This window comes from Mus musculus, chromosome 1 (assembly GCF_000001635.26).
Source record: "Mus musculus strain C57BL/6J chromosome 1, GRCm38.p6 C57BL/6J".
In the NCBI taxonomy this organism is placed as follows: Eukaryota; Metazoa; Chordata; class Mammalia; order Rodentia; family Muridae; genus Mus; species Mus musculus.
This window is the reverse complement of record NC_000067.6, coordinates 131,685,020-131,741,261: the sequence shown is the minus strand read 5'-3', so window position 1 is coordinate 131,741,261 and position 56,242 is coordinate 131,685,020. Positions and strand designations below refer to the sequence as shown.

The 56,242-nt window shown below is 47.8% G+C and overlaps 1 protein-coding gene and 1 long non-coding RNA gene across 8 annotated transcripts; one reads left to right on the top strand and one right to left on the bottom strand.

Moving 5' to 3' along the window:
• Window positions 1-7,593: 7,593 nt before the first annotated feature.
• On the top strand, window positions 7,594-11,023 carry Gm30104. Its single transcript, XR_387378.3, has 2 exons — window positions 7,594-8,661; window positions 8,935-11,023. It is a non-coding gene; the product is annotated as a predicted gene, 30104 (long non-coding RNA).
• Window positions 11,024-25,818: 14,795 nt separating this feature from the next.
• Window positions 25,819-52,581, bottom strand: Rab7b (RAB7B, member RAS oncogene family). Of its 7 annotated transcripts, XM_006529428.4 has the most exons (7): window positions 52,427-52,579; window positions 46,450-46,626; window positions 44,196-44,263; window positions 43,307-43,433; window positions 42,631-42,846; window positions 35,541-35,666; window positions 25,819-29,642 (listed from the first exon to the last, which is right to left on the bottom strand). In XM_006529428.4, the coding sequence occupies exons 2-7, from the start codon at window positions 46,606-46,608 to the stop codon at window positions 29,565-29,567; spliced, it is 774 nt and encodes a 257-aa protein (XP_006529491.1). In that variant the 5' UTR covers window positions 46,609-46,626; window positions 52,427-52,579; the 3' UTR covers window positions 25,819-29,564. The 7 variants fall into 7 exon arrangements, with proteins under 7 accessions (XP_006529491.1, XP_006529494.1, XP_006529492.1 ...); XM_006529431.3 differs by lacking the exon at window positions 42,631-42,846 and having other exon boundaries at window positions 52,427-52,581; XM_006529429.3 differs by lacking the exon at window positions 35,541-35,666 and having other exon boundaries at window positions 52,427-52,580.
• Between the last annotated feature and the right edge of the window lie 3,661 nt (window positions 52,582-56,242).

Sequence of the window (56,242 nt, the reverse complement as noted above, 5' to 3'; positions counted from 1 at the left end):
TTGAATATCAAGATAATTAAGACAGAATTCCTGTCATAAAAATATCTGGTCTGTTAGACATCTTGGGCAAGCCAGAGAGGAGAGCTGAGCTATAATCCCCAGTGGGTCACTTCTGGGAAGTTGAATGGGTGATTCTCCTGGAAGTGCTATTTCTAGAGAGCTTTTCAGATGGTTTCCTGTCCTCTGTGATTTCTGAATCAATCTGAGGGTCTATGTTTTAGGTCTGTCCTTGGGTTCCTTACTGACCCCAAGCTTCCTCAATGTCCCCAATTCTTTTCTTAAACATATCACATTACATTGCACATTGTGCATGTACACACACACACACACACACACACACACACACACACACACACAGCTCTTGCATACATGCCATATTCACATCAAACAAGTTTGGGGATTTTCTGAGTTATGCAGATAAAGCCACAGTGTTCATTAAGTACCCTCTTGACACGCCTCATCTTTGAACTGTTCCTGCTAAGGAACAATGATTTTTCAGATGAGTAATCTGAAGCTAGCCCCGTAAGACAGTCACTAGGTCTCCTCACATTGGTTGTCCATCCTTGGGCCTCTGGCATTATGGCTTCTTGCATGAGTGCCTGTGTGGAGCTTGTGCCAAGGGTGTGGGAAGGATCATGTTTTGGGCAGAGTGGTCCAGTGACTTAAACAAACACCTCAAGGCCAAAGACAGAAAAGTCTTCATTCTTGTTGTGAGATCCAGGATCTGATCTGGGCTTAAGGCTGCCAGCTCCAGGAACACATAGGAACTGGCAGGGTGTAGCACTTCCTGCAGGAAGTCAACTCCTCACCTCTCTCCCTAGGGGCTTAGCACCCTACCTGGGGCATCAAGGTCTGGTCAGGATGTAGGGAAAGGGAGTATGCGGTTCAGTCTTCCCACACAGGGAGCCTGAGCTGATACCTGATGCTTGGCACCTTGATACACATGTGGGATCTGAGACCAGCAAGAACCAGTCCTAAGAGGTCAAGACCCTGTGAGGAGCAGACAGAAGAGTCTTGGAGAGCATACATGACAGTGCTGGGGACTAGTAAGCCAGCAGGGAGCTTAAAGCAGCCTTTGAGGTGGGATGGTCTGGTCAGGACCTGACTAGAGAGTAAGGGCTGAATAGGCCACAATGGCTAGAGTCTGCCACCCAAAGGGGAGCATAAAACTGTCATAGAGCCATGCAGAGGGAGATGAGGGGAGGCCTTATGGTTTGCCTGATTCAGATCCTTCATTTTACAGATGAGAAACGCAAGTCCACAGGAAGGCCAGCTGCCTTCCCGAGTCATCAGGATGGAGAGAAGGCCAACTTGGTTGGTGGCCCAGAGTCTCATCTGTCTTGGGGCACACAGGTCAAGCTCTTCTCCCACAAATACTCCCTCCTGCCTCTCCTGTTCCTCACCACTCAGTCTATTTTGCTCTCCCAGGGTGGTACCCTGGGTCTCCCCTCTGACTTTTGGGAGGGGAGCATATCTGTTGGGCTTGGGAACTTGGGGGCTGAGGCTCTAACTGGGATGGTTGGGCAGCTTCTAGAAGGAAGAGGCCTGGTGAGAGAGTGTAGCAGCTGCTAAAGAAGCTTGCTGCCAAGTCTAATGACCTGAGTTTGATCCCTGGGATCCACATGGTGGAATGAAAGAACAGCCTTCCAGTGACTGTGTGTGTGTGTGCACGTGCGTGCGTGCGTGCGTGCGTGCGTGTGTGTGTGTGTGTGTACATACATGCTAAGTAAGTAAGTAAGTAAATAAATAAATAAAATGAAGAGAAGGAGGGAGTAACCCTGCTAAGAACCAGAAATTGGTGGTATAGGTGAGAGTGGTTGAGGCAGCTTAAGCCAGCCTGGAAATGCTGAAACCAGGCCTGAAGACAGGTCTAGTGGGAACAAGTTCTAGGCTGTTGATGAAAATGGACAAACCTCCTGGCTGCAACTCTGACTCTGGGACCCTATACCTTAGTAACTAGGTATGGGAGATGCTTTAATGGACAGAGTATAGGGAACCCAAACCTCCAGTTCAGGGAAAACTGAAATAGTTGAAGAAACATAAACTTGGTTGTTGTGGGTTCCAGGGCTGTGTCCTGTCTCCACATCTGGCTTGGGCAGTGCGGGTGTTGTTTGTGGTTTGGGGTCAGTTGGGAGAAGGCTGTGCATGTCTGTCTTTCCTTTCCCAGTCTTTTCACCCTCTAGGAAAGAATGTAAACCTGGTAGGTTCTCACTATCCAGCATCCTCCCAGGGTCCCAGTGATGCTAGCCACAGACCACTGTCAAAGGGAAATGACGGCCAAGTTGTGTGGTTTCCTCCCATAGCTTCTTGGGGACAGGCCCCAGGAGGCAGCAGGCTGACTTCAGGATGCTGTCCTGACTCTGGGGCTTACTAGTCATGTGACCTCAGGAACAGGATTAGTTCACTTGAAGTTCTGTTTGTCCATCTGTGAAAGGGGATTCATGGCAGAAGAAGGTCCTGTGGTAAAGCAAATTTCTTTTGAGTACAAATTCCTGTTCTGAGGTGACCACAATATTGTCTGGCTCCCGGTATATCTCCTTCACCTCTTGCTATCCTCAGCATTCTGCCTCGGAGCCTCACCCCAGTCAGATAACACTTTTATTCTGTACACTGGATGGTCCCATGAAGCCAGGAGCGTGAAGCTCCCACTTGCTTTATAACCTTCTAGATTTTCAGCCACACATCAAGCGCTTCCCGGGGCTTCCCCTGAGCTGCTGCAGCTGGACAAAGCCGCACAAGCACCATAAGAACCCTCACTCTGGTACCCCTGGCCTCGGTCCTTGTCTCTTCTCTTATTTTGGGAGGTGCCAAGTAGACAGGGTGTGCTTGCCCGTGTATGAGTGTGTGGTGCACGGGAACTGGATGAGAACACCTTTACAAAGGATGGGGACACGTTTCTTCTTTGCTTCCTACTTCCCTTCACGTGTTTCTTAGTGACCTGTGGTCTTTCCAGCTCTTGGTGAGACTGGCCACCATCTTGGTTGGAATAAGTTCCTAGATGAACAGTGCCTCTCTAGAGTCTGGAGGAAACCAGACTCTTTCTTGGGTGCTTCTTGCCCACTGTGAGGGCACTGGCAGTTTGTGAGAAAACTGGCAGCTGTGCCCACACCACAACCAATTCACTCAACTACTCCGAGTTTTCCCCAGGGACTATGCGTAGGGAACACACGTTTGTCAGCTCTGCCACATCCCCGTCAAGGTGAACATCACACTGCTGTTCTGGTTTGTTTACCTCTGAGGTTAGAGCACTGAAGACTCAGAGCCTCGCTCCCTTTTTGTTCAGAATTTCCCCTAAAACTACAAAGGCTAGGGTGGTGGCAGCAATGTCTTCAGCCCTTGATGGGGACAAATCCATTCTGAGGAGGCTGGGACAAACTCGGGGTTCCTCAGACTGTCTGGCTCTCCCTGATCAGCCTCAGCTCCACTTGTTTTCTGGTAGCCAGGGGTCATGTGTGGAGTTCCTTAGTGAGGTGGTTTCAGGAAAGGCACCCCTCTGGGTCCTCTTTGGCCCTGGGTAGGTGAGACAAAGGTTGGTTGTGTCTTATTGGGGTCCAAAGCTTCAGATACATTTCCACCTCCAGAGTAGAGGGACAGACCAGAGGGCTCAGCTGTAGGAGTCTTCTTGGAGGGGTCCTCTCCTGTGAGCCAGAGCCAGTTCACACCATTCCTTCAGGGCCAGGCTCCAGCCAGCGCTGTGCACAGCATTGAGCTTGTCTCATCCTGCTGATACACTGGTTGGCTGTGATTCCAATCATAGACATCTTCAGGGTGCAGGCAGGGTGCCAGGTTTGTGGGCGGGATCTGGACTGCTCCACTGAGCAAGGAGCTGAGATGCAGCCAGAGCTTATGTCAGACTGGGATGTGACACGTTTGGGGCTTTTGCCAAGGGCAAGAGCGCATCTCCTAGGGATACGTGAGGCCACCTCTGTCCTTGGCAGGGAGCTGAGCTTGTCAGACCTTGACACCAGAGCACTAAGAAAGGTTGGCTCCACATTTCCCCAAGAATGAGCACACGGGATTTTTGTTGCTAGTGCTTTGGAGACCGAGCCTCTCAATGTAGCCCAATCTAGCCTGAAACTCACGGCTCTCCTGCCGCAGTCTCTTGAGTGCTGGATTAGATTCCAGGTATGTACCACCTCACTCAGCTTAATTAAGTTACTGAGAATTTCTGAGCTGTTTCCTCATCTGCACAATGTGGTTAGCAAGAACACCTACCTTAGAGGAATGTAGGGAAGATTAAACACGGTCATTCCCGAAAAGCACACGGCTGTAATCACTTCCTCCACCCAAGATGGCCCCACTCACGGACACTGCCCTTTGCGTGAAGTTCTCTCTCCAGTCGTCAGGGAATGTTTTTCCTTCCTGATTTCTAAGATGGCTCAGCCATATCTCCACAATGCCTGTGTGCTTGCTCTGGCTGGCCTTCCCTCTCTCCCTAGGTGGTGACTTCAGCTGATACTTGCCCAGGTGCTATCAGGGACTTGGTCAGACCTCCTTGGGTTTGTCTCTTCACCCCTCGCACGTAGGAGTTGCCCACGTGCTTCCTTTGTTTCCTCCCTGGACCAAATGTACTAAGCATGTTGGTGTGGTGCTTTGTCATGTTAGTCAGCCTTCTGTGGCCCTGATAAGATACCAGGGGAAGCAGCTGAAAAGAGGCGAAGTTTATTTTTAGCTCAACGTTCCAAAGGTTTCGGTGCATGGCAGCCGACTCCGTTGTCTTTGGGGCTGTGTAAAGCAGAGCCTCCTGGAAGGCACTGCATGGAGCGACAAAGTCACCAGGAAGCAAAGGGGGGGACGACAAAAAGGTGGGGATCCCCAATGACTATCTTCTTCCAAGAAAGCTGCACCCCAGCAGTTACTACCATTTTCTAATACAGTGGTTATCAACCTCCCTAACGCTGTGACACTTTAATACAGTTCCTCATGTTGTGGTGACCCCCAGCCTTAACATTATTTTTGTTGCTACTTCATAACTGTAGTTCTGCTATTATTATGAATCACAATGTAAATATAAGACATACAATCCCACAGGGGTTGAGACCCACAGGTTTCGAATCACTGTTGTAATAGCATCTACTGTCAGCAGTAGAGCGGGTCTTTGTCATATGAGCTCTGGGGACATTCTGGATGCAAGCTTTAACGCCTACTAATTTCATTGACTGTGGCCAATGTGGGTCTTACCCCAGAGAAATTAGAAGTACAACTAATTTAGCTACCTGATGTGGAGGGCCAAGGGTCCCAAAGAGGAACAGGGGCTTGGCACACTCCCCTGCCTGGGAGGGACCTCATCTTCTTGCCAGTCTGTATCTTCCTTGCACTTAGGGCTGGAGTTCTGGGCTTTGGTTTAAGGTTCTCCATAGTCTTTCTCCTTCAAGCTTGTTTTGTTTTGACTCTGGGGTTGAACCCAAGATGTGTCTACCACTAAGCCCATTACACTCCCCAACCCAAAATGTGTTCTTGCAGTTGTTCTGTTTATGAGCCACAGAGCAAGGCCATTTGGAAAATTCTGCCTTTCTGCCGTGCTACGGAGCTCCAGCCCTTGAGGGAGAGATGTCTCAGGGAAGCGGTAGCCAAGAGCCACATTGTGCACAGCAGAGGCTTGGGTGGTGGGTTCTGTGGTGTAGACCACCAGCTGCTATCATCAGAAGTAACATGTCAGGCCCAACCTCCTGTCCCTATACGACAGTGTCCCCACCAGTTGAGGTGACAGCCATTTCTGTGTCTGGGCTTAAGTTGTGGGTATTGCTTCTCCCATGGTCTCTCCCTGACTACTGTCTCCATCATGTCTGTCATCAATGGTCTGGTAAATGGGGTGTAATCTGGACTTAAAATGACCTCATGAAGCCAAGGTCACTGCCCAGCCTTGATTTATTCTCTTGGAGTATGTCGGGGAGTTCGTTCCTGTGTTATAATCCACTGCAGTGAAGTTTCCTTTACAGCAGGAATTGGACCTCTAACACTCATATCTCACTTAGACCCAAGAAGTAGGAGCTTAATAGCTTTCTCCACTGGCTGGATTGAACTCAAGAGGGTAGCTGGAGAGAGAGAGAGAGAGAGAGAGAGAGAGAGAGAGAGAGAGAGAATAGAGACAACTGGGTTCCCCTCCAGACCTCTGATTTGGACATACTAGACTCTGATCTTAGGCAAGATGATCTTGGATTCCCACCTCTATGTATCACTTCCTCAGGACTACTTCTGCTGTGCTTCTGAGATGTAGGGTGAGTAAGGTTGGCAGAAGGCTCTCCGGTTGGCCTGGTTTCTGTCTCCAGGGCAAGCAGTGAGGGTCCTTGGGATTAGGAAAGAACCTTGAAGGCCTCAAGGTCACTCTTATTCTCTTCCTGGAAATAGTGAGCAGGTGACGGCAGAGGTGGTGACACTCACAGAGGCTGAAAACAAACAGCGCTTTGGCCAAGTGTTGTGACACATGCCTGTAATCTCAGTGCGCTGGAGGCTGCGGTTGGAGAATCAGAAGCTTATGGTTATATGAGTTTGAGGCTAGCCTGGGTTACATGAGATAGTATCTGAAACTAAGAAACAAACAGCCAGCTGCGTGTGGTGGCACACATCTTTGATCTCAGCACTTGGGAGGTAGAGGCAGAGGCAGAGGCAGAGGCAGAGGCAGAGGCAGAGGCAGAGGCAGAGGCAGAGGCAGAGGCAGAGGCAGAGGCAGAGGCAGAGGCAGAGGCAGAGGCAGAGGCAGAGGCAGAGGCAGAGGCAGAGGCAGAGGCAGAGGCAGAGGCAGAGGCAGGTGCATCTTAGTGATTCAAGGCCAGCCTGGGCTACATAGTGAGGTCCTGGACAGACAAGGCTACATAGTGAGGACGTTGTCTTTAAAAACCAAAAAACAAACAAACAGCAAAGATCCCACTGCTTCAGGCATGCCCCGGGGTTTGGGAGTAAGCAGCTCTCAGTTGTGAAGCCCTAGGAGATTGCAGAGAGCTTCTGTGAGTGCGTCTTATCCAGCTGTGCCATGGCCTTGTGATGTGGCATGGCCTGTCACTTCCATTTCCCCTGTGTCAGCCACAGCAGAGAATGCTCAGGCTTGGATTTCTGTGCACTGTCAGGCTGGACTTACGTTCAAAAAATGTGAGCCATGAGACTGGCCCCAAGAAAAGGTCTCAGTTTCGTCTGTGCCTAGAACCGCTGGGAGTGGTAGGCATACATCCTGTGAGAGAAGTCCTCAGCCCAAGCCGACTGGATGACTGAATACGTGCTCTTTTACCTACGATGGCCCAGCCACGCCAGGTAACCGGGTGGAGTGCAGGGCAAAGGGCTGTCAAGGAAGAAAGCTTGGTCGACCCCAGGGCTCCTAGTTTTTCTGCCTCACTGATTGCTTAGACACAGCCCAGTGCACGGACACAAACACATGTACGTCTAATAACCACAGTCCCCAGGCCGCACTGACATCTGTAGAAAAGCAGTGTATAGGATTTAGGTGAGATAGAAGTGCTTCTTAGGCTGAGAGTATCAGACCATATTAGACAGTGCAGATCTTGTGATAGTTTCTAAAAATGTAAGAGAGCTGCGTTTCTTTCTGGGAGTGGGGGTAAGAATGAAATCAGGGGACTTTCCAAATGGATGAATGAGGGATGAAGTCACTGGTCTCCAAGCCTTGAAGCCTAGGCAGGAGAACAAAGGATAACAATGCAGACAACCTGACCTGGAGGGGAGCAGGGCTTGTCTGGCTGGGAGCGGCTGGAGAAGTGATGAGACAGGGACAGACACACTGGTGCCCTCAGAGCCAGAGGATGGTAGCTCACCCCTGCCCACTCTGCAGGGACCCTCAGAATCCTGGGGGCTGGGACGATCTTAGGAGGTAAGTGGTTTTTTCCTTTCCATATTTTATTAGGAGAAAAAAAAAAACAGAGAAAACTTGCCAGACTTCTATAGCCAGGTCCATGGGCCCATCATCTAGAACCTTGCCTCAGTTTTACATCTCTTAGACATGCCTCCCCACTGCCCACGCCCTGGCTGCCCACCAGCCCTCATGTCTGGATGGATTTCAAAGCAATGAACAGTCATTCATCTCTGTCCAGGCCTACTCTTTAGCACCGGATCACTGACCCACGGTGGTCAGCAATTTTCACAGCTATTTTGAGGTGAGTTTTATTCATAATGAAATACACCATTCTGCCGTGCAGGACCATATATACCCAATTCTGTTGCACACCTACCCTGGGCTAACTCAAGCACCCACACAGACTATAAATGGGGAGTTTCCTGGGAACCCCTTCTGATAAACCCCTATCCCAGCCTTATATCACAACAGTTCTGAGATTTTTCCTCTCTCTGCTCTAGTTACAGCTGCTCTGTAACTTCATTGACACAAGTAAAATCTTACAATGTGTGTTTTTGCAAGGGTTTTCCCTTAACATGTGGGGTCTGTCTCTAAGAAAAAATTTGCTGTGTGCAAGTCTTTTTTTTTTTTTTCTTAACTTTTTAATGATCTAAAAGGCTTTTTTGTTTTGTTTTGATTTTGTAGTTATTAAGGATGGAACCCACGGCCTTATACAAGTGCTTCACCAGTGGGCTATCTCTCTAACCCAGACACTATTCGTAACCACCTAGCACTATATCCCCCAATATACTCTCTATTAACTAAGGAAAGGATGTGGCCAGTGCCTGTGTGCCCACAGGCTTGTCGTCCTGGACCCACTCAAGGTCAGCTGGGTCGGGTGTAGAGATATCTGGGAGGTGGACCACATTTCCAGAGCCCAGCTTTCACTTTCTGTTGGTAAAAGTCCTTTTGGGGCACCCCCATCCCAGGATTCTTCTAATTCCAAATCCTTAGGGCTGAGCTTTCTCGCCTCCTGACAGGAGCATGGGGATCTATCTGATAAGCAGTCATTTACACTCGATAACTGATAGTCAGGTTGCCCTGTAATTGGAGGTGCTCCTCTGCAGGTACTGACTCTTTCTGTCTTTATCTCCCAGCTGGCTGATAGGCCCTGTGAGTTCCCCCGACACCTCCTCAGGAGAGGAAGTATGGACAGTCCCCACAGGTCCCAAGGCATAGTTCACCACTCTCGGGGGACACAAAGTTCTTTAAGAGATGTCACAGATTTTAATCACCCCCCCCAGACTCAAACCCTGGGAGTACCAAAGGCTTCACGCTCTGATGCTGTGGAGGTGACCTAGGAGGTGACAATCACAGCGTGCCCACTTTGGAATAGTAAGTGACTAAGTAAAAATGCAGAAGTAAATGTATCGGAAAACCCAAAGGAATCAACTAGAAAACCTCCCTACTCTAAATAACAAGGGCTGGGGAAGGGCAGAGGGGAGGGCGGGCCAATTCAAGGAGCTACGCCATCATCATCATTGAATATTACTCAAGAAGGCCTACGCAAGAAGTATCCTCTCCACACACACCCAGGTTTCTCTGTGCTAAGCCACCTCTCCTGGCCTCCCCCTCCTCCCTCTTTCCCTTCTGTCCATTCTTCTCCCCTCTCCCATTCCCAATGCCTTCCCTGTCTCTACTACCCGCTTCTGCCCCCTCTGCCCTCCCACCCTCCTCTCCCCTTTCCAGTCTCTAGGGGACACTTTTGGGGGAGGGGCTTGGGTTCTTTGGACTACACACATCCTGCCTAGGGTGCGGGCCATAGCTTCTCCTAGACCTTTTAGCTGCTGGCAGAAAGTGAGAAATGGCTTGAGAGGCCCCAAATGTGGCTCTTAGCACATCCCTCATGGAAAGGGCAGGTTACTCCCGTCAGAACTTGGACCGTGGGCGGGTGGGAGAGAGTCTGGCCATCAGGCTGGGTGCTGTTGAGAGCCACCCTACAATAACCTAAGATTTCAGGCTGGGCTCTGCCCTGCAAGACTTCATTTTATAAAACAGTTGTTTGTTCCATTCTGAGTGCCTGTGTCAAGGCAGAATGACTCTATATTTTGTTTATGCTAAGTAAACAGCCGCTATCAGTCCTCCATAGGTCACAAGGCCCAGACTGATAATAATGTATTTACTTAAATAAATATTCCCACCTGACACCTTATCAAGTTAACTCAGGAGCACATGAGTACATGGATACATCACAGCCATGCCAGGGAGCTAGGCTGAAGCCATCAGGTACACAGGACACACCAACCAACACGGTGCAACTCCTCCTTTGGATCATGGGAAAGGAGTGGTATCTCACTATGGTGCAACCATACCCGCCTGCGGGTCATCGGACCCTCTGGTGCACGTGTCATGGGATCCATATGATTCCAGTGATTGACAGATAGCAGAGTCCACTTCCATCTCTGGAGCTGCAGCCCTACACGATAGATAGTATTGCTTGATAAGTTCCATTTAAGTCACCTGGCAACTGCAGTTAGTCTGGACTTGGTTGCCCCAAGCAACCTAGTCCTTTGTGGTCTGTCCTTGCATAGCTCTGTGGCTGGGCTGTGTTCCACCACTGCAGTGACCCCTCTGCTCCTGCTCAGCTCTCCGTCCTGCCTTCAGTAAGACTGCTTTAGACCGGTTGTACTTTAACCATTTCTGAACCACCCTCTAACCCACATATGAACCCAGCGTGAACTGTAACATATAATCTGAGAGCTGAGATTAGTCATTAAGATCGAAATAAAAGAACCTGTGGTTTCAGGAGCTGTAAATACCACGCAAGGTTAGGAGTACTGGTAAATTAAAGTCAAGGAAATGGACATAATGTGAATTTATTGCCTTTCAGCAGATTCTGACACTCTGGAAGGGCACAAATGTCTCTGCTTCTGACAGTTCTCTCATGACAGGGTACCCTGCTCCCGGAGAGACCACTGAGCTGTGGAAAGCTTGCTTTGAAAACTGCTCAGAGTGAAGGAATCTGGGCTTTACCTGGTTACCCGTCAGCCTCAGGGGCCGCCACAAATGGGCTCAGAGCTGCCCGCCCTGAGCCCGTCCCTTTCCAAACCTGGGATCCCATATCCTGCCTGTCGCCCTCATCCCGTTTCTTTATCCAGATTAATCCTCGTCGGAACAATTCGTTTTCTTCACCATCGTTCCACTTGAGAACCATCTAGAAGATTTAAAAATAAATAAGCGTGCAGATTCCTGGGTTGTGTTCCACAGGAGTCCAGATCCATTACACAAGAGTCTTGTCATTCTTTCCTGACAGCTTGTCAGATGACTCAGGGACAGCAAAACCCTGTTTCACCTTAGTCATGTTGTCTCTGCGCCCCCTCCCCAGCCCCCACTATGCATCTGTATTTCCCAGTACAAATGGCCAGCTGTTGATTGGCACTTGGTGACTTCTCACACTAAGGGTTTTAGAATCTAACCTTGGAAACCTCCTGTTGTCTCCTAGCTGTCCCGCCTGGTTACTGAGACCAGCATCTTGACCAGTGGTGTCATTATGTAAACCACGTCTCTGAGTCCTGTGCTGCCCCTAGTTGACAGAGGCTTTGAACAGGTGGCTTCTCCCTTTCCCTCTCCACCACCCAGTTTTTTACTCTCTTTAGTTCCCAAGCAGAGGAGAAGGTATTGTTACTATATACTGTCTCTAACTAACCCGCTCGTGGGCTGTTCCCTTACTAAGCCTGTGTAAAGCAGTGTAAATAATAATGCCATTTTGGCCTGATCCTCCCTCCATAGAGAAAACTAGGCACTCCATCAACAAACCTCATTAAAATGCTGAGCTATAACCCTACTTAGTCTGACCAGGACATCTCTGTGGTTGTGTGTGTGTGTGTGTGTGTGTGTGTGTGTGTGTGTGTGTGTGTGTGAAAGAGAGCTGGGGTTGGGGGGCAAGGAGGCAGAGGTTGAACAAGACCTAACCTCTAACCCCAGAGTAAATTTCAACCCCAATAAAAGGTGAAGGAGAGGTTGGTCTGGATTGGGGACACTGTTGCAGATTTTTCAAGTTACATTTATGTCATAAAGATCACTCTGAACAAAGAAAAAAAACTGTACATGTGTTCATGTTTGAGTGACACACCTGAGTTATAGCTTACTAGCCATTTCCTTCTCCAACAGAGGACAAAAATGATTTTCTACAGAAAAGCGACTTGAGTCTGTATGAAACTAACTTGAAAAGTCAAGGAGACTTTCAACCTCCGTGCTTACTTTTCTTTTGCCAGTGACCTCATTCTAAGAGCTCAGGCCTGTCATTCTCCTTCAGTCTAGCTCAGATTCAGGCAGGGCGTAAGACTGTGAAAAAGTTGGAGGCCAAGGGAAAAAAAAATCCCCTCTCCAAGGAGTCTGGAGCTTGCCAGGCAGCTGGCAAGACCTACCTCTTAGTCTTACGTTGGCCTGATTTTCTGAAGCTTAGTCCATGGAGCTGTGAGAGAGTATCATGGTGGAGCATCATGGTTGAGCATCATGGCGGCTGAGCATCATTGAGGATGAGCATCATGGAGGATGAGCATCATGGAGGATGAGCATTATGGCGGCTGAGCATCATGGTGGCTGAGCATCATGGCGGCTGAGCATCATGGCGGCTGAGCATCATGGCGGATAAGCATCATAGCACAGGGACCTGTGACTCCCTGCCTTTTCTCCTCCACTACACATCATATGTTTCTCCCTGATTTTATGCACCCCATTTGTCTCAGAGTTCCACCAGACACATAATACTCTTTACCAATTATATTTTTTTATTCTGAAACTAATTCTTGCTCACTCAGAAACATTCAAACAAAATGGTAATGTACCAGTAAAAAAAAAAAACAAACGTCTCCATTATATTACTTCCCTGAGATAGCCTTAGCAGCAGGGTGGAACACTTCTAGATCCTCCTCTAAGCATACACAAACAGCTATGTGAGCCATGCTTTTGATTTGACACCTTTGCTCTTAGGGCCTACTTACTACCTGGAATCTTCTCTTTTCTGCTCCTGCACAGCCTCCTGAGTGGCACATACTTTCTGCTTCTAGCTCCCAGGCCCTAGCCTTGACCCAGTACCTCTCCCTAGCTCCCCAAGTCCCTGCCTAGCCTTAGTATAGCATCTCATGCAACAAGTGATCAATTCCTTGTTTTTGTATCTGTCTTCCCATTATAGAGCACAAATTAGTGACCAAGTGGTAAAGATCAGGGTAGACCCCAGTGGGAGCCACAGCCCCTGGGCTTTGTTAGACTTTGCTATTCATTTCTATAATCCCCAGGTGTACTCAGCAGGGAATGCAGGTCACCTTGTCACTGCTCAGGAGGAAGGCTGATTAGAGATATGTTTATCTGGAAGTCAATGGCTAGTAGTTTCACTCAGACCCCACAAGGAGGAATCCATTGTATGGATGAGGTTGGTTAGCAGCACAGCTAGGCTTCTGGACACAGGTTGCCCACCTCAGAGCTGCCCTGAGGTGGGGATGCTGGCATAAGTTCATGTAGAGGCTGTCTGACTCTAGGCATCTGGACTACAGGGCTGATGGTTTGGAGCAGTGTTGCTGATCAGCCTAAGGCTTCAGGGATACTGAAGGTGTTGAGCCCCCCAGGGGCTTACTGAGATACTGGGACGCAGAACTTATGGAATACAGGGAAGCTCTTTAGGTCACTAAGGACCCTCTCTCAGGGTGGAAATCAGCCATTACCCTGCCTTTGCCCTGTGTCGTCCTGCAATCAGATCTCTTTATGAATGAAACATCTAGTCTCTGGTGTCCTGGGATTGAGCGAATGAACCCTCTGTCACTGCAGAAGCTCGCCAGATTAGTTAGGCTGTGTCTTCTCTGAGACCTTTCTGCCCTTTCTCCCGTGGCTATTACATCTCTGGGCCCTGGGTTGGGGATGTGGAAAAGGCTTTGGATAAGTTATCTCCAGCATCGAAAATGAGACGATTTCAAGCCAAATCAAAGGATAAAGGCAGATTTATTGGGGAGGAGGGAGGGAGGGACAGAGGGACAGGGAGAGGGAGAGGGAGAGGGAGAGGGAAAGAGAGAGAGAGAGAGAGAGAGAGAGAGAGAGAGAGAGAGAGAGAGAGAGAGAGAGAGAGAGAGAGAGAAAGCACACATGCAGAGGGAGAAGGGAGTGAGATGGGGACTCAAAATATCTGGATTTTATATTGAAAAGCCACTGGGGGAGAGGAAGCCCAGCCTCCTGGGCTGGAGAGTACAGGGTGGAGGGCAGGGTATGCCATCCAGGCCCTGTAACAGGTAGGGACTGAGGGATGCTGGGAGAACCTGGAGGCCAGGTCCACTTTGGTATGTAAAATAGGCACCTCAGCTGCTTATCCTGAGTCTGAAACCCAACAGCTTTCATTTTTCCTTGGTGGTCATTGCCAAGGTCTTGGCTCCACACTGTCCCCACCTCTGCTTGCCTGTTACGGGTGGCCTAGCTCTTGCTAGGCTTCCTAGCCTAGGATCATCGCTGGCCTCCTCTGAGGGCTTGGCTGGAATGAACTGGGCAGACCTCACCAGAGCATCATGCAATCAGCATGGAGTCTGGAGAACTTATTACATCTGCACTGTAATAAGTTCTTCAGAGTTCTTAGGAACAATCGAGGTCTCCAGCCACTGCATGAGATCATGACCCCGTTCTGAGCTAGAGAGGACTGGTTTCCTTGGATGCCAGGAAGGAGTCTGGGTTCGTGGCCGTGAGATAAGACTGAATAGGCAGAAGCCCAGGCAGGAAGGCATTTCCCTGGCTGAACGCCCTTGGAGCAGAGAACTGCCTTCTCACCTCTGGGCCTGTGTGCTCCCCAGCCCCTGTTCTCAAGTGCTCTCTCTCCTATCACAAGCCAACCGGGAAGGCAAGATTCATGTCTGAAGAGGAAACCTGAGGAAGGACCTGGATGTGGCCCAGAGGAAGAGTGAGGAAGTAAGGAAAGATCCCTTTTTAGGGTTACTAATTCCAGAAAAGAACGAGGGTGCATTTGATTACCATTCGAGAACTTAGGGAGGCTTGTTAGACCAAATAACTGGAGACTGAAGGACGGCTGAAAGGAAGGAGCTACTCCACGAGAGCATCCTTTAGGGTCTGACTACATGCCTGGCAGTTGGTCAGTAAAGGGGTAAGAACCATGAACAGGGGACGCTGGATCCTTCCTTCATGTGCTGAGGGTCACGCAGAAGGCCATATCCGGCCTGCTCAGCCAGCCTCCTTGTCTCTATCCAGGGGTAGCTATCTGGTTGGCATGCACAGGTACAGCTCTTGCCCAAGTCTGGCTCGGGACCCAAGAGGAGTTGTGAGAGGAGGGGAAGATGTGTTGGGGATCGGACGGGTGTGGAAGGCAGTGCCTAGCAGGCCGGAAAGCCCTTCTATGGAATTGCCTTCCTCCTTGAGGTCCTTGAGTGTGCCAACTGCCTCCATGGTCCATACACACACATCTAGAAAGCTTCCTAGTGTGTTACCACACTTCCATGGGAGCCTCCCACCTGACTCAAAGGCCTGTCATGTGGCCAAGCTGAACAACCCAAATGCCACTGGAGCGTTGATGGTCTCGTTAGGGAAAGCTCCCAACTCACGGCAGGTGTTTCCATCTGATTGGTCAGACCTATGAGGTGTTTCCCTTTAGGCCTGTGGCTTCTACAGTCACCTTGGTCCCCACTGGAACCCTGACCTCTCAGACGCTCAGCTCAGGCTTCTGTGAGGAAAGGGACTGTGAGGACCATTACTCAGCACAGAGCCACAATCTCTCTCTCTCTCTCTCTCTCTCTCTCTCTCTCTCTCTCTCTCTCTCTCTCTCTCTCTCTCCCCCGTGTGTGTGTGTGTGTGTGTGTGTGTGTGTGTGTGTGTGTGTCCATAGACCTGCACCTCCAGGAGGACCATAGGAAGGGTGTCTGTTGTCACCTTGTAGAGTGTCCTGGAACTGTATACATGAGGCGGAGAAAGAATGACTCAAGCCTAGTCACAAGGGAATTAGAATAGAAACTGGGGTATGACAGGTCTATGTTCAAGGGTTCCCGAGTCACAGGTAACCTCAGATATGTTCTCGAGTCACTAGGTTCTCCTTCTTCAAGATGGGGAGATGACCCATGGCTCCCCGAAGTGTGGCGGCAGAGAACGGGGGGGGGGGGGGGAGGGCGAGGCTGGGTGCTTGATGTTCTTTGCTTATTTGAGCCTACTAGCCTGGGAAGCCACACCTTGATATCTCTTTGTCACACTTAGCCACAGCCTGGCAAAATCCTTCCTTTTAGTAGTTGGGGAAGTGACATTGTAGTAGGGTACCCTGGCCTGACTGTGGCCCTCAGGCCCTCAAGCTCCGAGCCCGGTATCCTGGAGACTGGTTGCCGTGTTCTCTCACACAGTGCCGATAACCAGCTGGTAGCTGAGTGACTGGAGAACTGTGCTGTTTCTTCTCATCTGCTGCTCTCCTGGATGCCATGCTGCGCCCTCTGCTCACCTCCGCAATCCTTCTTTACCCCTCAGAGCATCCATTAGTGCTCTTCCCAGTCTACTTTTGCCTTTGCCACATGAAAGAATGGAGCCTGGAGTTGGTTCTGAGACTCGCACAGGTACGTGTAGGTGGGGAATGTTTGGGACAGTATTGTGTCCATCAACTGAGGTGTCTATGGAAGGCCAGGTCCTTCTCCGAGGGCCATGCATGACCCAATGGCTTTGAGTCAGGATTCTCAGGACCCAGGAATGAGGCATAGCTAATGTTGGATAAGGCAGGCCATCCATTCACTCACTCATTCATTAACTCATTCAGCCATTCAGCCATTTATTTGCTCATTAGCTCATTCAATCATTTAGTCATTTACTCACTCATTAACTCATTCAGCCCTTTAGTCATTCAGTCGTTCAGTCATTAACTCGTTCACTCGTTCAGTCATTTGCTTGCTCATTAACTCGTTCATTCACTTACTCATTCAGTCATTTACATATTCAGTCATTTATTCACTCATTCAGTCATTCACTTATTCATTCACTCCTTTAGTCATTCACTCACTCACTCATTCACTCACTCACTCATTCACTCACTCACTCATTCACTCACTCACTCATTCACTCATTCATTAACTCACTCATTCACTCACTAACTCATTCACTCATTCATTAACTCACTAACTCATTCACTCATTCATTAACTCACTCATTCATTAACTCACTCATTCACTCACTAACTCATTCACTCACTAACTCATTCACTCATTCATTAACTCACTCACTCATTTGCTCATGTACTCACCCAGCAGTTAAGCCATGTTCTTCTGCCATGTTGATAATCTATACTAGCTGTATAGACACAGTACTGAACTACACACAAGAGCTCGAAAGCTGGGGCATTATCCAGGGGCAGGAAGCAGGAACTGAGTGGCAGTTACAATAATAGGTACGAAGACTGAAGGACTCTTACATTTTGGAGGCAAGGGTGTCCTTCAAGGAGATCCGGAGGTGAGGTCTAGGCTTAAGACTCAGAGCATGCATAAAGTGACCCCTGCAAATCAGACTGGGGTTAGGAGTCAGGGATGTTCCGAGTGGGCAGAGGGGTGATGGCAAAGTAACTGAGCACTCTACTGTGTTCTCGATCCACCCTAGCCTCTCACCTTTGATCCTCTTTGTGGTCTAAGCCCTTGTGCACTGGGCTCATCCCCAGAGGTCTCAGCTCCTACTTCCTCTCTGATGGGGTAGCCCTGGGTGTGGGCACCACTGCAGCTGCTCTGCCCATTGCCATGTCACCTCTGTGGCTCATTCCCTTGGGTGGTAACTAGAGAAGAGGCGGCAGGTGAAGCTGTGAGGAACATCCTGGCACAGGGTCTGTCCTGGAGAGCAAGGAAAGCCTTTGTCCTGGTGGCCTGTAATGAGTTTCAGGAGAGAGCTTCAATATTTGATGCAAACAGAGACAACAAAGGACGTGGAGGGCCATTGTGCGCTCACCAAAGAGGAGCTAATCCGCCTGATCAGAAGGGACTCAAGAGCTTGGAGGGTACTGGGGGTGTTGCTGTGTGCCAGCAATTGTGAGAAATAATGGTACAGAAGGGAGACAAACCCTACACAGAGAGAGAAGCAGTGAGAGGCGATCCCCGGGAGGTAGGGGGCAGCAAAAAGGGATAGCACCTGTCTCGTGAGCCCAGAGACACAGGTAACATTGCCTGCACCCCCATGTCCCCTGGGCTCCGTGCCTGGATCAGCAGCTCTCCCTATGAAATCTGGATTGGCTTGTCAGTTCTCCCTGGCCTGGGTCACTTGTGTCTGGATATGCAAATGAGAATGAAGGTCAGCCAGGCCTCCTGGGCCTCTCTCCCCTCTGCCTCCCTCTAGCTCTTTTTCTTTCCTGATCTCCTTCTGATCTGGGGGACCAAGAAAATGGAGAACAGCAGTGCTTGTAGTCTATCAGCATAAAGAGGTTGTGTCCTAAGAATCAATTCTTAGCTCTTCCTTCCTTCAGATGTGGCTGCTCATCTCATCTGACACATAAATGTTCAGTTCAGTCACCAGGATGGAGAATTTGCTGGAGGCAGATGGTAAAGGAGTTTCCCTAGGTCCCTTCCAAGGGTGGGTAACAGTGGGAGTGGAATAGACCATAGGAAGATTGGCGCCCTTCACCCCTCAAGCTTTTCTTTGCCTTAGCTCTGGGGCTCCTGCTAGGATTGCCCCATCTCTAGATTCTCTCAGGCGTTCCAAATTTGGGGGTTGTAAATAAAGAGAAAGAACTGTAGCTGACTTACACAAATTTGGGTAATACGGTATAACTGGCTTGGGGAAGATTATTCTGTTTTCTAGAAATTTCCCAATTTAATGTTTTCCTTCCCATAACTTCCTCTTTCTTGTAACTTTCTTTGGAATTAAAGTTTTTTGGTTTATTTTTTAATATAAGGCAAGGTCTTATCTTGGGTTGGCTTTGAGCTCACAATGCCTCCCAAGTGCTCAGATTACAGGGATGGGCCACCGTGCCAGACTTCTGATTCACGTTAGCTTCCTAAGATGCCATGTATCTCCTCATCTGTAGGAAAAGAGGGCAGAAGAGACATGATAAAGGAAACAGGGAGAGAATGAGTGGAGATGTCTGAGCTGGAAAAGGGCAGTATAGCTGTCTGGGGATTTGGGCAGTTCCTACCAATTACTCCAGTTCTAGGATGATCAAGAATCCTGAGGCATGGGGGATGTCCTCAGATCAACTCTGAGGCTGCACTGGGGTAGATATTGGTCTGTCTTAGATCCAGAGCGCAGCTTCAGGGAGAAGGAGCTGGCTTTAAGTGCATGCTCCAAACCGTTCCACAAGGACCCTGCCCTGGCAGTAGACCAGGACTCTCTCCTAGGATAGAGGGGTGGAAAAAGCTCTGGTCCCTTGCCCAGGAAAGGATTGGAAATGGATCTGTTTTTTTTTTTTTTTCTACTTACAGCCAATGGTCATTGTATGGAAGATAAATGAAGCTTCTTTCAGCTGAAAGGAAACACCTGCTAGAAGGTTCCTACCGGCTGAAGGACTTGTTCTGTCCCCACCATCTTTGCCTCCTCTGATTTCATGAGAGCATCTCAAAGCCCTCTCCTTCCATCTTAGGATCAGGGTTAGGGTTAGGGTTGGGGTTAGGGTATCATAACTGTTATTTGTAAACTTCCCTACTATTTTTTTTCATTTTTATTAGGTATTTAGCTCATTTACATTTCCAATGCTATACCAAAAGTCCCCCATACCCACCCACCCCCACTCCCCTACCCACCCACTCCCCCTTTTTGGCCCTGGCGTTCCCCTGTACTGAGAGCATCTCAAAGCCCTCTCCTTCCATCTTAGGATCAGGGTTAGGGTTAGGGTTGGGGTTAGGGTATCATAACTGTTATTTGTAAACTTCTCTACTATTTTAAACACTATTGATATTACTAGCCTACCAAAGTGATACCCTTTTCCTAAAATGTCCATCACATTGCTCTGTTGTCTGGAGGCCTTCCTTCCCCAGCGTGCCAGGGCCTGAGTGCCCTGGGTGCAGCCTTCCTTCTCACCAGCACTTGCTGGCTTTAGGTCAACTTGACACAAGCTAGAGTCATCAGAGAGGAAGGAACCTCATTTGAGAAAATGCCTTCATAAGATTCAGCTGTAAAAATATTTTCTTAATTACTGATTAGTGTGGGAGAGGCCAGCCCATTGTGGGTGGTGCCATCCCTTGCCTGGTGGTCCTAGATTCTATAGAAAGCAGGTTGAGCAAGCCAGGGAAAGTAAGCCAGTAAGTTGCACCCTTCCATGGCCTCTACATCAGCTCCTGCCTCCAGGTTCCTGCCCTGTCCTGCCTTCCTTCAGTGATGAACAGCAATGTGGAGGATAAACCAAACAAACCCTTTCCTCTACAACTTGCTTGTTTTGGTCATGGTGCCTCATTGCAGCAATAGAAACCTTAACTAGGACATCACCTCTCAGCTGGCCCCGTCTCTATTCCTTCTGTTCCTATTCTTAAGGCTCCGCGCCCCTGCCTGGAGCCTGCCCAACAACTTCACACCTCAGTTCCTTTGCTCCTGTGCATTCTTTCTGCAGGGATTTGTGAAGGCCAGTGTCTCCTCACCTGGTCAGGGATTCGCGATGGTAGTCTCTGCTCCCAGAATCACCCTTTAGTTCCCAGCCTAGGAAGGAGCTCTCGTATATGCAATGACACCTGTCTTCTTTATGTGCTGACCTATCTATTCTGTTTTCCATATAGAAAGAGACAGTTTCTGGCACAGAATATTAGAACACAGCAGATGCCCAAGAAATATGTATATACACTGTCCTGGCTGGTTCTGTGTCCACTTGACACAAGCTGGAGTTATCACAGAGAAAGGAGCCTCCCTTGAGGAAATGCCTCCATGAGATCCAGCTGTAAGGCATTTTCTTAATTAGTGATCAAGGGTGAGAGGGCTCCTTGTGGGTGGTGTCATCCCTGGGCTGGTAGTCTTGGGTTCTGTAAGAAAGCAAACGGAGCAAGCCAGGGGAAGCAAGCCAGTAAGGAACATCCCTCCATGGCCTCTGCATCAGCTCCTGCTTTCTGACCTGCTTGAGTTCCAGTCCTGACTTCCTTTGGTGATGAACAGCAATGTGGAAAGTGTAAGCTGAATAAACCCTTTCCTCCCCAACTTGCTTCTTGGTCATGATGTTTTGTGCAGGAATAGAAATCATGACTAAGATATACGCACATACACTTTAAATCATTTATTTTATGTTTTTAACTATGTGCATTTGTGAACATCTTCAGGTGGGTATGTGAACGTGAGTTCAGGTGCCTGTGGAGGCCAGAGGTGTTGGATGCCCTGGAGTTAGAGTTGCAAGCAGTTGTGGACTATCCAATGTGGGTGCTGGGAATTGAGCTTGGGTCCTCTGAAAGAGCACTAAGTACACAACTGCTGGGCCATCTCTCTAGGACTGCCCCCCCCCCCAGTCCTTTGTGAGACAGTGTCTTGTTATTTATCCCAGGCCAGCCTTGAAATTATGATCCTCCTGCCTCACCCTTCCAGTGCTGGCATTGTTGGCTTGCATCTAGGGAAGACATGTTGAGTGAATTGATACTGTGAATGAGCTGGGGCAGGTGGCAGACCGCAGGTTGTGGACTCAGAGAGTTCTAGCGGTGGCTTGGTCACTCACTGAAGGACAGTCACAGGCAAGTTTCCACCTTGCTCAGCCTATGTCTCTCCCTCGACAGGGAGAATAGCAACTTCCATATTGAAAATTAATCCCAGCACCTTGTTGGTGTCTGCCAGTGTCTGGCAGTAGTAGGAGCCCGTCAAATGGCAGTCATTAATGTAATAAGCACATGGTACTTCCTATGTAAACTGTACCAGGATCGGTTCTGCCCAGGATATCCAGTTTATTGAATGACACAGAGATCTTCAAGCCACGAACAAATCACAGTGGGTTTATATGACCACATGCGGCGAGTACATAGACTCTAACCACTGGACTTTACAGTTTGTTGGTGATTCACACCTACTTCACTTCACCGCCTCCTAAGCGGTTGAGGTCAGCAGGGCAGGCCTCTGAGCTGCCTCGGTTTTACAATAGGAGAGCAGAGGCCGAGGAGCTGGTAGAGAGTAATGCTTCTCCATTGTTCTGCCTGACTCCTAGCACGCAGCCCTGTGGGGCCCTACTTGGTTTCTGGAACACTAGCTCCAGGGCATTCTGCCTTGTACGTGCTTCCTGCTCAGGCTCTTCTGTGCTAAACCCGCTGTTAGTCTAGGTAGAAAGACAATTGAAAGTTAGAGGAGCTTAGTTAGCACAAACTTAAGTTAGCGCAGCTGGGCTTTGAGCTTCTCAATTGAGAAGCTCATTAGCCAGGGAGGGGCTCAACCCTGGGAGTTCAGCCCTGCTACGCACCAGCTGTGCAACTCCGGGAAGTGGCATAGCTTCTCTGTGCCCCACTTCCCCCACCTGCTTGTCAGACGTATGATACACCTAGCTCATGGCACTTTTGAGGCCTGCTCAGAACCACACCTGGTGTGTACAGTAAACCTCAGCATGCATTTGATTCGCAAATTACCACCTTAATCCCAAATCTGGTGTTCATTTTCCATAACCATGGTACAAAGGCTCATGGCTTCTCAATCACCAGCATGTTCAAGATTTTTTAAATAAATAATTATAATACAATGATAGCCATGAATGTAATAAGCATACTGTATGTCATTTTTAAACTGTATCAGGATCTTTTCTACCCCATATATCCCTGGATATATATATATCCAGGATGGAAAAGCCTATTCAAGGTCACACAGTTGTGATTTAGCAAGTGGCTGCTTTGCTCATGACTCCGTAGGTAAGTCCCTGTCTATATTTACTCTGAAATAGGATGTATTTGTTAGCCTTTTCTAGATTTGCAAATCCATTAACTTTCCTCTGATCGTGGACTATGAATGTAAGCAAGGTCAAGGCACCTGTTGATTTAGCGTGAGGGAAACCATAGCAGACTCACCCGGAGTCCCTTCGCCAACCGGTGGCCTCTCCTCTCGAGAAACAGCAGTTTTCATGAGCAACTGTTGTGGATCCAGGACTGTGCCGGAAGTCACAGGGAGAAGGGAGACAAAGAGGAATTTTCACACAGGGGTCTGTGGTCTAGTTTGGAAGAGGGAGGCTGTATCCTCTTGGGCTGGGATTCTCCCACTTTAGTTGGAGATTCGGAGAAGTTGTGAGTATGAATCGTACTCCAATGTCAAGTTATCACATTGCACACAGAGGATTTGATTCCCAGAGTTATCCAGGAAAGAAGGTGTGAAGATAGGGAAAGAATCCATGAAGGTGTTCATTCGTTCATTCATTCATTCATCCTTTATTTATTGTGCCCTTTCTGTCAGTGGAGATCCCAGGCTATGGCTGAAGCCACAAACTTTTTTTTAATTAGAAAATGTTAATTTCTGTAATCAAACCCCAATAGCTAAGATCTTACATACCAAAAACAATATATTATTTCTCATTAATAGACTTAAAACAAGTACCCCCATCAAACCAGCTGTAGGGATGAATGTCTTTAGTCCCAGCACTTGAGGGCAGAGTCAGGCAGATCTCTGTGAGTTCGAGGCCAGCCTGGTCTATATAGAAAGTTCCAGGACAGCCAGAGCTATACAGAGAGACTCTGTCTCAACAAAACAAAACAAAATCACATGCCCCCACAGCTGATTCTCAACTATTTGTTGAGTACCTACTATGTGCTAGGCATGTCACACACAGGCCTGTGTGACTCCTATGATCTGGGTGCGGTGTAGGTTTTGAAAGTGGAATATTTGAGTCATGAAAAGGGCTATGTGCTAACACCCACCTCAGATACAAAGTTTCATGATAAAATGACCTCACCACCAGCTGGAGGGACACAGCATTCCCACTCAGCCTAGCCGCCTCCTGTGTGTCTCCAGTTACCTCACCCTCCTCTTCCTTTTCCTGATTCCCACTGACACTTTGGGTATATAGCTGCCTAGATTTTATGTTTAGAATTTTGCTTTGTCACTTATGTTTTTGAGCCACAAGTAAGAAGACTCCATTTAAGTTTTCTTGACCTGGACTTGACTGCTGTGTTCTACAATGTGTCTCCTCCTCCTCCTCCTCCCTGTCCTCCCCCACCCCGTCCTCCTCCCCCTCCTCCTCCTCCCCCCTTCTCCCCCTCCTCCCCCTCCCCCCTCCTCCTCTTCCGCCTCTTCTTTCTCCTTTGGTGGGCATCCCCACCAGTTCTGAGGGCTATCCCGCCCATGCCTGTGGCCTGCCTCTGCTCATACCCACAGAGTGGAGTTCTGCTGTGGAGAACAACACATTTTTTGTACCTGCCTTTCTTCAGAAGGTTATCTAGGTTATTTCCAGGTTTTTTTTTTTTTCTTTTTCTATTACAAACAATGCCACACAGAAACATTTGATCCTGTCATTTGATGGACCCAGCCGGAGTGTATGTGTGCAGGGTACAATTGCTGCACCTTTGGGCCTATTTTGCTTAATACAGACAAAAAGTAGTTGTCTCTATTTCTATTTAAAACTGAAGGATGCGGGCAGCCGGAGAGCTGGCTCAGCAGTTAAGAGCACTTGTTGCTCTTGCAGAAGACCAAGGTTCCATTCCCAGCACCTACGTGCTGGCTCACAGCCAGTTGCAACTCTAGTTCCAGGCGATTTGAGTCCCTCTTCTGATCTCCACGGGCACTAGGCACACATACGGTGCATACACACACAGGCAAAAATACTCACCCATGGAAAGTAAACAAACCTTTCAAAAGAAAACCAAACACAACTGAAGGAAATTCTTTTGAAGCACGTTGAGCGTAGTTGCCTAGTTAAGGGGGCTCCAAGGTTCTGAGTGACTAGAAAGTTCCGAGACTAACCTTGGGAGATAGCTAAGTGTACCATTGACACGGTAATTCACCGAGCACGGCACACTTTTGATAGTTTATCTCAGAGCTGAGCCTCTGAGGCTGGGAACACGTGCTGTTATTGACTGACCCTTAAAAGACTCTGACCCAGGAGAGCCAAGAATGACTGTGGTGCTCTCACCTGGATGGAAGCTTGGCATTTGTGCCACAGCACATGGGCCTGGAGATTTGTGCTTCCCCTCCCCCTAATTAGAATTCAGCCCATCAGCCTTGGCATCAAGGCTAAGTCCTGGTGGGTCCTGATCACACTTCTCTCTACTTCTTTCCCCTCCTCTCTCTCTCCCTCTCTTCTACCAATTGTCATTTCCCTTCCTTTTAATTGTTGGTTGAGTAATACATTTAAAGACCTGGGAGTTCAAAATGAAGGCCTATACCTTGGAAAGACTTGATCCTGCCTGCCCAGACTTTCCCATGAAAGGTAACCCACATTTACTAATTTCTCACTTATCCTCCTAAATTCTCCTTATGTAGAAGTTGTTATGCAAACTTTCTATGGTAGACTACATAAGGTATTATATACATGATTTTGCTGCTGAATTCCAGTACACCCTGGATTAAGAACAACTGTGTTCTTAAACGGCTGGAGAGATGGCTCAGCGGTTAAGAGCACGGACTGCTCTTCCAGAGGTCTGAGTTTAGTTCCCAACAACCACATGGTGGTTCACAACCATCTGTAATGGGATCTGACGCCCTCTTCTGGTGTGTCTGAAGATAGTGACAGTGTGCTCATATACATTGAAAAAAAAATCTTAAAAAAAAAAAAAGAATAGCTGTGTGCAGGGCTGTGACTACATAAGATCAGGCCAGCTAAAATCCCAGCAAGGATTGGGGTGGGGGTGGGACTCATGAAATCCCATCACTAGCTGAAGGGCTATTGGCAGTCAGCTGAGTGGAGGGGTGGAGTTAGTTTTCTCCAGGGATGCAGCTACTAAGAGGGAGGTTGCCCGTGCTCCAGTAGATGCATCTACACCTATACATATGCAGGCAGCCCTAGATGGACTCCAAGGAGGCTAAAGGGAGAACACATTAAGTTGTGAGGGAAATGTGGGGGTGGGACATGGGGGAGGTGTGGAAAGGGAGGGAATGGGGTCAGGTTTCATCAAAGCACATTTTATAAGTACATGAAATTCTCAAAAGAATGGAAATGGTGAAAAAAAAAAGTGATGAGGTTTTGGTCTTAGTAAAATCCATTTATGTATTTATTTAAAGAATAGATGGGCAGTAGTCCACTAAAACTCATCCATCCCCTACTGTCCGCCAGTCTGTAAAGCTGAGTGCGGTGAATCAAAACACGCCCACCCTAGCAACTGGGAGCCTGAGGCCGAAGAATACCAAGTTCAAGGCTGCGCATCAATAACTACAACAAAAGACAAACCTATCAGCCCCCTCCCCATAAAAAACAACAAAAAGCACCCCTTCTCTCAAAACAAAAACTAGAGCAGGCCCTGTCTTCATGGAGAGGAAGCATAGCGAACAGTAGTGGGCGCTACTCATCCCAGAGCTACCTGTGTCTAACCAACAGCTCCCCAGCACTGCTCTGGAGCAGGGGGAGGGAGACGAGGGTAAGTGAAAGCCACAGAAGTCCTCATCTGTGGCTCTCCTGTCCCAGTCGAGCTGCTGCTGTTGGTCACTGTGATGTGCACAGAGAGAGTGCACACAAGGCTGCTCTTGGGTGCCAGAGGCCGGTGTGGGACTGCAAGCAGAGCCTGAGAAGCTGTCTGTGGCCGAGGGATAGACAGCCCAACCACCAGGCAGCAGTAGAAAAGCTCTGTTATGTGGGAGCAAACGGCAGCAGAAATGGGCATTTTCCCAAGTCCCTGAGGGCAGGGCCTAACGTCCAAGCCTGCTTTGTTTGGTGATAAGATTTGGCTTTGTTCTTTTCCCGAGCCCCAAGGATACATGCTGCGGGGAGTCCTGATCTGAGTTCTCCGTTGACCAGCAGCCAAGGGTGCTCCACTTGAGCGAGGCTGTGGTGAGCCCGATCAATAGAATCCTGTTGACTGGGGTCTTTTTCTTGAAGGGATGACTATGAAGAGGGCCTGGGATATGTTGCCACCGCGCCCAACTTAGATGTCGCTGTGGTGGGGTGAAGTTCCTGTGCCTGCTGGCATGGATGCTAAGGGCCAGTCTCCAACTCAGGGTGACTCATGGTTGGGCTACAGTGGCTCGCAGGGACCCTTACTGTGGGTCTGGTTGTCAGCTCAGCTCACTCTGCCCTGGGGATTGGTCAGCACATCTCCCAGTTGTAATAGGATATCTGTGAGTCTCCAGGCCCACAGGTCCCTGCTTCCATTTGGAATATTTAGTCTGTGCTATGACTCTAAAGAGGACACAGAATCTATGTCATGTGCTTTAAGGCTGTGGCAGAGCCTTCCCTTCAGGCTACAGTGTGTCCAGCAGGGTCGGGCCAGAGCTCTGTTGTTTGAGCTGAAAGCTCACTGCTTTCTCAGGACCACGTCACGGGGAGGTGAGTCCTCAGGAGGGTTCACCTCCAATGTCGGATGCTGTTATTGCTGTCTTGAAGTCTTAATTTTTGAACAATCTCACTTTTTTACGGGGCCCTGGAAATGAAATGATGTGGCTTTTACTGCCTACACTTTAACATCGTTGACATGCCAATTATGCTGACATAGATTTTTTTTTTTAAAAAATTAAAAAGCAAACACCATAGTCTCTTCTCGTCCAAAGAAACTCCTGGACATCCCCCTCCCCCATAGATATCTAAAGTTACATAGTACTAATCCCGCCCCCAGGTGCTATGTTTCCTCCTAGTCACACAAGCGTATGACAGAGTATAATGAATAAATTAGGTACAGCAAGAGATGGACAATAATTGACAATAAATTAAATGACCATGAGTCTGTACAAGTAATAAAAGGCTATAAATGCATATTCTAAAGATACTGTACTGTTCCCGACCTTATCCTCATGTGACAACATGAGATGATGGCGTATCTCAGTGATGAGATAGTGACATGGGTATTGTGGCGTAACTTTGGTTACTATTAATAGAGGCATTTGGAATGATGGCAGTTGATACATCTGAGACAGCTACAAAGTAACTGCTGGATTAGATGCACAGAATAGAGCAAAGGCAACTGACCTGGGTAGGATGGCGCAGCGGTTCACCACACTCCTTCAAATGACACGTGCATTGAAAGTTGTAAGTTATTTATTTCTGGGATTTGCTATTTAATATTTTTGGTCCACAGTTGACCATGGGTAACTGAGACTGGTATCACTGACCAAGAGGGACTATTGTCCCATAAAGGATATAAACAATGGAAACACATACTATTTGCTGCGTACCCTTAGATATGGTCCTTATGTTCATCGTGCTGCCGAATGCACACCTCCCCACACACATCCCTCCACAGTCTGACTTCAGGAGAGCCACACCAATGTGTGACGGGGGCACAGTGTTCATCTCTGAAGGATGCAGGGCTCATTGTTCCTGTGACTGCTGTCCTTAGTAAGTTGCTTTATACCTCAGAGCTAGGCGGGTGCAGACAGAGCCCCCAGACCCCCAGTTATTACCCCCTGACTGGCTTCCTAGAGATTGACACCTCGGATCTGCTTGGAACTCAGGAAAGAAGACTTCTGTGGAGACAGGAATGTCTGTGGAAGGCATGAGGTATGAACCTGACCATTGAAGACCCTGAAAGTTCGTTCTGTCCACCTCCTTCAGAATGAGCCACCCTATCTGTGCAGTGTGAAGACAGAAGGAAAAAAAAATAGGTTCTAGCTTTGAAATGAACAGGACACAGAATCCACAGCTCTCCAAGTACCTCGCTCTGGGATCTGTCTCTGATTTCGATTTGTTGCCTGAATCAAGACATTTGATTTTTTTTTTTTTTTTTTTTTTTTACCCAACTAGCCCAGGTTCAACATTCCTACAGCCTGGAAACAAGCTTCAGCCATTTTCTTGACACAAACACCAGCTTTTCAAGTGTTCCCAGAACTCCTCAGCCTAAAAGCAGAGGACACTTCTGCCCCCTAGTGGCCAGTCATCAAATGATCAAAGTACCTTCTGGGGACAGGATATCCCTGGCCTTTTTTTCTCTGAGATAGCAGCTTTGAGTCCTCAGGGAATGGAATGCAGCACTCTGCCCATTGCCTCAGAGCCTTGGCCTAGCTGCTCCCTCTCCTGGCATGTTCTTCCTGTAGCTCTTCCTGCAGCTGCCAGCCCAACGGTCACCGTCACAGGAAAGCCCTCTTGGCCCCTTTGTCTAAAACAGTACCTTGTTGCTGTTGTCTGTCTTGCTCATGTCTGCTGGCCCTCTCTCTCCAGGTGCGCTTCTGGGAGTGAAGGACTCATGTCTGCTTTGTGTGTCTGGTGACTTCAGTGCAATGTACATCGAAGGCATCAAAAATACTCTCCAAAGGAGTGAGCCTGTGTGTCCACACCAGCACGTGGGATTTAAATGAAGATTATGGTTCTCAGTCGCCCTAGGATATGGGGAAGCCTTGGGAACTCTCATTTGGCAGAGGGCGCACTGAGGCCTGGTCAGTTATGGGAGCTGTTTGAGCACCCAGGAAATAGGTACAACTGTTTTTATCTTGCTCCCTCAGCTCTCCCTGAAAGAAGCTGTGGGAAGTCTCAGGCCTGTAGGCTTCTGCCTGTCAGGAGCGGTCCATGTTCTGACTGCTGAGGGAATCAGACCTGCATCTCCATCCAAACCTGTCGGTCCGTGGTGCTGAAGGGAGCAGTTTGTCTGCAGAGATGAGCAGGACGGTGTTGAGGCAGAGGAGAAAGAGGAGCTTGAGTCATGGAGACGCCCGTGATTTCTCTGGGGCCAGGATTTGCCTGTGACATTCTTTCCTGCTGCAGTGCCCCAGCCTCCTAGCTGAGTACCGGCTGGTGGGATTGCACTTGGAATGGCTGCACAGCTGTCATCGGGAGTCCGGAGGGAGGCCGAGATCAGCAGCATCTGCTCTTTGGCTGGCCTGGAGAGAGCTTGATGGAGTCTATGAGGTGGTTCTCTGCGGTGCCCTGGTACTGGGGAGGAGAGAGGAGTCAGTGTTCACAGCCTGAGGTCTAAAGAGCCCTGAGAGTCAATGGGCCCCGTTGCTGGGCATTCCGTCTTCTTTCTGTGATATTGTTGGGGAACTGAGGCCCAGAGGGGAAGCCCCTGCCTTCCTACCTTCTCTTCTTTTCCCGATCTGCCCTGCCCCTTCCCAGGAGTCCAGAGTATTTCGGTGGAAGGATTTTAGGAGCTCAAGCCTGACTTCCAGGCAGGTCTCAAAGCTCCCCATTCCCCAGAAGGGACAGCTGAGGCTCAGGTGGGCTCGGGCGGAGGTGATTGGCAACCCCTTGTCCTTGATGGATACTTGTCCCACAAAAATTTCACCACCCCCAACATTCTCTGTGCCTTTTCCACTTTTCTTGCTAAGTGTCTGGAGGAGCCCAGATGGCACTTGGTCACCACGCCAGGCGTAGGGAGACTTGCCCTATCAGTTCAGTGTCCCCATGCCACCTTTCTTCCCCTCCACCAAGATCCAAGCTCCTGTTACAACAAACAGCCAGAGATGGCCCCTCTCCATCTAACAAGCCCCTCGGTGCCCACCAGGCTCCCCTCCTAAGAGCCTTCATCCCTTGGCTTCAGAGAAGGCTGGGGGTTCTTCAAAGCCATAAATTTCATTCTTTGTTTCTTTTTTTAAAAGATAGGGTCTCTCCATCCCTGGAAATCTCAGTCTCCCTGCCTCTGCCTGGGTATTAGGGTTATAGGCGATAAGGTCATGGGTCACATAGACAGAAAGGTAGCTGTTCTGCTTCTGGGTTTATTTCATGTGTAGCAGTGTGAGTCTACATGTGGGTGTGTGCGCAGGAGTAATGGTTCTCACAGGGGGCAGAGGGCAGGGGTGTCAGATCCCCTGGAACCAGAGCTGCTGATGCTTGTGACTGACCTGACATGGGCACTAGGAATCAAACATGGATCCTCTAGAAGAGCAGAAAGTGCTGTTAACCACCAAGCCATCTCTCTACCCTGAAAGGTTTCTTCTTAAAGGTTCCAGGTTCTTTCCTGCTGTGATATTTGCTGGTCCTAGAGCTACAATACAGTGCTCCATTCTCACAGTGTTCCATCCACACAGTGCTCCATCCACACAGTGCTCCACCCACACAGTGCTCCACCCACACAGTGCTCCACCCACACAGTGCTCCACCCTCACAGTGCTCCATCCACACAGTGCTCCACCCACACAGTGCTCCATCCACACAGTGCTCCATCCACACAGTGCTCCATCCACACAGTGCTCCACCCACACAGTGCTCCATCCACACAGTGCTCCATCCTCACAGTGCTCCATCCACACAGTGCTCCATCCACACAGTGCTCCACCCACACAGTGCTCCACCCACACAGTGCTCCACCCTCACAGTGCTCCACCCTCACAGTGCTCCACCCACACAGTGCTCCACCCACACAGTGCTCCACCCACACAGTGCTCCATCCTCACAGTGCTCCACCCACACAGTGCTCCACCCACACAGTGCTCCACCCACACAGTGCTCCATCCTCACAGTGCTCCATCCACACAGTGCTCCACCCACACAGTGCTCCACCCACACAGTGCTCCATCCTCACAGTGCTCCACCCACACAGTGCTCCACCCACACAGTGCTCCATCCTCACAGTGCTCCATCCACACAGTGCTCCACCCACACAGTGCTCCACCCATACAGTGCTGTATGTAGGAGTGAGTGTGGGAACAGGTTTGTACCTACTCTGTGTGTCCACAGCTGTGCTACACTGGTTTGAACATAGCCCTCCTACATGCTAGACAGAACTGTAAATTGTGACTTGTCTCAAGTCCCCTTTCCATAGATACTCCAGGGACAGGGCCATGCCTCCAGCTTTTATGTTCTCCACAGCACCGAGGTGCAGGTCAGGCTCCCGGCTGCAAACGTAACCATGAATGTGGCCTCAGGAATTGTTATCAGGTATCAGGTCCGACTGCTGTACTCGGATAATGGGGGTCCCCAAAGGCACCCAAGGGCCAGTCTTCCTTCCCAAAGCATTTCTCGGACCTCCCTTATAGGGTCTCAGCAGAGCATCAGCTGCCCTTAGATACCTCATATGATGGGCATTGACTATTTCTCCTTTGCATTATTAGAATTTAAAATTAGGACGCATACTTAAATAGAAGAGTCAGTGTTTGGGGTTATGTGAGACAGAAGTCTGCCCTCACGGAAGCTTCCGGAATATCCCCACATCCCAGTCTGATATCCTCCTTCACTGTGTCACCCAGTGAGCCCACCCACTCTGCAGCATGCAGCTCTCCTGCTGAAAACCCTTGTGCATGGCTTCCCTTCACAGCAGCCATCTTTAATTAGATGCCTTCTCTCTACAGTGCTATATAAAATCCTCACAAAAAAGTCCCCTAAGAAAGACATTGTTGATGCTGGGCAGCTAGGGCAGCTTAGAAAGGATATGTGACTTGTGTAAAGTCACAGACAGCGAGTAGAGGTAGAGGCAGGATTCTGCAGAGCTCCCTCCCAGCCTGAGGCTCCCTCCTTCCCATGAAGGAGGCAACTCTCTGATTACCTCCTCTGAGCTCCAGGCTTGGTGTGAAGGAAAACACGACCTCTCTAAGAAGGGTCAGGTCTCAGGAAGCATACAATAGCTGTTCTGAGGCCCCCAATGCACACACAGTGGAGGACTGCCTGAGAGAAGTGTGGCATCATTGAGAGAAAATACACCTAACCCTCGAAAGACTTGAGGCCCCAGGGAATGGGGAGCTTTGGTGAGGTGGGGATAGCCTCTTGGAGACAGGGGAGGAGGAATAGTATGAGGAACAGTCAGAGGGCAGACTGAGAGGGCAATAACAACTGGACCGTAAAAAGAGATTAAATAATAATAATAATAATGAGCCAGGTCATTGGAGGGAATGTCAAAATTTGTTTGCAAACATATAAAGATGTTTATGAAAGTCCATATGGATCTTACGTTCCATCCTGTAACACGTTGGTATGAAATTTCTAATTTGTAAGCATAAATATTCTGCTGAAAGATGTGCCCCATTCGACACCAGTGTCCTGGGTAGGCACCTGAGTACAATGGACATCCCAGCGCCACCTGCTGGAAGTCCTGGCTCTTCAGTGTTGAGGCTATCTCCTGTGGCCATAGCCTCAGAAACCTTGCTGGCTTTACCACCCACATGTCTTCTCACCTCATGCTCTTCAATGTTGGATTTCTTTCTCTCATAAACTAAACTCATAGCTGACTGCTTGTATGATCCCCATGAATTGAAGCCTAGGTCACTGTCACTGAATCTCTGCCCTTTTTTCCTACCTCCCCACATCTCCAAAGACCTGCCGTATCTACCTGTAAGCACTTTCCAATTGCTTACATGTTCCCTGCTTCAGCAACATGGCTACCTTGTTCCCTTGCCTCCAGTGGCCTCTGAGTCACCCCCACCTTTACCTCAGTCTCCTGCTTCACTCTGTAGCCCTCATGTGTCACACTCCTGTGTAGAGAGAATAGCTTGGGTATTGTATGGATGCAACACCTGTCAATTTAAAAGCTTTCAAACTTCACGTTGGAACATTAAAATTCTGACATTTGCTAGCTGGGCATGGAGGCACACACTTGTGACCCCCAATATGATAGAAGTAGAGGCAGGGAGACTGTTAATTAGAGCTTAGCTAGGTTGAATAGTGAGACCTTGCTTCAGCCAAACAAAAACAAACATATAGAAGCAAAACCCACAATCGCTTCTAGGCAGCCTTCAGTGACCACGCCCACCACATGGGCTGTCACTCTGCTCCTTCCCTGGACCTAACCTCCAAGTCTACTCTGTCATGCAAAAGTTGCATTGCAATCACTTATGTTCTTCCTTCTCTTCCTTCCGAGTCTGATGGTCCCCTGCTACCTGCACAGTGTCGGGCACACATGCCACACTCTATGCAAGCTTTTAAAGCCAGCACACCGAAGCACCTGGATCTATTTCTCTTTCTGATGAGAGGCTGTCAGTAACTCCTATAGGCTGGAGATTCCACTCGACTAAGTAAATGCTTGGACCTAGGAGACTTCTATCCCACAGTGACGACTGGCCTAGAGATCACTTCTGAAATCCCCCACTGAATTAGACTCTCCAGCGTCAGGCACAGGACTGAAGTTTTTAGATACACCACAAGGTGTTACTGAAAGGATGTGTGCAAAAGCACCCTAATAATTACGGCATCACACGTACATGCTGTACCCTTCATACCTGTGTCAATGCTAGTATGTCTTTACTTTTGAAAGTGTTTATATTCACAGAGCAAGACCAGCAAGCCAGTGAGATTGTCGAGACCATGGCAAGACTCCCCTGTGGCGATGCTACTGTAGAAGCTTGCTGAAAGAGGGTTAAGAAGAACCCAGTGGATGGTGGGAATGATAACTGCAGTGGTTCTAGGAATCATGGCATTAGTTACCACAGCTAGAGTTGCTCTTCAGAAAGAAGTTCAAACTGCTCAATTTGTTAAAGACTGGCGTATGCATTCTCATGAACTTTGGACTCAACAAAGTGAGATAGACAGGGAAATACTTGATGGCATAGCTGTACTGAGACAAGCTGGAATACTCATTGGAGATCAATTAGAACTATTAAGGGAACGAATGAAGTTGAAATGTTATACGAACGTTACTTCTTATCGTCTTACCCTTTAAGATTCAATGATAGCAAATATGATTGAGAGGGGCTTATAAAGCATTCATTGGCTCATACTAATTCTTTTCAACTGATTTATAACTTGTAACAAGAAACTATAGACACAAAGAAGCTGTCTGATATTACAGGCATGGATGTTATAGAACACCTTGTAGGTGTTGTAGCTTCATCATCCCACAAATCATTTTGATAAGTTCTTGCTCTTATGATTTTATAATTCTCTTTGTGGTGTTAACTTTACTGGCTTTGAAATGTATGCCTATTTATTTGCATAAAATGTTAGACAACTAGATTGACAAAAGGCCATATTTACTGAAATGCTATACCCCTCTGCTCCTTCAGAAAATGAAGGCTTAGCACGTTGGTGAGCTTCTCTCTCTACTATAGCACCTATGACCAACTTCAATCAATAACAAGCAATTGTGGTGGCTATCTATATTATGACTCCATAATTTTCCAACAATAATTGTTATCCCTAACAAATCTTAAAACAAAAAGGGGGAAGATGTAGTGAGATGTAGAGTAAAATCTTTATATCTGGCTTTGAGTGAAATATTTCAGCAAAGCTTTTGCTATCTGTGCGTCGATCAGTAGAGGCTGAGAAATTGTTATGAGACTGTTTGAACCTTGAAGAAATGTTCTCTCTCTGGAAAGTCTGCACTTGGTGCTATGTGAGAGCTTGCAGCTCCACTCATGTTGGTCCTAAGACACTCCTGGCCAACCTGGAGTTCCTACTTTTGATAATGGCTTGCCACGGTCAGAAGGGACTGAGATTCGTGTGGGATGTCTGCTCTCATGAGCAGCAAAGGGAAAGATAACTCTGGTAGCTGAAACCTTTCCCAGTCCCAATTAACCTTGTAGGATGTTTCAATAAAGTAATTGGAGTGAGCTAGCTGGGTGTTAATGTTTTTCAAGAGTTTATACCCTTCTGCTCCTTCAGAAAATGAAGGCTTCTTGGTGAGATTCTCTCTCTACTTAGCACCTACAACCAACATCAATCAATAACAAGGGATTGTGGTAGCTGGCCAGACTGCAAAACCAACTAATTACTCACTCTCAGGTACTTATGCCTTTGGCATCTGTGGCACCAGAACTGCTAAGCCCATCCAACTACTGAATAATGAGAAAGATGAATACTCCTATCCCATCCATGTCCCTAGCTATGCCCATACTTTCTTCTTTGAAAGATCCTGAGGACCCTGCTTAGGGCAGTTCTGACTAGTTCCACTACCACATCACTCACCCTCAACAGAGCCCGGCTGGCCAGAACCTCAAAGGCTTGTACCACATTGATGTCATTCTTCGCACTAACTTCAAAATATGGCATATCCTTCTCTTTACACCACCCATGGACCACCTCCTGGGACACCTGAAGGAGAGAAATGATCACTGTTTCTGTATCGCTGTTACCATGGCCACTGTCACTGCTGCAGCTGTGGCTTGGGTGTGGGTTGTTCCCTCCAGAACCCATGTTGAAATTGCTCCCTGCCATGATGGCACTGAGTAAAGGAGGTGAGGCCTCAAAGGGAGATTAAGGCAAGGACTAACATGGCACTAGGAAGATAGCTCAGTAGATAAGAACATTCACTGCCTAAGTATGAGGGTCTGAGTTCAAATCCCCAACACCCACATAAAAGCTGGGTGTGACCATAGATGCCCAGTGCTGTGGGAGGATCCTGAGAGGTCACTGGCCAGTCAGCCTCACAGAGATGACAAGCTTTGGGTGCAATGACAGACTCTGTCTCAAGGGAATAAGGACATTCGTGATAGAGCAGGACAGCTGATGGCTACCTTGGTCTCTGCACATGTGTGGGCATGTACTCCTTCTTCCTCAGCATGCACAGATGCACATATACATATATACACATATGCAAACATACAAACATGCTCATACATTTTAAGAAGGAAGGATATAAAGGGGTCGGCACCCAAGGGAGTAAGTCTCTTTTGTGGGACTGAGAACAGTTTCTCAGGAAGTGAGGCCATCCTCAGGTTTTGATCACCCCCCCACCCCACCCCACCCCATTCTTTTACATTTCCTGTCACCACTGCCCTTGCTTTCTACCACCACCCCAGCCCCATGATCACACCACATGGCTGCTGCCCCTCTTAATGACTGAAGGCCTTCTCTGTTTCTACAGCTTCATATTTTATCTTTTCAGTTTTTAAAAAAGATTTTAAAACTTATTATGTATACAGCATGTATGCCCGCGTATATGCCTGCAGGCCAGAAGAGGGTACCAGATCTCATTAGAGATGGTTGTGAGCAACCTTGTGGTTGCTGGGATTTGAACTCAGGACCTCTGGATGAGCAGCTAGTGCTCTTAACCACTGAGCCATCTCTCCAGCCCCATCTTTTCAGTTCTTATGAATCTGTGAGGTGGGTGTTGCCAGTGCTATTTTATAGAGGAGGACCTGGAACGGTGGTTCTCAACCTGTGGGTCGTGACCCCTTTGCAGTTGAATGACCATTCCACAGAGGCCACCTATGACCATTGGAAAACACAGGTATTTACATTATGATTCGCAACAGTAGCAAAATTATAGTTACGAAGTAGCAATGAAGATACTTTTATGATGGGGATGGGGTCAGCACAACATGAGGAACTGTGTTGAAGGGTTGCAGCATTAAGAAGGTTGGGACCACTGCTCTGGAGAGTCACCTTTCCCTAGGAGACACAGCCAGGGTGGATTTGGACACGGACCTGGCAGAATTAGATCCCGCTTAACTCGCTGGCTTCCTAAGATCTGGCTAAAAGCTACCTTTCAACACTGGCTCCTTCTTCAGTCCCTCTAAAGGAGATGGCCCTATCAGACACAGGGCAGGCAGGGTAGGAACAGAGAGCTTCCTGTCTGACTCTATGCTGTCTGCCTCCATGCCTACTGAGCAGATCCATGCCAGAACTCCGGTCTCTCCGTAGTGGCCTGAACAGCAAATAAGGTTAGCCAGGGGTCAGGCTTTATATTAAGCACTTGACCACATGTCAACTCACCTACAACCCCAACCCCATTACATACTAACTTATGAGATGGATGCTGTTAGCTCCACTTTATAGGCAGGAATACAGAGGCTCAGAGAGGTTCAGAAACATGTCCTGGATCACACAGCTCAGGAAAGGGAGAGTGGATGCAGGCACAGTGGATGCAGGCACAGCTCAGCACCCTGCTGGCATCTGAATTGCTGCTGATGGACTCTACATAAGAACCTTGTTCTTTACTGTCACCCTATGAGACTGTAGTTCCCTTTCTCAGTCAGCTGAGAAAAGACATTGCCCCCAAGTGCAAATGGCTGGATGCGGTTTGGGGCGACTAAGTATGTTTCTGAATTACTTTAAGGGGTGACTCATACCAGAGTGTGATGTCTCATTAGTTATTTTGAGGGGAAATTACCACATATCTTCTATATGCTGTGGCTGGCACTTTAAAAAATATTTAAATGTATTTAAAGGAATCAGGCTGTTTCTCTAGGAGAAAGGATTGTTTGTCCCTTTTCCTAGAACACAGGGCAGGTTGAGGAGACCAAAGGCCACCCTTCTTCACATCGTCTCCTTGTTGCTTGCAGGTTCTGGAAACAGCTGTCTTACTGAGATCAGAGAGTCCCATTGCTTCCACTGACTCTGGTTCTTGCTCTCCTGGTCTCAGGACTGGCAAGAATGCCCAGTAGCTCTGTCTTCTTTTCACAGTGACTCTATTGCCCACCAACATTGCTCTGCCATTGTGAGGTTTGTAACCTAAGATGGTGGTCAGCTAAACAAGAATGTCTAGGCCTCAGTCTTAGCCTCTGATGCTTAAGTTGTTCCTGCTTTTGGGAAGAGGGACCCCAGTGTTGATGAGAAATGTTTCGTCCTATAACTGGTAAACCATGAAGACTCCTTCTACCTTAGGTTAGTCCTTGACTGTTTAGAGTCGTCATTCTGAACCTGTGGATTGTGACCTTCCGCAAACACGTATTTCCAATGGTCTTAGGAACCTCCAACCATAAATTTATTTTTGTGGCTGCTTCATAACTGTAATATTGCTGCAGATTGGTGTCTCAGTTTGTAAGAGCATCAGAAAAGAGTGTTTTCTGATGGTCGCAACCCACAGGTTGAGAACCGCTGGTTTAGAGGGACACTTGAGATGTCTATATTAGTGACATGTATATATTTAATCACCAGATATTAATACCTTACACCTGGATGGCATCTTGAAATAGTCGTTAGATGTTAACATTTTGTACACTGTCAGCATCCTGGGTACTCAACGTGCTATGAATCTTTTAAAGTCTTTGAGGTCTGCACTTTCACTTCCTCATGTTCAGCCCGCTCTAGCTCCCAGCTCCCCAGACCCTGAGTATCTAATTGCTTCTAAGTTATCTGGTCCTCGGCAGTTACTGTCCAGTTCTGCAGAGTAACTCTTTCTCTAGGCTGTAATCTGCAGAGGACACTGTTTTTATATTGGCCCGGGAAAGTGTCCAAGGCTGATCATTCACTGACAGAGCTTGTATGTCACACCCTCTGCTGCAGCTGTAGCCACGGCTCTGCTGTCCCTTCCCTCAAAGCAGACAGTGACCTCGGTGTCTGCCACCTTCATCTTATCTGCCACCCTTCTGATTGGTCTCAAAAATGACTGAACAGAATCTTGAGCACATCAGTTGAGCACCAAGCCACTTCTTTCTGGGACTCCAGCCCCTCCCCCCACAGAGGGCTGTCTAGGAAAGAAGCCATCAGACAGCAGCGCCTTTTAGTTTTCTCTGCCAATTGCAGCTCTGAGTTGATGACATTTTGAAGATCATCTTATCTTTTATGTATGAAACAAAACAGTTATTTATAACTTAAGCTCAGAGGACTTTAAAAGTAAATCTAAGACGTGGCACCTGGAGACACAGTGTTGCTTTTAAGGGCTTTCCTCTTGCTTACAATGGACTGCTAACATTTTGGTTCTGCTCATTCATCAGGAACCAATGTTTGACCAAAACTAGGCCAGATTACAAACATTTATTTATGTTTTTTTATTTATTCATTTTACATTTTGTGTGTGTGGCAATTATGTGTGTGTGTACATGTATGGACAGCATCGACAAGTTGTAGAAGTCAATTCTCTCTCCATTGACTTGTCCCAGGCATCACATTCAGGCCGCCTGGCTCTGTGGCAAGTGTCTTTACTGCTGAACCATCAGGTTGGTTCCAGTTAGCATAATATTAGCTGTGATGCTTTCCCATCTCATATATATTGAAAATGATTGTTATATAAATTTAAAATGAGCAGAGGGGCCAGAGAGATGGTTCAGCAGTCCCTCTTGCGGAAGATCTGGGTTTGGTTCCCAGCACCCACATGGCAGCTCAGTTACTGACGATAACTCCAGTTCCAGGGAAATCTGACGCCCTCTTCTGGCCTCTGCAGGCACTGCGGTGCCTCACCATGCACGGGGTGCACTTACATGCACTAAGCAAGATATTCATAGACATAAAATAAAAATAAAGAAAGCTTTCAAAGAATTAGCTTATCTGAAACTACTTAGTAAACCTCCAAGAACAACAAAGACTGGAAAACACCATTCTAACCAGTTGGTTGTAGGTTAGAACTCACCCCACTGGGCATGGAGCAAAGCATTCAAGCTTCAGAGAATAAATCCCTTGAAGCTCAAATGTTACAGCCCCTTTCTCATGAGCTAAGGTTTTCCCATTATTGGCTTCTGCAGAAGGGGTTTTTAAACAAAGGTGAGCCAGTAATTTCTTTGGAATCATTCTGGCTGTATGTATGTGTTGGCATATATGTGTGTGTGTATTTCTCATAGTAAAATACACACCACATAAAAGCTAACAGTGTAGCCTCATTTAAGAGTATAACTCAGGGCATGATGTATATGCCTGCTCTTGAGGGACCATCATCACCACTAGGGTCCAGAATTTCCTCCTTCCCAAGTCTAGCAATGTACTTTTAAATACTTATATTCCTTTAATTAAGTAGGAAAAACTACTATGTTTTCATTAAGGAGGACACAATTACAACGTTTCCCCTAATTCTCAAATAGTCTAAGGAAACCCATCTTCTGGTTGCCATGGCAAGAAGAGCAAGCTCTTCTTGTTGGAGTAGACCCAGGGCATTCAAGGAGCATGGTGGACCATGGGTGGCCAGCTCAGTCAGGGTGCTGAAAGGGATGGAGCCTGCCCCCTCAGCTCTGTGCCTGTGACTACAAGCTCCCTAGATACCCGTCATTTGGCTAGTCTTCATTTTCCTCATCCCACCCAGGGGTTGACAAACTTTTTGCTAAGTCAGCACCAGAGTGAAGAGAGCCAAGAGCGGGAGCTGCCCCCCCCCCGCCCCCCTGCTTAGTTCGTGGCTTTAACAATATCCATGTTGTGTTAAGTCTCTCTTCATTCTCTTCTCACTTCCTCTTCCACACTTCCCTGAACTCATTTCATTATTGTTCAGCACATCCGGTTCCTACTAGGCCACCTCCCTCCAAATCCTGCCTCTGGGCCTACCTGGCTGACAGACAAACTTCCTTTATCTTCCCCAAACCATCTTTTTTGTTTGTTTGTTTGTTTGTTTGTTTGTTTTTCGAGACAGGGTTTCTCTATAGCCCTGGCTGTCCTGGAACTCACTTTGTAGACTAGGCTGGCCTCGAACTCAGAAACCCACCTGCCTCTGCCTCCCGAGTGCTGGGATTAAAGGCGTACGCCACCATGCCCGGCTCCAAACCATCTTTTATCTGCCCCATTTGGTGGCTTTCCCCTGGGTCTCCATCTCCCCTTTACCATCTCCATTGTGGCCATTCCCACATGTGTCTCTCCAAGAGGATGAAGGGGTTTGGCTTGCCTGGTGCTTGTTGCTTCTTCCAGTCCCTTATTCTTCTCTAAAGCAAAGTTCACTGCCCCCCCCCCCCCCCCAGCTTGGCTCAGACCTATCCTATGATCCATCACCTACTCTACACCCAGCCAGGCATCCGTCATTCATTCATTGAACGTTTGCAATCTTACTTCCTTTCTCCATCAGCACAGCTGCCACTACTCAGAGTAGCCAGAATGTTGTTTATCTGCTATCAACCTCTCTGCTTTTCCATCTTTTCCACAGAATCAGATCTAAACACAAAATTGGCCTTCCTCTCTTCCTACTTCACTCCAGACAGTACTACACCCCAGAGCTCTTATCTGACCTAAGCAGGTGGGATTGTGAACTTGTGAAGCTAACAGAGAAGCTCCCACTGCAGCTGGCCCAGTGAGGAAAGAGACAGAGACTTGGATTACTGTCTGAGACAGGATGTCTGACACTGAGTCTCCAACCCGAACTGGTCGCACAAAACTGAAGACATGTTCTTAGCACACACTTCTCCCCTGAGGTTTTGTTCTTAGGTATCCCAAAGCTTGCAGGTTCCCTAGCTGTTTGAGGCTGTTCTTCAAGCTTCTCAGATTCTGAACACCCAGACTAAACATGTCCTCTCTGAACAGGGATCTTGCTCTTCTGCAGGTGGGGGCAGCTGAAAGCACACCTTCTCTCTCCCCCAATTCTTGTCCACCTATACTTCATGGTACCAAGTTTTGGTTCAGTTCTCCTGAGGTTTTCTGTTTGAAGCACTGTGAAAACAGAGTTCAGACACCATGACTCCATTTCCCATCATGGTTTTCCATAAGAAATACTGAGAGAATGTGGTTCTAACAGCTCCTTTGGGTACTATTTGGACTTTGATCAGCACAAAATACCTTTGTGCCATGCTTTACAAATCAAGACAATCCCTATTCCTTTTATGTATGTAAAGGTTAAAGAACTTTCCACTCAACAGCCCTGTGATGGCTATGAGCTACATGGCCACTGTGGTCATGGGGTAGACCAGTTGTCAAAGGGTTCATTGGCTATCCTGGGTATGCCTAACTTAGTGAGAAATGATTAGTTACCTAGCAAACTTGTAGGTCCCAGAATTGATGCCTTTAGAGCCTGTGTGACTCCACGCAGAAATATGATTCAAAATGAAATCAAATTCCACCAAGATCTGACTCTTGGTTCCTCTGCGGTCTTAACTCTCTGGTTCTCTGCTACTCATGGTTTCAGTTTATGTCATGCTGCTTCTATAGCCTATAACCCACTTCTTCTATCCACTGGCTCTCTATTCTGGACTTAGACGGCCTTCCACTGTAATTTCCAAATCTCCAAAGTATATAACTGTCACTGCTTTTACCATGTTGTACCATAATTGTCACTATTAGATGGTAGATTTCTTGAGGCAAGGACTCTGTCAGCACTGTATGTGAGGCCCAACACAGCATGAGGTATACAGCTGTTGCATACAGTTCATTGAGTGAGTGAAGGAAGGAAGGAAGGAAGGAAGGAAGGAAGGAAGGAAGGAAGGAACAGTACCTTCCTATCTTCCAGATCGATTTTGTTCCCCAGCACCACCATGGGATATGACTGCTCCATAGGGATAATCTTTGCCAGGACATCATCCCTCCAGATATCCAGGGCTTCAAAGGACTCTGGATCAGTAACATCAAATGCCAGGATACAGCCATCGGAACCTTTGTAGAATGTTGATACCATTGAGCGGAACCGCTCCTGACCACCTGTGTCCCAGATCTGGAGAGGAAGAACAGGGCCCCACAAGGCTCTGATGAGTGGCTGAAGGGAAGCCCAGCAAGGTTGTATCATGCTGAAGCTGTCATTTCTGGGTGGGGAAAATCCTGGTGGAAGTGTGCCCTTCCGCACCCAGGCACTGCACCCTCCCCGCAACCCCCAACTCTACCACAGCTCTTAGCTCTCACTTTTTCTCTAATTTATGAGGGTAGAGGTTGTTAGCCCAGCTCCCAACAGTAAATATATTTTTGGCTTTGTGGGTCATCTATCCTTGTTACACTGTTCACTTTTGCTGTAGTAGATAAACAAGTGGGTGTGCCAGTGAAGAGACGAGGCTTAGCTCAATTAGCCCATGTACTTTACTGATCTCTCTCCAGATCCTCCGAGCTTCTAGTACTTGTTGCTGTGTACGTGGGTGATTTTCAGGCGTGTGTGTAGCAAAGAGGCAGAGGGCACGGCTCACCTGCAGCTTCAAAGTTGTGTCATCCAATATGATGATTTTGGAGAGGATGCTGGCCCCCAGTGTGGTCTGGTATTCCTCGAAAAATGTTTTGTGTACATATTGGTGAAGAAGAGAGGTCTTTCCCACGCTGAGGAAACAAAGATTCCGAACATGTGTAAACACATACCTATAAATAAACACACACACACACACACACACACACACACACACACACACACACACACACACACACACCTATGCCATTCTCAGGACACTGTTCTCTCTCTCTCTCTCTCTCTCTCTCTCTCTCTCTCTCTCTCTCGCTCTCTCTCTCGCTCTCGCTCTCGCTCTCCTTCTCTCTCTCCCTCCCTCCCTCCCTCCCTCCCTTCCTCCCTCTCCCCGCCTTTCTTTCTTTGTTTTGGAGTTTAAGAAAGGGCTTTGATGTGCAACTTGAAGTAGGATAGACACACAACAACAGTGTATACCTTAAGTTGGTCTCAGGATGCTTAGAGAGTTACCCAGATTTTGAATTTCTAGTATCTATAGTCTAGAGACCACCCTTTGGGGAGCAAAGGATACAAAATAGTTTCTAGAAGCAGAAACCAACCAAAATGAGCCATGTGGGATAAGGTTAAGTATCCTACAACAGTGTGTAGATTTTGGTTGGGTGTAGCAGAGGGTGGGACGATCCAGAGTTGCAGAAGGGCTACAGAGCTGGACCCAAACCAAGAACCTTTTGCTAGCTTCTTTCTCTCAACTATGCTTCCTTCCTTGAAGAAAGGTGCAATTCTGCTGTCACTCGGACTCAGACAGGGTCCCTTGGGGGTGGGAGCACAGCCTGTAGCACAGTCATGACACTCCCAGCTGAGGCTCTTCTCCAGCAAACACCCAGCAGCCAGGCTTGGCTTACCCAAGTGCACCAACAATGATAAGTTTCAAGTCCACTTTCTTTCGGGGATTCATGAGGGGCTTCAGGGCCTGTGGGGAAACAGAAGTCATTTTTGCACTGGCAGGTCTTGTAGCCATTGTCACAGAGGCTAATCCTCCCATACTCGGTCACTGAAGACTCCCTCAAGTGTCTTCCACTATACCCCAGCAATAGCATTTAGTATCCCGTGGGCTCTGTTTCCCTCTGCCTTACCAGGATTCTGCTAAGGACTCTAGTCCTGAAGCGCACACATGACCCAGCACCCCGTATACCCCTCCCTTGACTTTCCCTTGCCAGAGTTCCAAGATGGACAACTCACTCGCCCTTCAGCTCTTCCAGTCTTGCTCTGAGATATAGCTGAGAGTGTCAAACGGCAGGACAGATCTGAACAGAGACCTCACACAACCCAGCCTAGAACCAGGAATGGAGGCCAGCGTGGGGAGAGGGGATGGGCTGGGCAGGACAAGGGATTCATTGTCACGACTGCCTGGAGGCTTTGGATGAACAAGAAACCCTCCCCCAGGCATAGTGTGTGGCACTTGCCAATCATAGGCTCTTCGCTGCAGCTGGAAGGGGGTGAAATCAGTACACATTACTGGAAAGCTACTTGGCAGCATGTGTGGTGAGCCTCAAAATAGCTTTGACCTCTACTTCTAGCAATTTCTCTACAGAATTCACCAGGAACTTGAGCAAATACTTTTTCTCCTTTCCAATGTTTATTGATCCTTTATGAACTTTACATTGTGCACCCCAATCCCACCCATCTCTCCCATCCCTTTGAATCCACCCTCTGTCCTTGTAACCTACCCTGCAAAAGAAAATAAAATAAGATAGAACAAAAAAGAAAGTGCTGGGGGCTGGAGAGATGGCTCAGAGGTTAAGAGCACTGTCTGCTCTTCCAGAGGTCCCGAGTTCAATTCCCAGCAACCACATAATGGCTCACAACCATCTGTAATGGGATCTGATACCCTCTTCTGGCATGCAAGTATACATGCTGATAGAGTATACATACATGTAAAATAAATAAATAAATCTTAAAAACAATAACAACAAGAAGAAAGAAAATGGTGTTGTGGAAGCTGTAGTGTGTCACAGTGTGTCCTACAGTACACCCTTTTGTCCACACATCTTTACTTGCAAATATTCATTGCAATGAGTCGTTGGTCTATTCCTAGGCCTCTGGCTTCTGCTACGCTATCTATATTTGATCCTCACAGGGACTCCTGTAGGACATCCTGGTGTTGTCTTGTCTCATGGAGATCCTGCAGCTTTGGATCTGCAGGACTGGCTCTTTCATGTGCTTCAGCAGATCACAGATGGGGTGGATTTTGGGGTTGGCCAACTCAAAGCCCTGGATCTGGGCCTGGGAGATAGCTAAGCCTGCCGTCTCTCCTGTGTCCGAACCACCAGGGCAAGCTCTCCAGCATTGTTCTCATTTGTTTACCCAATGCTACAGCCAGTGAGGGGCAGGGCCAGCTCTCTTGTGCTCATGCCCTTGGGAGCAGCACACCTGCATACCTACTACCAGGGTACTGCCCAGGTAAGGTTCAGGGCCTGCTCTCCTGAGTACTAAAGCAGCCCAGCTCTTCCACTCTCATGACCTTGGGGTTGTTCACCAGTTCCCCTGATGTCAGTGTCAGCTCTATTGTGCTGCCTAGGTGAGGGGCAAGGCCAGCTCAGCATGGTGCCTCAGGCACCAGTCCAGACCAGAGACATATGCATGGCCTTTGGTAATAACACAGCCCTGGGACATCATCACAGACCCTGGCTACCATAGGACCATGAACTCAGACATGGCCCTTGGCAGTAGCCTGGTCCCAGATGTCCCCATGGCCTCAGGTAGCCGTGCAGGCAACTCAGATCAGCATGTCCCTCCCCACAACAGCATGTCCCAAAGATGGTCTCTGGTGACACTCCAGACCATGGACACCCCCTTGGCCTTTGATGGTAATTTGGGCTACAGATATCAACATAGACTCCAGCTGCATTAGGACCATGAGCCCAGACGTGGCTCTTGGTGGCAGACAGAGCCAGAACTTCACCATGGCCCCCACATGTCTCAGTGTTGGGGATTGAATTCAGGGCTTTGTGAATGCTGAGCAAGCACCATATGCAGAGATCCCATGAAATGCAAAAGGTATACATTGTAAAATAATTAAATTCAATTAATTAATATTAGTAATTAATAATAATTAATCAATAACTAATTAATTACTGAGCATAAACAAATGTACACCTTTCCTGTGAAGCGAATGCATGAAAGCCTGGACTTGACACTGGGATCACCTAAGATGAAACACAAAGGACTTCCTCTAGGAGACACCAGGGAAGACAGGGACCAAGTAACTCTAGAAAGTGATGCTGGCAACATGGCGGGCCTGAAGATGCGAGGCATGTGGTGTGGTGAAATTTCCTAGGAGAGAATGAAATAAAATTCTGGGGATGGAGAATGGAAAAGGTGATTGATTTGCTTCTGGGGAGGAAGCAAGATTGATGTGGATTATGACTCTCACATCCCATCCATCCATCCATCCATCCATCCATCCATCCACCCATCCATCCACTCATCCATCCATCCATCCATCCATCCATCCATCCATCCATCCATCTGTCCATCCATCCACCCATCCATCCACTCATCCATCCACTCATCCATCCATCCATCCATCCATCCATCCATCCATCTGTCCATCCATCCACCCATCCATCCACTCATCCATCCACTCATCCATCCATCCATCCATCCATCCATCCATCCATCCATCCATCCATCCACTCATCCATCCATTATTCTTCTAGCTACTTAGCAAAAGTTCTCCATCTCCCAGGAATGTGGAGGCAGGGAACTAAGATACCAACCTGGCCTAGTGTACTGCAACAATGTTGCTGCTCACAAAGGCAAGCAACCAAGAAGTGGCTGAGAAATCTCTGAAAGAGGCGGGCCTTTGGGCATCAGTTATCTGTTTAGAAGGGGCCTGAGAGCAATGAAACATTGTTTCCTAACACTTTGGTACAGTGTGTCAACTTAACATAAAAGACCACCACAACAGTTTAGGATTTAAGAGTTTCAAAATAGAGGCCAAGATGAGACTGCACCAGCTGAGCAAGCTACCTGCAGTGGGTTGTACCACATCATGTGCAGCAGGCTATTCTCACCATAGCTGTGAGGTGAATGTAAGCAGGGCTCATAGAAATGACCCCACTGGGATATGGCTCAGTACTACTGCAGGGCTGGCTCCACTTGAACAAGGCTTCCATCCTTACCATCAAAAGGTGTGTGTGTGTATGTGTGTGTGTGTGTGTGTGTGTGTGTGTGTGTGTGTGTGTGTGTGTTGTGGACCAGGGGGAGTCACCACTCACAACTCACACAACACCACACTATAGTAAATGGATGAGCTAGTACTAGGAAGGAGGCCAGAGAAAGCTCTTCTGTGTCCTAGTGCTTTCTGATCACTAGAGTTTGAAGCCTTGGTGTCTGTGTACATGAACATGTAGGGATGAGATTTGGTGTGTTCAACAAAGCCTTAGGCAGACTGGGAAAAGGCAGCCAGAGGGACAAAGAGGTTCTATTAGAGCAAGGGACCTGGGGTTGCTGAACAGGAGCCCTGTGTGAGGACCCACACTCAGTGGACACATCATGTGGAGGTAAAGAGAATGGACCATGCTGACATTTATTGATCAGACACTGTGCTGAGAGCTTTGAAGCTATGCAAATAAATAACAACACATTGTGCGCATTAAGTGAAGTAGTGTGCTATTGTGCTTGATGCATTGTTTTGATATATTTACTGGAACAAATTGAGGTTTCTTAAGAGTGTTAAGGTTTTAGAGTGTTAGCTATTTTAGTGCACACAAAATATTTACAGGGTTGGCACTATTATTATCTCTGTTTTACTAAGAATGAGAGGTTTCCAGGAGCTAATTTAGGGGTTCCTAACAACACACAGCCTGTAGTGGGAGAGCCTGGGTTGGAGCTGAGATTTGGATCCAGACCTAGCTCTATAGACTGCATTTATGGTTGATACTGATCGCCAGTTTGACAGGACCCAGCATCACCTGGGAGACAAACCTCTGTGCACATCTGGGAGTGAGTTTCTAGACTGAGGTGATTGAGGTGGGAAAATACACCCTAAACACAGACACACCATTCCATGATCTAAGATCCCAGGCTGAATAAATAGATTGCAAACTGAGCACGGGATGTTCCTCTCTGCTTCCTGGCTGCAGATGCAGTGTGAGCAGCTGCCCCGTGCTCCTGCTCTTGCTCCATGCTTTCCCAGTCATGATGAATTGCTCTCTCCAATGTGAGTCTAAATAGGTCCCTATCTCCTTAAATTTCTCTGTCAGGCATGTTGTCACAGCCATGAGCCATATAACAAGTGAAACCGGGGTACCCATATACTAGGCAGTTTGTTCTAAATATTAGAAAAATTATGGAAGCCTGGAGCCTGCTAAGCAGATACTCTGTCATAGAGCTGTACTTTCACACCTTTTTGAGGTGGAGTCTCATGTCATTGCCCAGGTTGGCCTCAAACCAGCAATCCCCTGCCTCAGACCCCCAAGAATCTAGGACCATAAATGTGTGCCACTGTGCCAAGAGACTATGCCATTAAGGGCAGTGAATGAGATGAACATAGCTTGACCCACTGAGGCCCTATCAGAGCACTTATTCGCTCTACCTGAATCGCCACCAATTACATACTTTCTTTTTTACAAATTAAATTAATTAAAAATGTCATATATGTGTACTATATTTATACCATTTCTCCCTACCTCAAATCTTCCCTTCAACTCTTCCCATGCTTCCAACCTTGCCACACTCCCTCTCAAATTCATAACCTCTTTAAATGCCAGACTTTCTACACAAATGCCAATCAATCCATAGATATTCTGAAATGCAAGGCCATTTAAAAAGGATGAGGTGATAGTGTACAAACACACATGGATAATTTAAGTTAAACCCTGTCCCCCAGATCTAAGCATTTGACAGTGTATGACTAATCCCAAGTATCAGAGTGTGTCTCTGAGCTTAACCCTTCATGTGTGTGCCCTGGAAACACACAGCTAGAACATGTGTGTGCCCTGGAAACACACAGCTAGAACATGTGTGTGCCCTGGAAACACACAGCTAGAACATATCAGCTATGGAGAGATGAGGAAAGGCAGAAGAGAGGCTAAGAGTTTCCATTGCATCTTAAGTGTGTATATTTAAAAAGTTTATTCTGCAATCTTAAATTGCTTCTGTAATTTAAAAATATCAATGAAAGACTAACCCCCGCCCTCTCTTTCCCCCAGTTTTACCCTGATTTAACATCTCTTTACAAAGCATATGTGACTATGTGGCTGCCCAGGGTCATCTGAGTGTGAGTTCCTATTTGGATGAATCACCATGACAGGGGGGTTGGGGAAGAGAGAGAGAGGCTGCCTCATGCCAGGCAATGACTGTGACTTTGAGGTCAGAGAGCCTTCTCTCTTCCCTAATCTACACCATCTGTGACTTGAGCCATGAGTATTACTATTTTTGAATCCTCTGTTCCCTCCTGGGTAAAATGGACATCACTTATGGCTGTGGCTTCCTCTGCAGATGGCACATGTGTGTCATATTATGCTAGCATAACAGGATCTCAGTGTTGGGAAAGATCCAGATGACAGTTTAACACTGCTGTGGGGTGGGGATTGGTAGAGGAGGTCCTGAGATCTGATTTGCAGGTGGTCGCTATTTTTGATAACGTAAACATGTCTACTAAGGGTTGATGTCAAGCTACAAATATAGAGCATGCATGATACTAGCAGGACCTTGGTGTCACTTGATCGAAGCACTGGGCTCACGGGAGGCAGCCAGATGTGCCCTGGGTGCGTGTTCCTTTCATCAGGGGGACAGGTTTCTTCTAGGGGCCATCCACAGGTGCTGGGGGAGGGAGTGTTAGGGGTGGGGTTGAGGTCTTCCCTTTGGGTTTTACTTGCTTCTGATCCTAATAGCTTCTCAACCCCTTCTGCTGTCCTGATGCCCTTTCCAGATGATCCCTGGAAGTGTGCAGCCACCAAAGACTCCCATACCCTGATCCCCAAAAAGGCAAACATTAATGAGTCTGACATCTAAACATAGCCTTGATCTTTGGTTCAGAGAGTGACCTGGGCTGGCCAAGTACCAGGGCTGAAGGAGTCTGTCTGGGAGCAGCTAGGAGTGGGGCTCTCTTGACTACTACTCCCAGGTTTCAGATAGTAGCTGAGGTCCTCTCCCATGTTGTCTACCCCTGGCTGGGTGTAGCTACAATGTTCTTTGGGGCCTCTTTTCACTGGCTGACTCAGAGATTCAAAGAGGGAAGCAAGGCATCTTCGTATCAACAAAGCCGAGTCATCTTCACTGTTACTTAACAGTGAGTAGCAGGCTTGGAATGCTGGACCTGCCCAGCCAGCCCAGCCCACACAGAGCAGGACTCCAGACAGGACCACCTCTTCCCTAGCTCCCGCCCCACAGCACTTCCAAGCCAGAGCTGGGCCCCACCCATAGCTTCTCTACAAACAAGGAAGACTGTTGCTGCAGAGCTCTTCTTGGGCCTGTGTCTAATCTACCAGAACTCTTGAGGATCTCAGCCTTTACCTTCTGACATCCATATCCCACTGGCTCCATCCAGGAACCCACATAGTCTCTTGCCTTACTTGTCCTGGATGAGGTCCTGTGTAAGTTGTCAGGGAGACCAGTGAACAGCGGCAGCTGAGAATTCTGCAGCAGGCCGGGTTTCTCTGCCCAGTATTCAATCTTTCCCAGCACAGTTTCTCTTCTCCCCCTGCACCCCATACTTTATTCATTCTAGAAAACAGTGGACTTGCAGGCCGAGTGTAAGGTTTTCTGTTTAATGAGATTCTTGGGGCACAGGAGGCTTTGTTGCCTGCCAGGATCACTTGACAGTTGGCATCACCCACCCAAATCCTTGCAGGTCTAAACCTGCTTCCTCTGCAAAGCACACCCACAGTGCTGGTTTCGGAAGGCTCCTCGTTCTCACTCTTTAAGCTCTTTGGGGAAATGTTTGTCCTGCTTCCCCAAGTAGACTACCGGTACCCTAGACAGTACCTCTTATCTCACTCTACCCCGCCTGTCCCCAAAGCATGGTCACTGATGCTGTGGATACAGAAACTTCCCTGAAGAGTGACAATCCATCCACGTGTCCTTTCTAATGCATGTATCCATTCATTCATCCATCCAGGTGTCTGTCTATCCACACACTCACATAGTGCACACCCGCTAAGCAGAAGCACAGTATATGTCTAAGGATACTCACAAACTACTATCTCCATAAGACCTTTGTAGTGGGGGACTGACCTATAAGCCCAAAGCAATTCTTTTTTATCAATAAAGAAGCAGTTTATAGAACACTTACAATTTACAAAATGCTATTATAGCCCAATGGATTCTATAGTCAGTACTAGTTGGTGGGCTGGTAAGATGGATCAGCAGGTAAAAGTACTCGCTAGAACCCATGTAAGGGTAGAAGGAGAAAATCAACTCAACAGAGCTGTCCTCTGACCTCCACAAATGTGCTGTGGTAAGTATGCATGCCTATCATTCACATAAAACGTAACACCACACACACACACACACACACACACACACACACACACACACACACCAAACAACAACAAACTAGGTTAGTAGCCAGCTTAGAGTAGAACCTGGACCTGCCCACTTCTGTTCATTAGCTCCTACATGGTAGCTCTTCACCTGGAGAAATTCTTATGGATTAGAACAAGAGGAATATTTTCCTATTTTGAGAGCTCATCTTTCTCTGATAGCTTCCAAATCTTCATCCTAGATGGCCCCCTGTCTGTGGGCCAAGGAGCTGCCAGATTCCGTAGGACCCAACCCTTTTAGAAGGTTTTGGTTTCTTCCAGGCCCTGCGGGTCTAGAGGCATAATGAGAGCCTCCTTTGAGCTGCCTGTCCTGTCTGGTATTGCTGCCTTTGCAGGTTCCCAGGCTGGGCCCCGCTCCCTGTGATTGGCAGGGAAGTCCTTTCTCCACCTCACTCAGGAACTTTCTGCAGTGCAGGGGTCTTCGGGTTGGATTAAAATTCCGCACCTGCCAGATTCTTAGCCTCATTTCTGTACCTGGTTTCTTTTCCTCTTCACCAGCAGACGAACAGTTCCGGCGCAGATGGGCACATGCAAGGACAGATGGGCTGCCAGGCCCCTTCCAGGCATGGCTGTACGACACTCACCTCACACAGGTGGGAGTTCTAGGTCTGGGTCTCTCTTCTAGGAGTGGCAGTTTCAATCTGGCCAGTATTGAGAACGCAAACGGTTTTGGTGAGAGGCCACTTCCCTCTGAGTTTTCCTCCTCTCTTTCTGTGCACAGACTTGGGAAAGTTGCAAAAGAGGCTGGGCCAGCGTGACCTCAGCTGTGTGGGTGGAGGAGGCGGAGTGCACAGGGAAAGCCAGCGAGGCTTCAGAGCTGTGTGCATTCAGGGCACCAGGCATATTCAGTTCATCAGGATTCTGATCCCAGGGGATGAGGGACGGCAGGTTTGAGTTGGGGAACTTTTGGACACAGGGCTTGAGAGGTGACACGTCCAATTTATGAGCTTGTAGGGACATCTGCCTCTGTCCATGGGAGTCTCAGGAAAGGAGCCCTTTGTTTGTTTCCCAAACAGTTGTGGAGCAGATTGGGTCCAGCCACCAGTGACCCAGTGAGGTTGGAAGATGGTCTGCTTTTAGGCCTTGTCCTCACCCCACACATCTCTCTCTCTCTCTCTCTCTCTCTCTCTCTCTCTCTCTCTCTCTCTCTCTCTCACACACACACACACACACACACACACGCACAGTATATAACACATGCACATGCATACACACAGAAAATATACACTATCCAACACCCTGCCACACTATACATGCATAACACACTTATACTTCATATGCACACCCTTGCATCCCTTGTGCCACACTCCTCACACACACATGAAACAAGATCCATTCCCTCATCACATCCATTCTATACCACCCACACCCCTACTCCATTCATATAGAATATACCCATCACACACGCACACCACACAACATACACATACCATACTACACTACCACATACATACACCACACATGCACACCACACCACACACCATACCGCACCACATATGCACAGCACACATGTATACCACACACCATACCTCACCACATATGCACACCACACCACATCAGACTTGTAAGAGGTGAGGTGTGTCCTGGCACCCCACAATCCCACACTGGGCCTCTCTGGTTAGGTTGTTGCCCAACCTGAAACACCTAGAAGAAGATGGTAATTTAAGATGCTGTTAGCATACAGTTAATGTGGGCATCTCATTTCACTGTTGTGGACTGTGCCTTGCGTATAATTGGCAGATGAAAGGCAGATGGAGTGAGTTTAGACACGACTCCCCAGATCTCAGGGGGGTCCCCTTAAGGTGTATCTAATGCGCTTCACATTCCTCACAAGTTAGGACTTTGTCTCTTTGTAGACATATTCCTTTGATTACTGTCCTGTCAGAAAGTTCTTCCCGGTTCCATAGTGCTCTCTCTCTCTCTCTCTCTCTCTCTCTCTCTCTCTCTCTCTCTCTGATGGGGCTTTCCAGCCACCATGTGTCTAAACCAGCCATAGAACCCTGCATTTGGAAAGCAGATGGGTAGCCTTGGAACCCACACTTGGCCAATTGTGCTGCTGGCATTGGCCCTACCAAAGAGTAGAAGAGAAATTGAAGTTTATTTGCTTCTATCAACTAGCAAACACTTTTGGAAGAAGGTACTTAATGGTTTCCGTACTGAATTCTACACAGGAAAGCTGAGACACTCTAAAGCCTGCTTACCCAAGTGAGGTGTTTTGGTTGCTGAGGAAGCCAAGGCAGTGCGCTGATAATCCCTGGCTTATGGAAGCTCCTTGGTTCCTGGACTATTGTCCTTTAGAAGTTCCCTCAAGCCCATGCCACCTGAATGCTCCCGATCTCATTAGCTAAGCAGAGTTGACCTGGCCAGAACTTATCTGAGAGACGCTTCTCTAATATTACTCTACTCCTCCCCCCCAGACCAGCTTTTATTTTTTTTTTCCATTTTTTATTAGGTATTTAGCTCATTTACATTTCCAATGCTATACCAAAAGACCCCCTTACCCACCCACCCCCACTCCCCTACCCACCCACTCCCCCCCTTTGGCCCTGGCGTTCCCCTGTACCGGGGCACACAAAGTCTGCGTGTCCAATGGGCCTCTCTTTCCAGTGATGGCCGACTAGGCCATCTTTTGATACATATGCAGCTAGAGTCAAGAGCTCAGGGGTACTGGTTAGTTCATAATGTTGTTCCACCTATAGGGTTGAAGATCCCTTTAGCTCCTTGGGTACTTTCTCTAGCTCCTCCATTGGGAGCCCTGTGATCCATCCATTAGCTGACTGTGAGCATCCACTTCTGTGTTTGCTAGGCCCCGGCATAGTCTCACAAGAGACAGCTACATCTGGGTCCTTTCAGTAAAATCTTGCTAGTGTATGCAATGGTGTCAGCATTTGGAAGCTGATTATGGGGTGGATCCCTGGATATGGCAGTCTCTACATGGTCCATCCTTTCATCTCAGCTCCATACTTTGTTTCTGTAACTCCTTCCATGGGTGTTTTGTTCCCACTTCTAAGGAGGGGCATAGTGTCCACACTTCAGTCTTCATTTTTCTTGAGTTTCATGTGTTTAGGAAATTGTATCTTATAGCGTGGGTATCCTAGGTTTTGGGCTAGTATCCACTTATCAGTGAGTACATATTGTGTGAGTTCCTTTGTGATTGTGTTACCTCACTCAGGATGATGCTCTCCAGGTCCATCCATTTGGCTAGGAATTTCATAAATTCATTCTTTTTAATAGCTGAGTAGTACTCCATTGTGTAGATGTACCACATTTTCTGTATCCATTCCTCTGTTGAGGGGCATCTGGGTTCTTTCCAGTTTCTGGCTATTATAAATAAGGCTGCTATGAACATAGTGGAGCATGTGTCCTTCTTACCAGTTGGGGCTTCTTCTGGATATATGCCCAGGAGAGGTATTGCTGGATCCTCCGGTAGTACTATGTCCAATTTTCTGAGGAACCGCCAGACTGATTTCCAGAGTGGTTGTACAAGCCTGCAATCCCACCAACAATGGAGGAGTGTTCCTCTTTCTCCACATCCTCGCCAGCATCTGCTGTCACCTGAATTTTTGATCTTAGCCATTCTCACTGGTGTGAGGTGGAATCTCAGGGTTGTTTTGATTTGCATTTCCCTGATGATTAAGGATGTTGAACATTTTTTCAGGTGCTTCTCTGCCATTCGGTATTCCTCAGGTGAGAATTCTTTGTTCAGTTCTGAGCCCCATTTTTTAAGGGGGTTATTTGATTTTCTGAGGTCCACCTTCTTGAGTTCTTTATATATGTTGGATATTAGTCCCCTATCTGATTTAGGATAGGTAAAGATCCTTTCCCAGTCTGTTGGTGGTCTTTTTGTCTTATAGACAGTGTCTTTTGCCTTGCAGAAACTTTGGAGTTTCATTAGGTCCCATTTGTCAATTCTCGATCTTACAGCACAAGCCATTGCTGTTCTGTTCAGGAATTTTTCCCCTGTGCCCATATCTTCAAGGCTTTTCCCCACTTTCTCCTCTATAAGTTTCAGTGTCTCTGGTTTTATGTGAAGTTCCTTGATCCACTTAGATTTGACCTTAGTACAAGGAGATAAGTATGGATCGATTCGCATTCTTCTACATGATAACAACCAGTTGTGCCAGCACCAATTGTTGAAAATGCTGTCTTTCTTCCACTGGATGGTTTTGGCTCCCTTGTCGAAGATCAAGTAACCATAGGTGTGTGGGTTCATTTCTGGGTCTTCAATTCTATTCCATTGGTCCACTTGTCTGTCTCTATACCAGTACCATGCAGTTTTTATCACAATTGCTCTGTAGTAAAGCTTTAGGTCAGGCATGGTGATTCCACCAGAGGTTCTTTTATCCTTGAGAAGAGTTTTTGCTATCCTCGGTTTTTTGTTATTCCAGATGAATTTGCAA

Coding starts and splice junctions, on each gene's coding strand:
- Rab7b (XM_006529428.4), bottom strand. CDS start 46,608: ATGCCTCGCATCTTCAGGCCCGCCATGTTGCCAGCATCACTTTCTAGA. Junction 42,847..43,306: donor ACACAACTTTGAAGCTGCAG/GTGAGCCGTGCC, acceptor CTTCCTCTCCAG/ATCTGGGACACAGGTGGTCA. Junction 29,643..35,540: donor CCAGCCGGGCTCTGTTGAGG/GTGAGTGATGTG, acceptor TCTCCTCCCCAG/TACCAGGGCACCGCAGAGAA.